The 72,089-nt window shown below is 42.0% G+C and overlaps 1 protein-coding gene and 1 long non-coding RNA gene across 3 annotated transcripts in view; one reads left to right on the forward strand and one right to left on the reverse strand.

Moving 5' to 3' along the window:
* Nucleotides 1-9,630: 9,630 nt before the first annotated feature.
* LOC112953628 lies at nucleotides 9,631-51,442 on the reverse strand. Of its 2 annotated transcripts, none has more exons than XR_003250586.1 (3): nucleotides 51,304-51,442; nucleotides 18,976-19,140; nucleotides 9,631-10,279 (listed from the first exon to the last, which is right to left on the reverse strand). It is a non-coding gene; the product is annotated as an uncharacterized LOC112953628 (long non-coding RNA). The 2 variants fall into 2 exon arrangements; XR_003250587.1 differs by lacking the exon at nucleotides 9,631-10,279 and adding an exon at nucleotides 14,463-14,779.
* An 18,467-nt stretch (nucleotides 51,443-69,909) lies between these two features.
* The window catches only part of CA10 (carbonic anhydrase 10), a 147,783-nt gene continuing 145,603 nt past the window's right edge, over nucleotides 69,910-72,089 (forward strand). Inside the window, exons 1-2 of the mRNA XM_026046751.1 lie at nucleotides 69,910-70,012; nucleotides 70,375-70,838. Coding sequence (XP_025902536.1) covers nucleotides 70,778-70,838 — 61 coding nt within the window. The 5' untranslated portion in view covers nucleotides 69,910-70,012; nucleotides 70,375-70,777. The remainder of the gene's footprint in view (nucleotides 70,013-70,374; nucleotides 70,839-72,089) is intronic.

Here is a 72,089-nt window from a genome sequence, read left to right on the forward strand (position 1 = left end):
GGAGCAGCCACTTGCTGCCAGGAGAACCTGAAAAGGCACTGAGATCCAGTGAGAGCATCCCCTAATCTGGGCACCAGTGCCCAATACCCAGATACTCACCCAGACTGAAAGCAAAGGTTTTTTTTGAGCTTCTGGAATCCGTAGTGTGGCTAACATCCCACCCAGCATCCCGAGGTGAGGGGCTTCACACACACACATCTCCCAAAACTGCAAGAAATGAAAAGACTTTTTACCTCCGCTTATATTATTCTGCTGTCGTCTTCAAAAACATTAGAACAAGAACTCTTCTTACAGGCCTACAGACAATCTCTGCTTTTATTGGGGATGTTTGACTTTTCTGACTAGGGTCTTTGGCCTAATGTTTAAGAACCACATGGAAGATGATGACAATGAATCTGTGCGCAGAGAAGGTCTGGTCAAGCTCAAGTTCTGGCAAGGAAATTAAATAAAGAGAGAAACTCCGTGCTGTTTTGTTGTTGGGCTTTTTTCTTTTTTTTTTTTTGGCCTTTTAATCTAGAATATAAATGATTTATACTGAAATGATTAATAAATGCATTCATTATACTTGCATGGTTACTGTTTAGTAAAGCAGCAAGTAAACAACAGTCCAAAAAAAACACAGTAGAACAGATGCACAATTTTTGGCCTCAACTTTATAAACTAATATATTAAGTGAATATGAAAATACGAGTAGAGATGATTTCAACTCAGCCCACGCAAAGCAGCAAGTAGGATCAGGGCAATAGTGTATTTATCACCAAACTCCAGAGCATAGATCATGATTTAGTAGCCAAATACCATCTACTTCAATTAAACGGAATTACAGAATGCCTTGTTGACATAATAAAAAAGGATACTTTGTTCTATTTAAGGAACATCTATTTAACGTAATTCATATAAATTTGCAGGGTGATGAGTTGCTTGTTTGTATGAAATTCAAGGATCTTTTTCAAAAGTTTCCTAAAACTTTTGGGATGCTTCATAAGATTGCCCCAACAAAGGTATCAGAAATACCCTGCAGTGCTATTTTCCTCTCATTTTTAAATAACAGATTTCTTAGTCCAACATCCTTCAAGCATCCATTTTTAAAGTAATAGTTAACGTTAAACCTAGGTTAATGATTTCAGTACAAATTCATTTTTTCTCCTCAGTTTCATATCTTTTACAAGGAGGCTTGATAAAATGTTAATCCAGCAATCAACACAGCAAAAGTAACCTAGATAACAGAGAGAATGAGAAAATACGAGTTGGAATCTTAAGTGCAAAAAAAATTGTCACTCATTTCACAAAGAATCATATCAGACTACCTATGCAGAAGAAAAGCAAATAGAAAGATTCGTTTCACAACAATGCCAACCTATATACACACACACACACACACACATATATAAATAAAAGGACTCGCAAGTGCAAAAAGACAAACTATAGCTACATCCTGCACAATACCTGCATATGTAAATATACAGATTTCAACAGCCTAGCCAGGAAAAGCAAATATTCTTTTCTCACTGTATCAGGTTAGTATGGTTATTCCCCAGATAAGTATTCTGGGAAAACAGGTTCATTAAAGATATGTCAAGGGAACAGGTCAGAGACAGGGATAGTAGAGCACAACAACACAGCAAACCTCAACTTAAATGAGCAATAATTCATCAAAAGGCCATTTGCTCAAATAAAAAGCACTGAAGAGGGTATCTCAAAAACGAGGCAAAGTAAGCATTTTTTCAAATTACTGTTGTCAGTCACATAAATTGTTATCAACAGTCTCCCAAAACAGAAAAGTGTCACAATATCATCTTTGGAATCCTTTAATTTTGCTACATTGTTCTAGTTCTTTCTTCGCCTTCAAACTTTTAAGTTACAGCTGGGTTGGATGACATTTTCAAGACCTTCTTTTGAGGAAGGAAGGGTACAACCAGAGAGGAAGGACATATTTTAACGAGCAAACATAAAAGGAGACATCCTTGTTACTCCAACGGCATCACCCTTCAGTGCAACTCCCCAAATTGCAGAAGTCAGAAATAAGAATAACTGTACAGGGAAGCCATGAGAAAACACATGTCAAGCAACTAATGAAAGCCCAAATCGCACAAGTCCTCCAGTATCTTCATAGCAATAATCCCCTCTGCACACAAAAGTCCAAAGCTGGTCAGGCTGCGCTGGCTCCTCAGGACTCATCAAGAGGCAAATTTCAGACCTTGAGCCAGTTTCCAATATTTCGTGCATAATCCCACCTGCATAAGCACACCTGATTTCTCTCTGCTCCAAATGCCAGCTAAATAAGTCAGCTGCACTGCAACATAGAGAAATAACCACCATGGAGTTTACGGGAGAAAAATAAAACCAGAGAACGCTGCCCTTGCACCATTACATCCCCCACGGATCCACACCCAGGCCGGGCAGGTTTCTGCACATGTAATGAAACAGCAACAAGGCTTCTTGGGGGTTCATTTCTTTTTAAAGGACCAGGATTTTGAGTATACAAAAAGAGTTGGGACACACCAACAAACACCCCGTTTGTTCGACGGCATAGTCTACCCTACCCAACAGCAGGCACCTCCAGCACTGAACATTTCCATGCAGCCTGGATCCCTGGGGCATGGCAAGCAGCATGGGGCACACGTCATCCACTCCTCTTCCACAGCAGTGCAATTGCTTTCCATCTTGCAGGCAAAATACATATTTGATGCTTTCACTTGTCCCAGTAGAACTCGAAAGGTGAAGTATCTGCTGTATCTAAGTATCTAAGACTTGAGATAGTGGCACAATTTTCCTTCTACCAAAAGCAAGAGAGGATGAATCATGAATAATCTATACCCACTGCAGACTGAAGTCTTAATCAGAACTACTCAAAACAAAATCAGCTTGCTTACATAAATAAGGGCGGGGGGAGCTCTCAGACGTATGCACAGTACAAACACATCAAATCACTATTCAGAAAATTCCCTGCTCACCCACAAATTACCCAATTAAACATTTGAGCGACACTGGCAAATGTTATCTACTGCTTTCCCATCAGCTCAAGCTTAGTACAGGCAGACTATGCACTGCAGATCTGCGTTTTGTAAATGCACTAGCAGAGAATTATGGTTCCCTCTCATCAGATTTCTTTCCATTCACAAATCCATAACCTAAGGCCATACACACAGCAATAAACCAGTGCATACTTACTTTTCCTAAGATGTTTTCTCCTATTCTGAATGTTACATGTCATTAGCAGATCTCTCCTGATTGGAGAGACAGGCTCAGCACACAAATACTGGCGGTGTATTCTACATGACAAGTCTTTTTCACGTGAAAAAACCTATAAGCTGGTCTCATCTAACCTTCTGGGCACAGCAAGCGATAAAGGGGAAGGTCCTTAGGGCCATCCAGGTCCTCCCTTGGCCACCTGAAGACTCGGTGCAGCACGAGAGCAGGATGGAGCAAAGCAAGGAGCCTCCCCAGGGCCCGACACGTGCTCCTGCCTCCGAGACACAGACCCTCGTCCTGACAGCAGCAGATACCAATTACTGTCTGCGAATAAAATAGCAAGCAATTAATCAGACCTCTGAATATTTTAGCAAAGATGCTGCCAGTCCCCATCAGACTTGATGGGGCTTCAAAATCGCAATGCAAAATGGCAGCCTGAGTCCCAAACTGCCTATTTTCTTTGCAACATGTAGCAAGATAAGAATATCGCTCCATGCCATTTTCCGATTTCATTAAAATCTTTGTCTTTGGACTGCAACATCAGAAATGAAATGCTTAATATATTCAGTAAAATATAATACAGTTGTTTGCCATGGTGACCTTTTCAGTATTCTGTATATTGTGTTTTGATAAGCCAACCCCTGCCCCGCTTTTGATAGCACAACTATCTCCGAGCTGTGCACGCTTTTCCGTCAAGTAAAATAATGCAAGAACAGGTAAGTACCAGAGAGCAGTGGTGTCCCACAGCCAAAGCCACCTTCTCCTTAGCTTTATGGGAGGCCCTGTACAGGTCTGCATAAACTGCAGACCATTAGGAGCACTGATAAATTTTATGATAACTTTAAGCTGAGAAGGTCCAAAAAAAGGTAGAATGGAACGGAGTAACTGTTTTGTATCATGGTTGAATATAGGAAATAAATGCATCCTGTACTGCAACTATTTTCTTCCCCATCTCTATCTTGAGTAGAAAAGTTCATTACAAAAATACTGTTTAGAAAAAAAGTGCCTATTTTTCAAATATATATTAAATACAAAAATAAACACTTAGCACTGAGACATTTAAAATAACAGTTGTTTCACAAATCACCCCAAAGACACTGATTTCACAGTTAAAACACAGATGCCACAATGGTCTGAAAAGCTTTTGCCAGTTGAAAAACAAAAAAGATGCTATTTTAAATCTACTGCAGACTTGAGAATAACACACACATTCACACTTCAAAATGACATATTTGGTAAGTTTGTCCCGATTTACAATGCAGCGGTCTGAGCTCAGCAGCCCAGCTGAGAGCCCGGGTGCTTCCTTGATGCAGCACCAGGTACTCAGGGCTCCCGCTGCCTTCACAGAAAACTCAAGAAATGAAAATGATGAGGCCTTCTTTCCTGGAGAATCAGGTCATTTGTTGCTCAAAAAATAGTGTCTATAGTTACACGCAAGACTTCATGCTTAGAGTTATAAGACAGATTAAACTTTGAAGCTGAGGATTTATAATATATATAATATTAATATATAAAATTATATATAATATATAACATAATATATATAAAAATTCTGGTCATTCTTGCCTCTCCTACCACCATTCCATTTTTTAAATCCTATTCGAAACCCTAATATCAACTGTACCTTGCAATTACACCCTCAGTAGGACACTCGCACCCGAATCAAATTTAGGAATGCAATGTCAGTGAACCATTGATGTAACTTGCTCAGGGACTTGCTCAGGAACAGGGAAGTTTGGAAGAATAACATTCTCATAAACAAAAATTTTCACATGGAATGGCACATTGACACAGACTCTATATATTGTCACATATTTAAACTTGCAAGTGTGAACAATAGTTCATTAAGACTGGAAGAAATTCTAATATAGAATAAAAGGCTTTCTTATCTAACATGAGATGACTATATGAAGCCACAATTTTATTATTTAGTTTTATTGTTTTAAATTAAATGGAACAAAGTGGCTATTTCATCTTGCTGATTTAATAAGTTAATAAAGTCTGCTGGCAAACATATACTGTGAGATACAGTAACTCCTTCTCACGTTGAAGAGTATTAAAAATATTCTGTGTAGGAGATGCTGTCTTCTGCACTGCACTCAAAGACAGTACTTACCAACAAGCAAGATTTAATTCATTCTCTGATGCAGCTTATTCTCTCCATTTCCTTGTGCTTTGCCTACCTTATGGCAAGTTTTCTCCATCCCTACAAATATCTTCTTCCTTATAACATTGTCAGATTTGGCAGTGATTTTAGACATTCAATTTAACCGTGTTTGTCTCCAGCACACAAAAACACTGTAATAGTAGATACAATATTCATTTCCGATCCCTCGGAGGACACTAAGTGAGCTGCCACTAGAAGGTGAAGGCCTGAGAGCATCCAGGGAAACGGCTCCTTTCACTGAGTTCAGGCTTCCCTTTATGCTCCAAGTGTTGGTTTGCTCCTGGTTTATTAGCTAATGAACCTCCCCGGGAGGCTGTGATACCAGGCAGCATTGGTTGGGTTTGCTGTTGTTTTAGGTTGTGAGGGTTTGGAGGCTGGGGGCAATGCACTCTCAAAATACACAGTATATTTCAGACCATTAACATCGTCTAAAAAGACAAAATACTGAGAAAATGTCTATTACATGGCACTGATGTGATCACGTTCTTGTGACTATAATAGTGATAAAGTTCTAATTCACTTCAACAGCCTCACAGGTAAACTAACTGTTTCATACACTTCAATGGGAATCTAAGCTTTGGTGTGTGCTTTGGTGTGTTTTGTAGTTTCATAGTTAAAAATAATCTAAATTTAGATATATCATTTAAAACAAAAATAAAAACAAAAATTAAATAGATCTTTCCTATATACTGCTTAGAAATACAGACACTTTCCCTCCCCAAGGACAAGAGCAGACCAAAACTATGGAGTCACAAAGGCAGAACAGCAAATGGAAACAGGCAGCCTCGTCCAGCCCCACGAGGAAATTAAAACTTGACTGGAGAGGAGCAAAAGTCAATTAGAGCAAAGATAATCAGAGAGAAAATTTGAAACAAAGGCTTTCATTTTCCCTGACATTGATTTCAAAATCTTGAAGGGATGAGCAAAGTTTTAATGAATGTTATTTTAAAATAATTAATATATCACAATCAGGCATGCCAGGGAAAGATGAACATTACAGGCTTAGAATTATTTTCTGCACTCCCTGCAGAGAACTGCTTGATGTGAAGCTGGAAGCCAGAGCTGGAGAAAAATCTATAAATATGCGTGTGAGATGCTTAATAAAGCAAGACTATAGACTCTTAAGTTTAGTTGAGATAACACAATGCAAACGTTTGTCTTTACAGTGCAATGACAGTAACGGAATGATATCCGCTAAGTAATCTTCCCAGGAAGAAATGCAATTTGGTAAAGGCAATTTTAGGTGCATGCAATAATTAATTTCTGTAACATTAATGACTTCCGAGACAGGCCAAAATTAAAACACTTGCTATGCACTATTCAGCCCATCAATTAGCCATCAACATTGGACTTGGTTATTTGTTGCTAAAAGCAATAGGACTGGACTATGGTCAATCGCTATAGCTTGAGCAGAAACAACCCTCCAGTCCACAGGAAGGGAAGCAAAGGGCTAATCTGCCTGCCTACCTAATCTCTCCAGTAAGTGCCCTTTGCTGGTCACGGATCTGCCCTACAGCTGTGGCAGGTGCCAAAGCAGCGACCACACTGGCAAAGTCGGGTGGAGCCCAGCAGCAAATCTGCCCAACGGGGTGAGTTAGAACAGCTCTGGGAGAGCAGCCCACACACAAGGGACCTGTCACACAGCAGAACTGGAAGGGGGCAAGAGCTGGAACAGGCACAGAGACAGAAAGGACTATTCAAATATTCAAAACCCAGAAATGATCTACTGGAAGTAAGAAACTTCCACACAAGTCATAACCTGATGGAAGAGGTGAACAGGTTGTCTCTGTGTTACAGGTAAGGAGTCAAAGATCGTGAAGATCACAATTAGTCAATAAAAAAACTGAAATGCATCTTTTCTCTTGTCTCATACAGAGTTGAAATTATGACTGTCACAGTGAGGCTAAAAAGGCTCAGAACAAAGATCTCCTCATAGGCAATGGATCAGGTCTGGGGTTTGTGCGGACAGGTGCTAGCTGGGGGGTTTTGTGCTCTTTCCTTTTTTTATTTATAACACTCTTTTTTTTCCCCACTCTATATTTCCCTCGTGGCTGCAAGATTTGAATCCACATAAATAATTATGGAAATAGCACCTAAGGAAATGACATATGAGATTTTAGAATTAACTCAACATACACACAAAACCGTTTTCTTCCCAGAGAAGACATCATAGGGGGCTTCCCATGGAGCACCTGTGAGGCATGAAGAGACTAGAGGGTGAGTGAGAAGTTTGGCAATTTTGTAGCCCCTTTCTATACCAGAGGAGGAAAAAAGTCATTCCTATGGAAACTGCCAATACAGGAGCCCACGGCACCTTTAATTTCCCCTGAGCCTTAATAGAGCACTTGTAGAGCATCTCCAGCTCATCAAAAAGAAAAGCAAATATTTTACTATGTAATTCATTGAAAAGACTAGAAGCAATATAGTTGCCTTCTTTGGGATATGACAAAACATGGTTTAAAAAACTTAAACTAATTTACAGGAAAGCTCATTTTGCCTATAATGTACTGAACAGACATTTAACTAAAATCAGATCTCATAGAACAAGGCAAAAAGTGCACAAATTGAGAAACAGGATGGAAAGAAAGTTGAAGTGATTAACAGGAACCCACTCTAGGGAAGAAATGATTCCACATGCAGGTGTTTGAGCACTTCCATTCTAAGCTTTTAGGATTTGTACGTTTACACGGCTTTCTAATCTGAGACAAGACTGACATCTACTAAAAATTCCAAGTTCTACTGCATAGCTTGAAAGCTTTAATTTTTCAAGACCAAGACTAAGATTTCTAGAGGTCAAAAACGAGACTCTTAGGTTGCAATGTCAAACTGACAAACATCAAAATAAAGTCACAGAGGTTGAGGCAAACAAACATTAATCTCAAGTGTAACAAAATCAGAATCAAGTCTCTGAAATGAGAAGAGAATGCCAAACAAAACGCCAAAGTGGAGCAAGTGAAGCGTTGCAGGAGCGCACACAAACATCTAACCCCTCCTGTCACATCAGTGCAACGTTTCTAACAACAGACACAGCCAAACATGAAACTAGATTAGTATGTGAATACTTAATTCCTGTGAACTCCAAACGGGCAGGCTGAAGGCAGCCACTCTGAGGGTGGTTATGGATGTGCAGAACCCCCGGCCTGCATGAGCCCAGTGCGGCTGGGCCAAGCTCGGCGACGGATGGGGCCAACGTTTCCACGCAACTGTTCACACGGCACCGAGTGACACGCCACAGCCCCACCTTACCCCTCCACAACCCCAACTCCACTGAGTCCTTTCAAGATTCTGAAGCTTATTCAGAATTCACGAGAAAAAAAAATACTACTTCCCCTCCCTCTCTCAAAAATTAGACCTTACGTTCCCCAGCTTGGAACATGAGCTCTCCAGAACCGCTGAGTGGCTCTGCACCCACAGCAGGGCAAGTTCCTCCCTGCGGATCTTCCTAAGGACAGATTAGAGACAGCCCCCACACAGTCTGCCTGGATTCTCCACAAATTTCGTGGATTTTCTATAAAAAAAAGTCAAATTCAGCTTTATCTCTTTAAGCAAGACAGAGTTGCTTGCTCAAAACATTTGTGTGCTCACATCCACCAAGCAAACCCCCTAGCTACAGTGCAATGAACTAACTACTAAAGGCGCAAATCTACAGTCTCTAGTCGAGTCACTTCATTCCGCAGAAAGCCCCGCTAAAATCACTCCCTTCAGCAAAGCAGAATTCAGAAGAGGTTGAGCCTGAAGTTTCTCTACTGCTCATAATGAAAACGCTCCTCTGGGCAAGGCTGGCACGAGCTACACACGGCGCCTGCACAGGGCACAGCTTGGCAAGGTGATGGGTGACGTTTCCCTTTTTTTTTTTTTTTTTTTTTTGCTTTTGGAAGGATTTCCCATTTACTTCTCATCCGGAATTGTTAACTTATACTGTTAAACATTTAATTCCCATATGCAGTCTCTTGCTGAGGAACGTTTGCTTTTCATAAGGCTGGACACATGCATCAGTTTGAGCGGGGGTTCTGCAGTAAGCACCTGCTTCTGTCAAATGAATTGTAATAATGACTATCTGCCTTCCAAGGTAAAGCTGGTCAGGGGATTATGTTTTCCAAGTATTTGACAGAAGGGGAAATCTATCTGTAAGACCAAGTGTCCTTCAATATAAGTACAGTATCTCCAAAAGATGAAAGGGAGCAGATTTGAGCTTATTAGGTCCTTGTCAATAAGGGGAAAATGCACCTCATGCAGTTGACAGCAGGGAAAAAGGATGACTTTAATATTGCTCACCTCCCAGAAGCAATCCAGTTAGCTAGGGAGCAGAAATATTGGTGTGAGCAGCAACGTTATTCTCAAAGTTGGCCTTCAACTAACTTTCAGTTTTCCTTTGAGTGCAGGTTTTTTGATACCTTAGGCACATAATTACCATGTGACATATGTAAGCTATATCTCTAATACAGGTAATAGGGCTTTTGTGCATGCAGTTCTTTTATGCAGTCCTGATCAGAGCCTACATAAATTAGGTGTACTTAATTTTGCACAGGCACTTGTTAGACTCCACAGTTCAAAACCAAGTACTATAAAAGCGAGCTGTTAAAAAAAAAAGGCATAGAGTAGTTTTCAAAAAAATCCCAAATCATTAATAAAGCCACGTGGAGTCCTTTGCTAGCTGCTTTTCACAAGTCTTTTTTACCTTTTGTCTTGAAGCTATCGGATGGCTCCCACTCTGGGCTCCGCACAGGCCTGGACGACCTGTTCCTGTGACTTGGTGCACAACCTCCTCCTGCACAGGGGCTCTGCCTTTTGCTCATGCTTGCTCCTCTGAACAACGGTCTCGCTCTTTCCTGCTGTTTCCAGGCTGTTCCATTTCTTTAAGGGAGCCAAAGGAACATGGTCTCCTTCCAGAGCACTCTTTCACTGATGGACAAAATGAACCTGGAAAACTCAAAGAGAAAAATGAGGTTAGTTTGAAACTGCAGAATTTCTGGGTTTTTCTCAGTTTCAACAATAAATACAATAGCTGTTTATAAATTAGTAATGATAAGCTTTTGGATTAAAAAGTGGGGATATACTAATAAAATATTACCCAAGTCTGATTCGCCTTGCACTATTACAAGCATAAATCAGGGAAAATGGAGATACAGAGAAGTGCTGCCAAGTTACTCTGCACACTGCTCTGAGGCACTCTGGTGCTGAATACTACAGAGATGGTAAATACAGAGCATGGACATGGACATTCCAGCCCCACTCCATGGGGGCCTCTACACTTTATCACCTCCAGACCCTAAACATGCGCTAACACTTCAAAAAAAAAATCTAGTAAACTGCATTTTTTCCTCTTTCATTTAAATGAACTACTTGTCTTCTTGGTGTCAGAAATCTACATTTGGAATTGTACAGCGAACACTCTTAATTATGATCTTGCTCAAACTCAATTGAATTTCTCTCCATCTCTCTCTTTCTCCTGTTGCCGCTAATTAAGATAAATACGTCAGAAGTGCTATTGCTGAAGGGAAAGCTGTAGCAAGTGTCATTGGTCTCTGGGATATTTCCCATTTTGCCATGAGCTGTCGCCAATGATTTAGGACCAAGTGCCAAGAATTAGATTAATCTTGATGAAATTAGCAAATGCTCTGTGATGTTGACATCCCTTGGTGCTAAATGACATTCTCCTGGCTGGACCATTACCACAGAGAGAAAACATTCTTTCTTCCTCAGAGGATTGCAAATCAGGGCATTAGGTGAAGATATTTTTCCCAGAAAGGACAAATTCAAGTGCTACTGGCTATAAGGGTTTAGTCCTTATTCCAGCATCCTTGGCAAAAAAATCTGTGACACACTCCAAGGATATAAAGGAGCTCATCTGACATCAACGGATGAGGAAGGAAAAAAAAACTATTTTACTTCTGCTTGATAAAGGACCACAGTTACTTATGTAAATACTTGCAAGAAACACAACAAATATACAATAGAGTTCCTTTCTTAAGGCATATTGCATAACTACCTGCAAGTACAAGCATATGCACTTAACTACTTTTTGTGCATCTTTCTGCATGCGTTTTTTCCTAAACCCTTCATTGTGCATCAACTAGCTTGGGCAAGAGGTCTGGTATATCTATATTTAGGAAAAGAAGAAAAAACACTAAAAATGGAACTACATGTTTTTCTTATAGTGGATCTTCTAATGCACAGCTACATTATTACTGAATTATGAAACACTTCTCTACACAGGCACTGAAATCCCCCAGCTTTGAGATACGGATTTTCTTCTCCTTTGTGTTTTCATTCTCAGGTATATTATCAATCACAGTTTTGTTTACAGAGCATATTTCTTAAACCTTCCTGGAGATTTAAAGTCCCCAAATGATGGTATTAAAATTACAGCCATGATTCCATAAGCACTTCTGTAGCTTAGAAATATCCCTTCCTGTGGAAACTGAACTGCCTCATCCACATGTGCTGCCTCTTCTCTGCAGAGCTGCATTATCACGTGTACTTCATTATCTCGGAAAATAGAGTTTTTGTTTTCTAGGGCCCTGATTCAGCAAGTCATCCCAACTGCACTAGGGCCCTCAACTTAAGCCCTATTGAATACAATGAGCTTAAGCAGTGCTCAAAGCCAAGAGTTTAGCACTGAGGAATACAGGAATACATTTGAACAGGAATACATTTAATCACAGTAGAAATACATTCCTAGACCAGCTCTATGCCACGGCCACAGGCCAAAATTGGTCTTATTTTAATGATACCTCCAAAAAAACAACCTCAGCAAGTTTGGCAGCTCGTGTGCAGAGACTGTCAGGCTGACCAGCGCTGTCACCTCACTCCCTGTTCATTCCCTGCCCGTCATCTCAAGCCATCTGTGGCCCCTTGCTCAATCTGTGGATTGTAACCCTCAGGCGTGGGAGGTCTCTTGTATAATTCAGCACAATCCAATACAACAAAGCTTTGCTGTTCTTGGTTAAAGCTCCACTTTCTATTAAAATCTGTTTTCCTAAACCAAATGGACAGTCAAGGGGACAACGAGTGCCATTTGTTCATCTCTATAATCATCTCTGCTCATGTGTCTGCTCATTTACGCGCCTCTAGTAAATGTTACCCAGGACCAAGGACACTGTTGTTGGCACGAGGTTACTAAAAAGCACGTTCCACAGTTCCAAAATCGACCTTCCTCTTTTTAATGTGGTTTATCCACAGACTTACACAGGCTGAATAAAGCGAGCTCGCTTCCCACCAGATCTCTATTCCCCCTGAATAAAGATGCTCACAATCCAGGAAGGCTCGTGCTCAAGCTCTGTCCTTAGAAGAACCTCTCTGCTTCTCTGGGGCCTCACAGGGCTACCTGGGAGCACAGGCATTTGCAGGAGCAGCGCTTGAGACTGTGGTGCTGATGCATCTTAATACTGATGTGACCCTCAGTAAATTCTAGAGTTTATGGATTTGCTGCCACTGCAATTTAATAGTAGACAGTTCTCAGCAAGGTTGAATTAACATGTGTCAGCACAGATTTACACAAGGATAGCTAATAACTTCCTAGCAGAAAAGAGGGAGAAAGTTATTTTTAAGTGAAAGCCTAGATATTGCAAGGAAAAGGCAGACCGAAAGGAAACAGTGCAGGCATTTTTTCAAAATAAACACAGCACTGAGCCTCACTTAAACTCTCTGATTTTTACCATTTAGTATCAGCAGGGATTTTTCAGCTCTTGTCATTCTGCTCGTGGCACCCTGTAAAAGTCACAAAAGGCTCTTCCTCCCGTTACAGGAACTTCTAGCTTACCTGTAAACTAAGTTCTGTTTTGCTTACATTTTTAAGGAAAAAAAATCATTAATTCTACATTTTAGTATTGGATAGAAATTCTTTTTATTTCTACATGTAGCTGTAGAAACCCATAATCTATCATAAAAATTCAAGACCTCCTAGTACATTTTAGACATTTTAATAACACCATATTTATTAGGAGGCCAAATAAATCGAACTTTTACATTCTGATGGGGCTGTAAACATATAAATATGCATATATAAAATACAGGCCATGTAAAGGCTACAGAATGTGACCATGAAACCCACATCAAAGCAGATACATTATGTGCAGTAGAAAACAGCAGATCCTGATACCACACTCTTACTTTTCTTAAGCTAAGTTAAGTGTAGATGACACTACAGCTGGTGTGTGACATTGTTTGGCAAACAAAAAGCAGGCAACCTATCATATACAGCTTATATACTCTCTTGGCTAGCTGTCATTAAGTTAATTTTCACTTAAAAAAATAGTTAACCAAAAATAAAATCTATCTCACTCTATGCTAAGGTTCCCTGCCATGACCGATAACAGATATTATTTTTGGTTCCTGGGTACATTATAGTCAGTGATGGTAATTCTCTCTAGCAGTGCTGCTTTGACTCAAAAGAATTGATTTTTCAAAGCTTTGCATTACCACAGAGGAGAAATCTGTTCAAAAACAAGTATTCCGGGCCATTCAGATACACATGCAAACATGTACATCAATGTTTAAACTTCAAGTAAATTTATGCATGGCTTAATAAATATGCAGGAGTGCTTGAAAGTGTAACTATCCTATTGTCACACTTCTTATTTTCAGGGGAAAATGTGTGTATATAGCTTTTATAATACCTGATCAAATATGAATGAGTGGATCATGTAAGATTTAGATTTGGAAATACAGGTGCTGTTGAAATGCCTCAGGAAGGCAAGAAGATATTTCTCACATAAAAACATTGCTAGTAAAGCCCCACAGCAGCTGCTCCATAGGATGGAAAGACTCCTTCCCCTAAGGAGTTATGAACCACCCAGTGACCAGGAACTATTAGAAAGCAATGGGCAAAACTCAAACTTGAGCTTTGCAACCTGATTTGGTCCAGGTCTAGGATTGAGCTATTAAAACAAGGAACAAAGAGTTTGGAACAAGGACTCACTTGGCGCCTGGAAGCACGATTCAAGTAAAGTTTCAACCTCAGAGATATGCTTTATTTTATTTTTTCTTTTAGACTCTAATTATCATAATTAGGAGCAGGGAAAATTTCCTAAGACTCATCATTTCATTTTAATTCACAGAATTAGGCAAATCTCTTGCTGATTAACTTTGTTCTGTGTCTGATGCTACGGGGATGAGACACAGTGAAACAGGGCAAGTAAACAGAATAAATGGAAGGAAAATTGCCTCTACAGAGAATTACAAACTGGCATTTACCATAGTCACATTTTCACTGTTTCAATGCCAGATTTTCTTTTGCCATTGGAGTGCTACCTTTTCCCTTTACAAGGATCACCTTTCAGAGCTGTCCAAAATGTAATTAAAAACAAAGCAGTACAGTTGAAGAAAACTGGCAGCTTTGTTTCAACATTGGCTTTGCTCTGGAAGTCTGGACGAGTGAGGAACTCCAGGCAAGTCCCACTAGATACAGGCTCTGCAGATCTGAAAAGATCAAGAGACGTCACAAACCGACAGGGCTGAGTTTCACCAGACAGTAATTAAAAGTTGCTTCAAACTTATTTAAACAAAGAGGAGAAGAAACGTAACCATGTAGGAAACACTGGGAAAGCATCTCCCCGTCATTTGGAGCATTTGCTCCTCATCAATTCAGGATATCCAATGATTTCGTCGTTAATTGTAGTCTCAGTCGCTTCTGGACAAACTGAAAAATTATCAGCTGCAGTAGCATGAACTAATGGTGATGGCCCCGCCACAGGGCTGCACTCCGAACATTGTTTTGAGCCAAGAAAGCATTAAATAATTGCTCCACAGATTGAAAGCAAGAAAACAGATATAAATCATGGGCTCATTGGTTTAACTTCAATGATAGCAATCATCTTCAGACAGGAAGGAAGAATAAATCCAGTAAACTACTGTCAAGCATTTAAAATCTAGTAATAGATGGATACTTAGAGCTTGAGGGGACAGATGAGGTTTCTAACCAGACTTAACAGCCCGCAGCGAGTGCCAGGATTGTGCTGCAGCCTCTCTCTGCTCTTGTCCCAAGCCCTGGGGGACCAGTAAAGAGATCAAAGAGCAAAGGGGCAGGCAAAGGAGTCGCAAAAGGGCTTAGATGAGGATGGACATTGTCCTTCATTCTGGGATTTGGGTCTGATGGGATACTAAAGAAAATCCAACAGCCTGTCCTGGCGGGTTTACATGGCATGTAGTTATACTAACGAATGAGCAGAGAGACTGCATACAGTATCTGCCCTGGGAGGGATTCTGTAAGTTCAGTACCTTTATCCAGCACGCATCTTCAAAACAAAACAAAAAAAAACCACCCACACACAACACCTTTCTGCCACATTTGGCCACTGCTGTAAATTAGCATTATTGGCTCAAAATGAAAGTTAAAGTTCTTGATCACTGTTCTAGGACTGTGATTGCCTACAAAAACTAGTAGTTGGAGGTTCGCATTTCTAGAAAAGAAGAGGGCTCCACAAAAAAAATCCCTGTTCAGTAGCAGCATGAGCAAAAACAGCAGCAAAGCTATTGTCAGGAGAAGAAATGCTAGAGCATAGGGAGAAAAAATAATAGGCAGCTGTGACACAAACAACATGCCAGGCACCTACACTATAAAGTGCAGTAACTACATGACCAGTCATGATAATGCTGCTAGGCTGTCTTGCAGTAACAAAATAACTTTATGCAATGGTTGTATCTCTTACTATCTGTGAGATAACAAGCCCCACAGATCTTGGAAACTTTAATTACTTGAATTTACTGCTTATCAATTGCATCAGTGAGGCACTAGAGAGCAGCCTGGATTGACCTGTTCTGTGGGAATGACTTGCATAGCGAAGACATAACAACGGAGCCACTTCTGCTTCGGCTCCAAGAAGAGCTTTATCTCACTTCAGTTCTTAATGGTGTCTTCTCCTGCAGTATTTTATACAATTCAACCAAATCTATAGCACTTATATTTATCCCTTGTGCACTTTCACGTGAAAGCTGAAAGCAGCCTGCAAACATATGAGCATACATCACTTCTGTGGCAAAGACTGCCAGGCCAGCCATTAAAGTCCACAATACTGTGTCTATCATTAGGAAATAGTTGACTCCACAGTCCTCTTGGGAGATATGGAACAGACCCTAAATTCAAGAAAAATTTGATTTCTTTCCTGCTTAGATACTGAGTTTTGCAAGGAAGGTCAGCTTTGGCTAGCAACATGAACAGAGAAAAGCTTGATGACACCGCCAGAACATGGGGCAAAGAGAATGGTTGTCTGGAAGAACGTCCTACGGACACCAGAACTCTGAGCAAATGGAGAAAGGACTGCACAAGATGCAGTGCACAACAGCATGACAATATCTACCACACCTGCAGAGAGAAAACAGCCATGTTGGCTTTCTCATACGCACTGGCAAGAATATTTTTACTTCTATGATTAACATTTTCTTACCCCAAATGGGCAAATACTTTAAAGTTCTTTAATTCTCTGTATTTTTCACTTTTTAACCATAAATGACTTAAGCAGATACTTAAGATTTTCACAATATACCTTGTACTTCAGATTAGACTAGACACAGTCAAGTAGGTCTAGTGCTGGGTATTGGAAACATAATATTAAGCTCATTTGTCTCAACATCTATTCCAAGATGATAGAATCAAGCACTCTGCAGTTTCAAATAGACTGATTATTTCACCAAGTAGCAGAATAAAATATTGAACTAGTGTGCTTAATAAGATTACAGTTTGTCAAGAAATAAAAGTTATATTCCACAAGTAATCTAGTCATTTCCAAGTATCTGAAATCAGTAAGAATATCCTCTAAATTCATGACAGAACTGGAATGAAAAAGTCAACAACAGAATTGCTATTAAAGTCTAAAGAAATTATTTTAACTATGTTGTTGAAAATCAGCATACTTTTTTGAAAATATTTCTGATGAAATTGCTATTTGTGATCAAAAACAGTTGTGTGGAAATTTTTCAGCCAGTTCCAACGAAGATGTTTTCAAATATATTCTCTGCTATTAACTTAATTGCTTTGATTTTATAAGATGACAGACAGTAAAATTTAACACAGATAGTTATTTAAATTAGAAAGCCTTTAAGACTTAAATTGACATGCCATCCTGAAGTCAGAAGACTATTTTCAGCTTATTCTTTTGAATGCCATCCACTTTGCCATTCAGTTTAATGCAGTTCTCAGGCAATTAACATACCACTCTGATTATGCTGAAATTTCCATTCATTCTGCCAGACTTCCACTGAAATGTTCAATTCATTTACTCTACCGATTACCATAAAAAAAGCCATTAAAATTACTGTACACATGACTAGCAGAGACCAAGTCCTACATGGAGGACACCATTAATGTTCAATGAACACCACTAATTGCTGCATTTTAGCAACAGTAATTGTTATTTGTAATGTAAAGGACTTCATAAAATTTACCGTTTTCAGAGTTATTGCAGTACATCCATCAAGAGGCTGCACAGAGCCAGTGCGCCCAGTTTTGTATTGGAGTATTTGTGGAAGTACCTATGGCAGTGACCTTCTGAAGAAGGTCTAGGTGCAGGCTGTTGACATTTAAGAAGAGAGCTTTACTCCATGTAATTTTAAGTGACAAAGATAGAAAAGCTTCATGTCAAGAGCTCATGAAGAAGCACTCTGGATGTTACAAACCAAGGCCTGAGGAGGAGCAATCATACATATTATGGCTCCTACCTCATTTTTGCCACTCTAAAATAGAACAACTTTTGAAAAATCACCATCAGTTCATCCTCCCTGTAACCACTGGTAGAAAAGGCTCAGAAAACTCTTGTTTCCGGCCTGAAACCCACCTGGAACAGCACCCAAGGGAGCAGGCTGGGGAGGCACTCACCCCACAGCACAGGCTGCCCTGGCACCTCGTCTTTCCCTGACTCCATCTCCTGTTCTTCACCTAGCACTTAGTTCTGCTGTGCTTCCAATCCTGAAACCGAGCCTGAGCTCAAGACCTGAATGGACGAAACTCAAGTCTCCTTCACTCCCGCCTGTGGCTGACACAGATTAAAGTAACATAACTATGCAGCTACTGGTTAATTAATGCACCTTCAGCACGTAGAGATCAGGAAAAGTGAGCCAATACCACAGCCAAATTCTCAGACCAGTACGACTTCCTTGAGGAAAAGTCCTAATTTCTTCTTTTAAATATTAGACACCTAATAAAGTGTAATTTTTGGAGAAGTGGAGCATCTTGTCAAATAAAACAAAAATCTCAATTTCTTCAGGTGTCTGAACTTGTTTGTAGGATCTGGCTTGCAATATGCTTCAAATATCTTCTTCCTTCTCAAACAAAAGCAAAAAAGAACAGGGGAGAGTACCTGAAAAAGAACTGTTCATTTCAGAGCTCCTGTAGCTCTCCTGCATGAAGAGGCTACTATATTTTTTAATCACATGAGAACTGTGATGGGAAAACAGTTTTGATTTCAGACTATATCTGAAACTACTAGGACAGAAGAGAGTAAGAAAAGTCCCCTTGGCAGAGCTGCCTGGAAAGAAATAAAGTTTCAAAGAAAACTTTAATCAAAACCATTTAAAAAAAAGATTTCCCTTGCATCTCTTTTTGAGAAGTTTGCAAATAAAAAATATTTTAAAAACTCAAGCATGTTGTTACTATTGCAGCTTATGGTTCAGTGCTATTTTACCTTGGAGAGATCAATTGCCAGGGCCGCAGGACAGGAACACAGGGCCTGATTCTCCCAAGCAGGGAACACACAGGATTCCTGCTGGAGTCAAGTACAGCCGTGGGCACTCCCTCCCTCTCCTGGAACACAGCCCTTCATGCTCAGCCAAAGTTCTCAGTGTTTTGCCTATTTATGCAGGAACAACAAAGAAAAAGGGCTATTCTCAGAGGACAGACTGGTTTTCTTTTTAAAATAAAGGCAAATGATCTTTTTTTAAAATTATTTTATGAGAAAGACGGGCACTTTGCCGAACTCCACAAGAAAGTCACAATTCCCTTGAGTGACAGTTGGCTGAAAAACAACAAGAAAAAAAAAACCTTCATTCTCTGCCTCTGCCCTTAACATTGGGTAGTAAAAATAAGAAAATAAAATCATCCTCTTAGTAAAGCACAAATGAACATATGTACTGTCAACCATCTTACCAGAACAGAGATCATATCATTGCAATTTACTTCCTTTTTTAAAAAAATATAACTAAAGCTATATGACAGTTTTCTGAGGTCCACATATTCCCCAGAACAGCACATAAGCAAGGCACTAGTTGGCCTTAAGTATTCATCCATCCTGCACTATTAGGTATCATTTCAGGAATGACATTAGTAATTCCAGGTGTGTCACACATTAATTGGAAGAGGAAAATTAATGCAAGAGTGCTACATTTTTAGGGTTGTTAATCTTTATCAGGCAGTACATGCTCCTGCAGGGTGGAATAAAACAAAAGATTTGGATTTTAGATTAAGCAGCCAGACAGAATCACTAATAATGGGCTTAATTCCCAATTGGACCAGTGACTGTTGCTTGAAAATATAGTCCCAAAGTAAGAAAAATAAATTCTGATAGTTTAATAAAGTAATCTGGAATATTTTATGAAACGGTTTCAAGATCAATTGGCAAAGATGCTCTGTATTCACGCTCAGCTATTTCAAAGTGCAAACATGCTGCTTCATTTTTCCGGAGGAACACAACATAATGCATTTGCTGTGATTGGGGTGGAGGGAAATAGAAGTTGTCCCTCATTTACTGGGCCGTGTTTCTCCAAAGCTATGAAGAAGCCAAAAGCAAAACTGACTTGCATGAGCTGAAAGCAAACTACTCTCCAACAAAACACCACATACAGAAAGGAGCAGGGAGCTTGACTAACTGTGTTAATAATACCTGGCTTTACATCTTTCTCTTTGCTCCAATCTACAGCCTAGAGATTTGAGGTTTTAGGTTTATTTTTAAAGGATTGCTCTTTCAGGACCATCCAAGATTTCCTTTGCTTCCTGTTCCTCCCAGCTAAAAACTGAGCTATAGATTCATTAGCATCTTTAGGTAGTTCCTTTTTTATTTATAACACATACACAAGATGTTGGAAGTTATGAGAAAAGAAGAAAAAAGTGCTGAACATATTTTGAATTGTCCTGAAAAGCTGATATTTCCTCTCAATGAGGCATTTGCAAACTCTGAATAGGGCCCTTGCCAGCGAGCAGGAGGCCTCCTGCAGCCAGCGCCCGCAGCGCGTCGCTGAGGTCACACGAGGAAGGCAGCAGATTCCTCATCATCGTCATTTTTTTATTACCATAACTGCACTTTCTTTAGGGCCTCAAAATTTAACTAATCTTGAGGTCTAAAAAAAGTATACACCAGTAAAAAAGAAAACTGAAAAAACTATCTTCATAGAAATTCTATAGATTCATTCTTACCAAAAAAATCACTCCAAAATCTTAAGTATCCTAAAGCCAAACTGTTCCAAAGTAGAAGTCCAACTCTAGGCCAAGGTTTTATTTCAACAGCATTCTAATTCTCAAGAATTTTTGCAAAAATAAGATTTTTCACTTTCAGACACCTCTTGCCATCTATCACTAGCAGATTGGTGAAGAGTCTACTCTTCTGTCTGAGACAGAGACTACTCACTCTGAAAGACCAAGTGCCTAAATCCAAGTACGCACGGATGGGACTAGCTGATCCCCATGTGTGGTACAGTTTTAACATAACCAGCCATTCACTTCAACTGGTGGAGAACAATCAGTAAGCCCAACACGCCACCTTCTCAAGACAGTCCCACCACTTAATGGCTTGTGCTCTACGTACAGACAAGAGCTATTATTGGAACTTGGAGAAGAGGCGACAGGGTTTGTATCTTGCAAACGGATCTTAAGCTTTTGCCTAAGCCCTTGCTTGGAGCACTGGTGATTTTCAATGATTAATTATCTCAACTTGCAATGATTTCTACATTACAGCCCTTGCTAGGTAGCTAGGGAGCAAACAGCCAGCGTGTGCTGCACATGGAGGGAGAGATGCTGCAAGTGACAAGTCACCCCTTATCCTTGAGGGCTCTTGCACAACAAGCACCGGTGTTTCCAGCAGCAACGCAGGCAATGCTGCAATGGCCATCACACTGGGTACAACCTTAGGGAAGCTGCAATTTCATCATGCAAACACTTGCAGAACTTGATTTCCAAAGGAGTTGAGGTGGAAGTCAACTGACATTCACTTAATTTGCCTGGTCACGAACTTTTCTGCTATATCTTATTGAGAGAGATGCTAATTTAGTAGGCTCAGGGATCACTGCTTCAGAGGCTTGTTAGCACTTAAAACTACAGTTGCGTTCAACATTTCTGTTGTATCTGAAAAAGTCACAGTGTGGGCTTGCCGACAAGGGCCATGCTGGATTTAAATTGATTTTTCAGACAGATGGAGCTTCTCAGCTAATTTATATCTCCTGCTTGGGGGCCTTCACGCAGTTGCCGGCTCCGGACGTGCTCCGTTCGAGGCTGTGCAAGCGCAGCGCAGCTGGGGGACGATGTTGCCTCCCGGTCCGCGCTCTGCTGGGAGCTGTTTCACACTCTGAGCACCTCAAGCTCTCTACTTTGCTTGTGGGCTGTTCAGTACATTAAGCCCACCTGCTAGGGGCTGCAGAAAAGCCAAGGAGTCATAGAGATTAATTGGATAAGCTGCAGGAAGTTAAGCCCCTCTTAGTCAACTCCCACCCTCAGACAGATTTTTTTCCTCCCTGCTTCCATCCCATTTCTCCCTTAAGTCCTACAAATCCTGACCCATAAATTGTGATCACGGCTTCACCCGTTTGCTCCTGGGGAGGTTGGTTCACTCTGGCTTTATAATCTAGTCCAAAGAGCCAAGTTAACATCCTGGTTTTACACAGGGAGATTCCAACAGATCTAATTTTTTGGGAGTTTCAGGTACAGGTTTTTCTTTTCAAGTTTAACCTTCAGGACAGAGGGTGGAGAGATGTGTATGGATCCTTTCAAAAGTAAAACATGCCACATCTATCCGCTCACTTAAATTGTTTGCTACAAAAATACAGAAAAAGCCAGGTTTACATGACAGTTGTGTTATAATTGCAGAGTAGCTGCTGGAGGTAAATGTCAGCATTTCCATGAAGAGCCCGGAGGAAGTGCTGACGTGAAATTAGCTGACTTGGGCTCCCAGAGCCAGCTGGTTTCCCTCAGTCTGCAGTGTCAGTGGTCTCAGCAAGTGCAGAGTGACCAAATGGATTTAACAATTTCCTTGGAAAATCCTTTTCTTTCCCAGTCTGAGAAGGGCTCCAAGGCCAGAGCCTATAGGAAGCACACACTGACAGTGGTCCCACTGCCCAACCATCCAAGTACAGCTTCATAGGAGGACTTAAGCACCCAGAAATAGCACATCAAGCTGTTTGACAAGTCCTGACTTTGCACTTCAAATATCATCAATATTTGGCAGCCAACTTCACGATTTAATTAACAATCTCTTACTTTAAAAGCAGATATATTCTTTTAATGAAAGAACAGTCCTGCTGCTTTGAAGAATTCAGAGCAAGATGGAGCTGGCACCTAATGATAATGCTAAGAAGCTTCATTGCACCTTCTTGGCAAAGCTGTTCAAAAGCCTCGTTTCACTGCACTCTGATCACTGCACCTCATGCTGCTTTCATGCTGTAATACACATTTTGCTTTTTTGATGATGCAATGAAGAAGTTGATGTAAATATGTAAAAGGTGATGACTTTAGAAACCAGACTTTTAGAAGACGGGGAGCTCTATGATCACTTTGTAGGGAACTGTTTGAAAAGTCTTTAAACTATATCACAGCACACTTTGAGAACAGAATCTAAGGCATATAAAGGGTCAAAGATCATGATTTCAAAGTTTTAAACATGTAAAACATGTTTGTGAGAGATTGTGCTGCAATACTGTATTTTTCTTTAAACTCTCATTTAATTTATCCTTAAAAGGTATTTAAAAAAAAAATCCTTACTCTATTCATCATCATCTCCAGCATGGCAGGAGCCTTGAAACAGCTCACAGGTTTTGGATATAATAAAATAAATTCTGAAATGCAAAGCGAAACAGTAGCTACCATCAGAGAAATAAAACAAGTTTGTACTTGAGACACCCACCTTAGGAAATGCTGGTAGTAGAGACGTGCTTACTGCTTTCTAACACTGGTCTACCAATGTGGACGGAAATTCATTAGAGAGACTTTTTTTTTTTTTAGCCAATCCAATTGCCACAGGTTTCTCCCAGAATCAATATAGTAGATGGCCCAGCTTCCCCAGCTAGATGAGAACATTGAGACATGCGTCAAAGCACGCGAATCTCCAGCCCTCTTTATTCTAAGCATTTGATTTCCTTTACTAGCTGCCACTAACTTCTTCCTCAAAGTCCAGAAACTGCTTATGAGCTTTGAATGAACTGAAACTAAACCGAAGTGGCTTAAATCCACATCACATCTCCACAAAACCTTGCTACCATCAATAGAGCTGTTCACAACAGCCTGGCGAGGTCTTTTCCCGCGCTCCCTTTGGGATACACGAAGAGTAACGGTGTGAAATCAAGCTAAGCTAAACCCCACTCGGGACCCAGCGGCGATCGGCCGCTTCCCACCCCGAGCAGGAGCTGCCACAGACGCCAGTGCGTGCGAGCCTCAGGGAGCTCTGGATTCCTCCTGCCCCTGGAAGGGGTCACAGACCATGGGTTTGTGCTGAGAGCAATTCCCATTGACAAAAAAGGCTCATTTTACTCCACTGCCATTGGCATAGCCAGGATGAGTGAAAGGGCCTCTCCCTTTCACTTGGCTGATGCTACGCTAATACAGAAAGGGAAATGCTCTCTCGTGCATCCTCACAAATCCAGAGATTCTGAAGGAAAAGATTCAGAGGAGAGTCAAGAAAAGGGTGAATTGACACCCTGTTCATGCAGCTGGAAACTTGAAATAAGCTGATTCTCATTTTCACCAGTGAGAGATTCTCAGTTATAGCAGTACCAGGATTGCCTAAAAGATAATTCCATGATAGGAGAGTTTAATTTCCAGCTTTTACTAATAAACCTGATAATTTGCTGTATTTCCTCTCCCCTGAGTATTTACTTTATAGCTCAATAATGTCAGGTCACAGGTCAGTCACTAGTGCTCTGCAGAACATTCACCATGAGACCACTAATTAAATTAAACAATTTACGGACTCTTGCTTCCCAGTTCCCAACCTGAGCACAAAGGCAAAACAAAGAGAAGGAAATTAACTTCAGAACAAATGCTCCATAATTAAACTTTCCTTTTCATAAACATGAAGAACATTCACTACCCCACATTAAGCAGGCAGCCTGTGCCCTTCACGCACACCACCCCCAACCATTAAAGTTTAATGTTAATGCAATGCTAGCAGTTCTCATACACAAGAACTCTGATCTCGACTCCAAGAAGCATCTTTTCCAGCATGATCCCCTCCTGCGGGCATTCAGGAAACCTCGTATCTGCTTTTACACTTGACCAATTGAGGAGAGCAGGAACGAAAAATAAATAAATAAATAAATAAGTTCAGGTTCAGCCGAGGGGGAGGTAAATGCACACAATTATTTTCAAGCATTAACTCAAATTAAGAGCCAGCCTGAATCAACTCCATTGATTTACATCGCTTACATTCTGCAAACAGTTTTGTAAGTGGGGAGATGAAGTTACTTACAGAAAAGGTACTGAGTCTCCAAATCAGGAATGTATCCCTCCAGCCTGCAAAGTGAAATGCAGGGAGGCTCCCTGCAGTCTCAGAAGGCATCAACGCTGAGCCCTGGAGGGACTGCAGAGCTCCTCCGGTCAGGTGAGGGCTGCACTGCCGCCTACTTCGTCACCCACGTCACCATAGGCTTGAAGCTAGAGCAAAGCCACCAAACACCTTCTCCAGCAGGACCAGTCCATTACCATGTTCCCCCTTTGTAACCTCCCAAGCCAACAGGAGCAGCTACACATCGAGCTCATTTATTTAGTTTTGGTTTTGAATGGATCTAGAAGGTAAACTAAGAACAGGCGTATTTTTGTACACAGTCTGAACCTTAGAATCAGGGATCAAAACAAGAGAATACAGTGTTTTGGTTGTTATTTTTTGTTATAAAAGATATTAGGAGGATGTTCCCTCTCTTAGGGGAAGAGTTGGAACACCATAGCACGTTTCCATTCAAAAAAGTTGGAACAAACACTGAAACACTTCCAGTTTCGGTGGCTTGAGGTTCTTGCTCAAGAATAAACTAAGTAATTCAACAAAACTTGACATAAAATGTACTCATCTCGATAACTCACAGCTTCAGTTTTTCTTCCCTGCTCAATCCATTTGCACCTGTGCAAAATGCAAGCAGATGCCCCCCACCATTGGGCACAAGAAAATGATCATGAATCAGTACAGTCATCAGCCCTGCTGCTGCACTTCATCTTTAGCACAACTACAGCTCCTAACAGAATTCTGCATAAGGCTCAGCTGAAAAATAGTGTTAATAAAGACTTTTTCTCCTCCCAAACGCAGGTAGGAATTCAGAGTCAGCTGTTTTAAAATTTATGAAAAGACGCGGTAATTTAAATGTGAGATGGGAGCAATTTTATTCCCATTTCAACTAATGCTAATGTTCACATTTTAGTTATTAAAATTAATTTGCTTCAATTATATGAAAACTGGTGGAATTGCGGGCCATGGTGTTGATGAATAACAACAGCAAGCTCTAATTGTGATGCCTGAGACTGGCACCAGCTGGAAGCAGGAAGCACAAACACAGCCATAAAGTCACCAACACAAAAATTGTCCCTTCCATAAAAGGAAGCAGAATATGCACCAAATAGTGACCCAAAAAGAAACTCCCTTCTCATTTTAGGTAGATTGTGTCCTTCGAAGCTGATCTCACATCCATGAGCTTACTGAAGCCTGTCCAACAATAAAACTCCACCTCCTGCTACATTCTCTGGTCTTCACCTTAAGACACAGAGCTTATCAAATTCTAGTCTGCACTTCTTCTACTAAGGCAAAGCCAAAAAGTCTGGTTTCCACCTGTCACTCAAGGACAAACATCTTCAGCCCTTGCAAGGCTGCAGAGATGTAACTACCCAGCAAAATACACGGGGAGGCCTACAGAGCAACTGATGGCTCAAGTGGATCTACTTAGGCTAAGGCTGGGAAGGAGACCATAAAGCTAATGAGGGTAAAATTCTTCAATATTGCAATCAATTACAAACTGCCTTGTACTTATCCTAAGTGACTGCTTCTCTCCAAGCTGATTGAAAGCCCTTTATCTTCTAGATTTTCCTTCTTTCTTTTCTAATACTTTTATTAAATAATTAGAAAGCCTTCAATAAAACACAGAAAGGAAAGAAGCTGGTAAATACCCGAGCATCCAGGCAAACCTTTACAAGCATTTTCTAACCTGCAACCAAACCCTCCTCAGGGATACAGAGATCCTTTCCAGTTACAATGCACAAAAACTGAATACACAGGCAGGATGTGCCAAAGGCTTAACAGTCCTGAGAAGAAACCTTATTTTGTGAGAGCCTGAGGCACACTGCGCAAGGAGGAAAATATTATGGGTGAAGTACTCAGCTCACCTGGACTTTTCCTCTTACTCTTTTTTGAGCATGCCCACCTAGAGAAATCACGTTCGTGTTGCACAGAAGCAGCCCCCTAGCACTCTGCTGATAAAATGCTCACAGATTTCATTAAAATACTCACAATGTAGCTGCTGGACGGGTTTTACGTGACTCGGAACATCTCAGCCTCAGTCTCAAGCTGCTACACCAAAGGCAGGGCCATGGTAAATGCATCTTCATGCCCCACATCCATCCAGACAGAGCAGTAAATTCTTGGCCTTCCCACACTCCAGGTCACAGCAGTTCATTAATCAGCGTGACCCTCCATCACTTACTTGGTGTCATGTGCAGAATAAAACTCAGGGTCTTGGGATTCAAAGGCAGGAACATTTACTTTGTGCAACTGAAGAGATTCCCAATTTGGGGAGAGACAAAACCAAATGCTGACAGCTCAATTCACTCAGTTACTTGCACAGCCTTAAAGCATGCACAGGACTTAAACACACAAGCTGTGCCATCAAACTTCTAATTCCAAGACAAACAAAACAGGGGACAACCCAGTGAGTTGCCAGCAACTTGCTCTTGCCTGTTTTCATATGCCTGTATACAAGCACAGCCTTTGGACAACGTAAGTTCAGAAAAGCAGTACCAGAGCTTAGCATTCATCAACTGAATGACAATATTTTAATTTAAAACAGTATTTAAATATGTAGGTTGTTCCTAAGCAACATCAGTCCCATTAGTCCCCGAAGCTGAGGAAAGATCTGCTAGAACGTAAGTGTTCCCTTTGAAACGACTGGGTTTTTGCACTAGGGTTATCAGACATGATAAATTATTCCAGCCCTTAAGTCCACATTTACCTATGCATTTTTTGCTGCCCTTTACTTATTCACGGCAGAAGAGCTCTATTTAGGGTTATGCTATTATACTATGAACTAATCCAGGCCTTTGCTAGCATTTTCATTTATTTCCAGCATGGGCTCCAGACCTCTTTGACGGTATGAAATGGTCAAAAGACATGGGGTCAAAGGAGTTTTCCAAAAAGCTAATACTTATCACATGCTAGACTGCATATGAAACTCAATTGCTATCACCCTTCCACCCTATTTTTATCTTCTACCTTGGAGAGGACAAGACAGTCGATAATACTGTGGGGAATTCAGCACACAATAGGCAGGCCTTTTTCAAGCAAGGAACCTGCTAATGAAAGCATTGTAGAATGATCTGTACATTTTAATGGACCTTGAACAAAGATTTTAGCCTTAAAAAAAAAAAGAAAACACCACAGGAATTTTTATTAGTATATTACTCCAGACTTGTTTTGAATACTTGGGGGTCACCTTCTTTACTGGAGCCAGGAGAGTGGCAGAGAGGGCAAAGTGGAGTGGAATGAATAAATAAGGAAAAATTACACCATAACTTTCAAGGACAGGAGCAACAAAAATAGTTTTTTTCCTAGTTTTTAAGCTTTTTAAAAACTTGTCAACACCTCATGCACTATTATGCATGGAAAACATCTGTCATACTTTGAGACTGGCATTTCATTTATCTTTTATACAAGATTACAGTTTGTTGTCAACCATAAACAGCCTTGGTAATTCAAGCTCTAAATTAAGTTTGCCTAAGGGTACCAAATAAGAGCTAATGACAACTTAATTACAGATGTCATTAAACATTTAACCTTATTGCATAAAGTAAAGCCTCTCCCAAGTTCTTTTGTTCAGCTGGTAGCAGCGAGTGAGAACCAACTCCAACCCTGGAACATAAAACTTAATATAGCCTATGCAAAAAAGGGATTTGTGCAAAGAAAATCAAGCTATATCATTGACACAGTTTACCAATGAGCGTATAACTTGGCTTTATTTCAACTGGAAATAATCACAATGTTAATCACAAGAAATAATAATCACAGAAATTCTGCTCTGATCAGCAGATCTAAAACTCTCAAAAAGAGAAGACCTTCTGCGACCACCAAAACCAATTCCGGAAGCCCCCAGCAGGTAAGATTTAGAACCACAGGATGCCATGTGCCAGGACTTAAAAATTCCCTCAACAAAAATGAAATATTAAAACAGGCAACTGGGTTTCAAGAGCGGTTGGGCTTGGTGGGCGCTGGGGATCAGAGCGGGAGGGCCCTAGAAGGCCGTTGGGCCTTTCAACACCAAAGCGGATCCCCCTGCCCAGCTGTCGCCATGGCAACTGCACCTTTGTGGATGGCCCCTTTTTAACCCTCATGAATAAAAGGGCATCGGAACAACCTACTTAAGATTTGCAATCTGGCTTGAAGTGAGCAAGTGACTTAACTGCCAGGTATGTTTTACAAAATAGTAGAGAAGTTCCTCTTACTTTTTAAGGCATCAATAAATGCAGAAGCTTTACTCCCCCAAATACTGAAACTGCATTTTCTGCAGCACAGCCATGGTGAGAACCTAAAAATCCAAGGCAGTAATAGGGGATTACCTGCAACTTTTGTTGGGTTTAGGAAGTCATATTTGCAGCCACCTGAAAAACTGCATTTGCCTAAAAATTAAATTCTATTCCATAAAATTGGCATTTTCAACACAAATTGTATAGCAGATATCAACTGCACCGGGGTGAACTGTACATCCCTTGCCATATATACGTACAGCTCGTAGCCAGCCACACCAGGTCGCACCAGGAGCTCACTGCAGCAGCACTGTGTCCCACTGAGGACAGTAAAGTGCAGCTGTTATTTTTATATTATGTTATTTTTACATGATAGCAATTAAAAGCACACCCAGGAACATATAAATATATGTTTTGTTTTCCTACTGATTTAAACTCCAGGTATTTTCCTCAACTCGCCCATTTTAAATGTATGAATTTTAGTTAGGTTTTCCATTATGTGAAAGCACCAACAGGGAGCTTGATTCTTGTCCTATGCCATTTTGATTCCAGGATGGCTCAACTGAGTTTGATAGTTCTATCATTAATTTACATTAGTACAAATCGAAGTATAATCAAGCCTGAAAGACTGATACGAACAAATATGATGTGCAGCTGTGTTTAAGATAATGTTTTCTGAATTGCAGAAGACATTATGATGGTACAGGGTAAACAGGCTCTCTCACTCTGCCTATGTTAATATGTTTATATGATTATACTATACATTTAGAGATCTAGAATATTGTAATGGAACAGAATAAAATGCACAGTCATGAAAGGAGTCAAAACTTAAAAATACAGTTATAAGTAATGCCATTTAAAATATAATATTTGCTGTGGGGAAGATAATAATCCAAGTCATAACACTGATTTCAAGCCACAAATGATGTGCACCCCAAATATCATTTAACAGAAGCAAAAACATCTCCAAGGCTACATAATGTAAACTCAACACTGAGAAGTACATTTCACTGCTTATTTTTAGGTATGTTTTCAGAGATTTTAATAAATTCAGGTCAAATGCTGAAAGTTTCTGAGCATATTTGACAAAATGTTCTTCAGCCACTGGCACACGCAGCTGAAAAGGGTAGTAGATTCCTTACAGGCGGAAGACTTTAAATAAGCTTAGAGTTAGCAACCCCTGGTGTTACACACAGCTACAGAGGTGGATGGACTCGCTCTCCTTTGCAGAGCCAGGATGGCAGAGGGTAATATTACAATGGCTTCTTTTTCGGTTTAAGTTGGTTTTAAATTAAACACTACTTCCTCACTGCATATATGCAAACACAGTCAGGCAGAACAAGCCAATCCACACTGTGTGCAGCACAGGCCAGCAGATCTGCCATTACATCTGTAGCTCCCTTTAGTGACTCGCCCACCACATTCCTAACTCTCTGGGGACCAGAAGGGTGAGGGCTCTAAACCCAAACCTGCTGCACCAAGAAGAGCAGGAACACACGTGCAGCACAGACCAGAGCCGGGATTTTTCTGCCACACCAACATCAGCAATGCTTGCAGCCATCCAACAGAACTTGGTCTTGACACGGATGGGGACTGCCTGACTTGACTGCACTGCTGTCAGCAATGCTGCATTTAACACCCATTTAAAATCAGGCAGGGATCTGCCCTCAGGTGTCCCCTAGCAAGCCTTGGTAGAGTAGCAGCTCACTGAAGAGGCTGTTATTTCCCATCATAACATATAAATTCATCAACATAAAAGGCCATAACGGAAAGCCATCAAACACAATGTGGGCTGTGGTACACGTCAGTGTTGCAGTAATTCTGCCAAGATTATTTATTTTATTACATGCATATTACCAGCAGCCAAGTTTGTCTCAGGCAATCATTTGAGGGACGGGGGTTTATCCAACAAAAACAAAACCATATTTAACACAGGTGTCTCATCACCCCTAAGGAAGTGCGATTAGCAACATCACCTTTCTGGTCCCAGAAGTTATACCACTGTTAAACCACCATCACAATGTGGCAGCCTCTCATTTCAGACCACTTTGAAGCACAGCAGCCTTTGGCCTGCACTGCAGGATCAGCAACTGTCAGGGCCTGTGCTCCTCTTGCAGCTCTTCAACACTTCACACACACACACACACACACACGCACACTCTCTCTATTAGAACATTTCTAAAATGAAGCCAAATTTATTTTTCCAAATGAATTAGCCTGGAAAAAAATTTCCATTAAAAATAATTGAAGATGCCACATAGAATTATTTAAAACTTCACTTCCTTTCCAATTATAGTTGGCACATAAGGCTTTGCCTTATAATGACGTCTGCAGACAACACTAAAAACCTTCATTTTCATCAAGTTTCACCTGGATGTAGCTGGGGCCTAACAGAACTCACCAGCATTACCAATGACACCGCAGATATCCTGGGGGCAGCCGAGGATGCCTCGAAGCCCCCCCAGGGCTCTCCATGCGGAGCTGCTGGAAAAGCCCATGCTCCCTTCAGGCTGGAGCAACCCGGTCGCCCCCCAGCCCCTGCACGTTCATCTCTCTTGGTCCTGGCAACTTTGCATATTAATTTATGGCACTGAATGTACAGAGCGCTGGGGTGTGCAAAGGTTAGCTCCAAAAATGAAATAATGAAAACATTTTCAGCCATACCTGTCACTTTTTAAACTTGCATTGAACCATCCAGAGTTCTTGCTTATACTATTGATTATTCTGTTAAGTTCTATGACAACTTACTTTTTCAGATGTCTTAGCCATGAAATAGTTTAACACTCCAACTGCTCCTCACACCCTGGTTTCACCAAGTCTGCTTTCCAATCCTGCAAGTCTACCTTTCCAATCCTCAGGTAAACCCTCACGTAAAATGTCATCCCCCATTCTTTATTTGTTTTTAAGTGTGTTTTAATTAAACACTGAGGCGTGGAAAATGTCAAAGCTACCTCTTCAGAGATCCTTGTACGCACTTGTGACTAAACTCACAACTATCTACTTAGTTAAAACGGGACCAACAGCATCAGCACCTGCTGATGTCACTTATGTTTCCTCTACACAAAATACAGAATTACAGCTTGGGTACAAACATGCTCAAATTCTAGTCCTGTAACATTTTGCTTTAATTCTATAATTAACTCTAAAACACTATGAAATTCTTGACAACTTGAGCTCTACTCCAATAAATCCATTGAAGTTACCTGTATGAATAGCAGGGGTATTAATAGTGATTAGCTGCTGATTGTTTTGCCTATCATGTTCATTTTGTTAACATGCAAAACATGGGCTTTATTAAAGGATGTTTCTGAGCCTCGAACTTCAGTCAGTAAGTCAATATATTGTATTTTCCTAGGATCAAGAGGTCTGTGAATAGCACCACACAATTCCTGTGCAAGCAAACAAAGTGTAAATAAGCTACTAAAGCAGACTATCAATACAAGATATGAAAAAGTCCTATATTATCTCCAGGTTTTATATTCTTTGCTTCACTAGAATCCTAATCAACAAGGCAGCTGATCAACAACTCCATTCAATTCACCCTAGTACCACCCTCTTACTATTACGCTTCCCCACAAATAAAGCAAACAGACTTGGATGCAGATCAGACAGAAGAAATTGTGTTCAAAAGCACAACTTTGATACTTCCTAAAGCATTGTAGGAACATTAATTCATTTCTGAGTATCCCACAGCTGAGCTCTGCTCATACATAGCAAGCGCAGTGCTGTGCATGCAGTAAAATCAGCACTGCCCATTCCAACAAGAACAATTGTAATTAAAAAGGCATTAAAAGCAATCATCATCCTGTTCAGGATTAAATCCTCATGTTAAGGCTGCAAGTTAAATAGAAAAAGGCTTCCCACCTGCAAAAATTACAGTACTACTTGTGCCCTGACTCACTTGAGTGATCTCATTTAGTACAAGTTGGTTGCGAATACCTTGAAATCCCTTCTCCCTGGGTACTTTCTCTAGCTAGAGCATCGCTCCGTGCTGGAAAGGCAGATGCCACCACATCCCAGCCCTACACACGGCCTTCCATGTTCTTCTATAAGCTATGTCAACATAGTCTTGCAACTGGCACACAGGAGCACCTATCCTTCCACCTGATGGAAAGGAGAAAGGCAGCTGGCATTTTCACTGGGGAAATAAGATAAGGTCAAAATAAACATGAATAATTGAATTTATGGCAAGCCAGACTGGCCAGTGTGAAGGGTCTTTCTTGGCCTTATGATCTATAAATTTTCTCATGCCGGGGTGCGGTTTCCTCTGGCCCACGTTCAAGTTCGCTTTGTAAGAGGGTTTTATGGTGCCAGTGATAACACTGATAAATGGATAAGGTGCACAGGATAAGATCTGAGGCATCTTTATTCGCAAAAGTCAACAAGCTTTGAGGTTATAGCATGAAAAGCCAGAAACTATCCAAGATGCATAGTAATTCTCTACTCACTTTCCTCTTCAAACACAGAAATAGTGTCAGAGACCCCAAAGCTGGCAGCATTTCCTCAGTCTGACTGAGCACAGGTGCCTTCAGGAGCCCTCTCCACAGTGAGGGCTCTGCAGAAGCTCCTGTCCTGTTCTCCAGCCTGGCCTCCATTCCTGAGATTATCTCAGGAGATTTTCAACTGGGTAGAAGCAGCTGGAGAGAAAGAGCAGCCACCACTCTGAAAGCAGCCCCTCGTGGTACTGTTAGAGCAAATGGGTTTAGGATCTTCTACTAAAGCCAGTGCCTCTGAAAGACTGCTCAGATCCTAGTTTATCTAACAGATCCATGGTGGATGCAAGACGGGATGGAGAAGGAAGACATTTAGTGAATTATAGGCAGCTGACAAAATATGATATCATCCTTACTTCTAACTGAGCTTTATCATTTGCTATCTATGGGGAGGACTCTAACCTTCAGAGCACATTAGCGAGACCAATGAAGATTCTGTAAACATCACTGAAAAGAAAATGGTCTCCCCAGCAAACATCCATTCTAATACAATCATATTTCAATGCAAAAAGAGAGGGATGAAACAGAGGAATGCCCATGTTCAATACATTTACAATTTTAAGTTTTCAAGAACCCAGCATAAAAGGATGTAGCTCCACAAAGAACTTGAGCAGCAGGGAACTGGCTGATGTGGAAAACCTTTCATCATTGCATAGCCAGGGGTCATTAACACTGAGGCCTCAGGCTAGGGCATTAATTTCTCTTGCTGTCTAAAAGTGAAGATGTACAAAATAAGCTTTGCATTGCATATCTGAACAATGTTCATATCTGCTTTTTTTTTTATTCTCCCCCCTCCCCCCCCATTTTTTTTTTTCCTTCAAACAGACAACTTGTTCCAAGCTGTTGGCCTGTGTCCTGCACTCAGAGAGGCTGCCTGGCTCTAAGGCACAATTGGATTTGTTGTTGCTGTTAGAAATAACTGAGCTAGGAATTTACTCACCAGAAGCATAAAATGTGCTCTTCCTAGCCCATACCCTGCTACAAAAGCACGCGTGGTACCCCTGGAGGCTCTAACCACCCCTCTGGCCAGCAATGCCTCCAGCTCTGTGCTCTTCATACCACTGCTGCTCATCACGGAACTGTGCAAACTGCTACATAAACACACTGCCGCTTTTGTTCCTGTATGATTGAAAACAGATTGAAAATAGAGCAACCATCCTAACTACAAAATTTCACTGTTCTCCTAGAAGATTTACTTTTTAAACTAACTTTCAAAATTTATTTCCTCCCACAGTCCACTGTTCCTACTTCTTCCTACCTATATTCCCCTGAGATTTTGGACGGGCAGGATTCAAAGCTGTCGGTTCAATGTCTGATATTTTACAAATCCTAAAAGATAGCCAAGCTTTCCAGATGCCCCTGAAAAAGGAGGATTACCAGCATTGCACTTGATTCCTCGGAAGTTTAAGGTATTAGATTTTAAAACTGCAATATCATTAGGTATAGAAGAGCTAATTTTTTAAGGTTTTTAGCAGTTATTGAATATCTTCACCTCCTTCTCAGGAATACAAGCTTGAGCTCATTACTTGTGCTGCTTATTCAAAGCCAATTGAGGCTTAAGAGGTCAGGTGATAAGGAATTTACTGAGGTCCCTACCCTGACATCAGAGCGGGCGCTGCCCGAGCAAGGGCTGCTGGAAAGGCCCCTCTGTGCACTGTAGTACAGCATGAAACAAATTGAATATACTATTGATGGGAAGAACCTAATTTACATTCTAAAGTGTAAATCTAAGCATTTAATGAGCGTAATTGAGCTAATGGGAGGTGGCTGGGAAGAACATGGGAATAATCAGAGACTCATTTAAAAATAGCTGCCAGCAGCACTGTGAAGAAAACAATGGTTTTCTGCTAGGATACATAACTGATACAGGAGAAAAAAAGGGGATGAAAACCAATGATGAGGTGATGTGATGTCCAGCAACCCCACTTGAGCAGTATTTTTTCCTCATGTGCTAGTCTAACTTTCCTTGAAGTCCTTCCTTCTGAAGATGCCAGTGAAGTGAACTAAAACAGAAAGGTTAGAGGTTTTTTTTTTTTTTTTTTTTTAATTAAGAGAACTGGAGCAGGAACAGTGTCCCATAGGCTTTGTCTCACTGTTTGTCAGCAGGACTAAAGACACAGTCCTCCTTCTTGATTCACCAGACTTCAAAGAAATCACATGATCTCTCTAGTGTCTGCCTCCACGTTAAATTACAACAAATTAGATGTATTCAAAGCTAAATCCACCAACTTTGACGGGCTGTGACATGAAGCCTTGAATAGAAAGAGCAGCAAATGGAAAGAGCAACCTCATCAGCCTCTGGATAAGAAATCCAGACAGAAACCGGTACTAGAACCAGGCCTCCCTATGTGAGCGTCAGCTCCAGCCTGTGCCTGGCTGACACGCAGGAGCGCGAGTCACAGCCGGACAGTCACCAGCCCTCCAGGAGGCTGGGCACCCACAGGGCTCGGGCACCCGCCGCCTGGGAGGGGAAACTCCCCCGTGGCACCACTGCAGGACCCCAAACTTTTCTCACTGCTCCAAAGCGGCCTCTTTGAACAAATACATTTTCAAACATAATGAATGGTTCACCCACTGGGTTCACATCCATTGCAGCACTGAAGATGGAGTGGTTCATGGCCATGACTAATGGTAACCGAGTTCAGCTAACGCTTCGAGGCCCATTTGTTCTTCCAATACCTCTTTCCTTTAAAGAGACCAAAAAGCAGCGGAAGTTTCCAGCCGCACACTCCCCAGTGCATCTTTGCTGCTTGATTTTCCCCACTGTTCCCACACACCTGCGGGTGCCATGTTGCTGCCGTAGGTGCTGTCCGAGTAGCAGCCCCTGCCACGCTCAGGACACACACAAGGCTTTAACTTCACACCGCAAAGCTCCGCGGTGAGCAATACCCAGGCCCGCTCCCTTTTAAACCCTATTGCACTGAACAGTTCCCTTGTAACCTGATTCATAACATCAAGGTTTTTGGTCCGAGCCCTTCACAGGCTACACAGGACTTCGACCTCCGTGTCCCCATCCTTTGTTTTCTCCAAGTTACAGCAAGCGGCTGCGGTGGGGGTAGGAAGCAGCTCAGGGAAGGTGGTGATATCGCTCTACACGTCAGGGCTCTGCCACGAGTCAGAGCTTCGTGAAAAATGTCTTTATTCTAATTTCGTGTCTGTTTGCACAGATAAGCTTGGCCACTCTGCGTCTTCTGTACAGTACCGGCGCTGCTACACTGAGAAACACGCAGTATCAGCTTGGCACAAAATCCACGACCAGTTTCTCATTTTCTTCTTTCCTTTTCCTCACATATAATAACTAAATAAGATATTGTAGAGGAAAGAGAAAAAACACTTTGTCAAATGCAATAGGAAATTAGGGAAACAGCTTTACATTTCAATTATGTTAACACGTCATTAGGATGGCTTAACAAACCTCTCTCCCTTGCAACTTCAGGAGATGATTTAAACGATCCCCTTCCAAGAGCACCACGTCAGAAAGCCCCACAGCCAGGTACCCCAGTGCAGCTACCTGTGTTAAGCAACTGAAACAAGTGACGAACGCAAATCAGCCAAGCTATAAATCTATTGCTGTGTTAAGGGATTTCCTATTAAAAATTAAGAGGCTCGTTTATCTCTCTTGCAGTATGACTAACTGGGATTCTTTAATCTACGTAATTAACATACCAGTATAAATCTACCTTTTCTGCCAGTTAGCTTCACTCACGAACCCTGTAAAACACCATAATGATTAAGAAGTTCTGGAATTACAGTCAATTCAAATTGAATTTTATGGAGTTACAGAACAATGAGGGGATTTTATTTTTTTTAAGAATTCCAAATGTGCAAACATTATTAAAAACAGCAGATGTGCAGCTATTTTATGCAACATATAAAACATTCTGCCTTTGACAAGATTAATGTGAGGGCTGAGACTTCCGTGCAGGCAAGACCTGAAAGCCTTGCCATAAACATGTCAGATGCACTGCAGACACAACCCTACACCTGAAACATCCTGTCTGGAGGGAGGAGAGAACCAAGCCCAGGATCCTCAGCCGCAGCCACTGCAGTTTTTAATAAGCAGGGAAAAATGGCAGCTGTCCCCTACAGTGCTTCAAATATCTCTGGATTGTGCCCCAAACTTTTCAAATCCCTTGGCCTTTCTCCATGGTATCAAAAGCCACATTACTACGCTTTTACCCATTTCACGGCTCATCAAAAGACATGGAGAAGCTCATCAAGTCAATTAGGACAATGCAGCTCGCTGACTGTAGGAAGCAACAGATCGTGCAGAGCAGACTACAGTGGATAAAATACAGCGGCCTCTATGGGCACTGGGACACCTGCCTAGTTCATCCTCAGCTGAAGAAAGAGCAGGGGTCAGTGCAGCAAAGCCCTAGGCAGCCACCCACACCTCAGTACTCACATGCAAAAGCCAAAGGACTGGCCTAGAGGGAACTCCAGAGGAGCAGGGATGACAGTCCCGCTCCACAAACATCTTCACAGCTTGGAGGTGCTTCTATTAAACCTCATCTTCAAACTTCGCAGTCTGAAGTTCTCAAGGAGAAACTAGAAGTTGCTTCATGTGCAGTTCAGCTTTGACTCAGACTCTATTCTTGAAAGCTACATTATGCAAACTACTTCATAGAGCTCCATAATCCCCTTAATGCAGCCCACACTGGTTTAAAAATTAAAAACCACTATTGTTTCCATTATCCTTTTAATTGGATATGGCATGACTAATATATAGTATAAAAGTCAACTATTTAATCGCACAATCATCCTGTTTCACATTTTATCCACGCCAGGTATTTCTAAATTCAGATGTTACGTTGTCAATTATCATACACCATATAGCTACAACTTACAGGCGCACATTATCTCCGAATCAATAAAATATTGAAGCATTATTGAAATGTACAGTAGAAATGCACTGTATAAATAATTTCATGCCGGACACTGGGTGCTCTAAATGGTTAGTGTCAAATTGTTGTGATTTACACAGCTCTGTTTGCTAGACAGGCCACGAGGAGTACTAGCCCCAATAACAAGGCTTATTGCATTGGGGTCAGCTGCAGCACAGCTGGGAAACCAGCTTTAGAAAAAGAAAATCCTTTATTTTGCTTCTCTGCAAAAGGATAAGGGGAGACAAGTCCATAGCAAAGGCATCTACTCAGCAGCATATGAGGTAAAGCCTGCACTAAATTAAGCATTGTACACCATTCTAGAAGAAAAAATCATCATTTTCTATAGCAATTTGTCTTTCTTCAAGGGAAATTCTTTATAGATGAAGCAATTCTCTACCTAATATTAATTACACTCTTTCTGTAAAGACACTAACACATTTTTTGCATGCAACAATCCCTTGAATAAATCAATTACTTGGTTAGAGAAAGAACCACACATATATTGTGGTCAATGATACAAAAAAAATCCCAGATTAAGATCCTTTTGTGGAAGCGTTTTTGCCAATTTTGTTTTGATGAATTTTCTAAGATCTTTTTGTGGAAGTGTTTTTGCCATTTGTGTTTTGATGAATTTTCTGGTTTTGGAAAGAAAAAAAGTCTCCAAACACGTATCAGGCTTTAAGCTGCTGAAGAGTTGTGTTTTGACATTCAGTGACATGGATTTCTTCATTCAGATTTCAAAATTGTAGAGTGTTTTTAATCTCTGTTCTAAATGCAAAAGGGCAATATCCCAGGAAAATATTTTGATTAACAAAGTGCCCAAGTTTTTCGATTCGGCTCACAAATCACTCAAAGGTTTGAACCTTACATCTCTGCTCTGAGAAAAGGTTCCAGAAAGCTTGGATGTTCATTAGGCAGAAAAGCTTCCACTGCTCCTTCTAGTCCCAACTTGTCTTCACATTTCCCCTTTAAAGAGCAACTTGAAATTTTTCTTTATAGTGAAATATTCATTGCTTGTAATTTATGCAAAGGTAGCTTAAAATGCTTCAAAGTTATAAAATATGGTAAAGTCCTGGAAAGAATATTAAACCCACAGAGAACTCATTTAACTCCTTTCTCTGGGAGCCCAACCTATGAAACATCTGACACACTCTAGGATTTAATAAGAGAGTGCTAAGTTTCAGGTAATTGAATACAGTTGGTAAGAGAAAGGTAGTATTTTTCATAATCAAGTAAAAATACATTACATACAATTTAAATTGTAAAGCCATTACAGAAAGTAGTAGTTACTAATGTCTATATAACAGAGTTATAGGAAATCACTAGTAATTGAGCTGTAAAATTCCAGCGTAGTCAGATTAAGTCAGTTTTCTCCTAAATTAAACAGCTGCCACCTAAAAGACATAAGAAACCACCTCAGATGTGTAGAACGAAGTATAAACCTAGACAAAACAGGAGAAGGAAAATCAAAACACACCGAGACTGCTGCCAGATGAGAAAAAAATACAATTTCTAATAGAGTTAGAAGATCCCCAGGGGATCAGAACCACCATTTCATTGGTAAAATCAACAATGCTCAGGCAGCACCAAATCAAAACAATAGAAAACACTCCAGAACAATGAACCCCCTTCTAAACAAGGGCAGCATTAAGGTTGCAGTTGCACGTGGCTCATTTCTGAAAGGTCTCGTGAAGCGGCAGTTCTTGCCTCACCCGTAAGAGGCTGTAGTTAAGATCTGGCAAGAGGTCCTGCAGGAGCTACCAAGCTTGTGGCACTTTTTGTGATGTACTTCAACTGTAAGTTACAGGCTTGTCCCAAGATCTACTACATGAAACCTAAGGCCTGTGTTGGACAGGAGGTCAGACATGACGACTGCAGCAGTCGCTTTGGTCATTAACACCCATGAGTAGGGGGAAGAGGGTGAAAGCTAGTGAGTTGAATTGAACATTTACACATTTACTCTAACATGAACACATAGGGCTGCCTCTTCTCACACCTCTGCAGAGCAGGACCAGCTCTTTGCAGCCCACATTGCCCCAAGCAGAAGTGCTCACAGAGGGGAGCTGCACACAGGTCCTGCTTTGGGGTGGCCTCCGGCAGACCCAGACACTAAGGTTCCCGTTCTGCCTTCAATCCTGGTGCTGCAGCCGTAGGTGACCCTAGAACGGCCCAGGCCAGGCACTCAAGCTCTGCAGCCACATCCCAATGCACAGAAGCTCCAACCAAGCAGTTTTCCAAGCCAGCTCTGCCCTACTTTCAAGAGGCTGAAGCAAGAAAAGGGAAGTTCTGTGGATGTCGGGATTCACTTACTTCATATGCTCAGCCTTACGCACTCCCTGCACAGGGGAACTCCCTGTTCCCTCTCAACTGCTTTCACCATCTCTCTTCAAAGGGAACTGAAATAATTGAACTTCTGAGCTTCAGCACAGATCAGCTGCTGAAAAACCCCGCGCAACATCATGCTCAGCATAAAGGCAAAGGAGTGTCCCCAGGGGACAAAAGGCCCTTGCAGCCCACAAGGCCGCCTCTGCTGTCAGGGGTTCCCATGCTGAGGACAAGGGGAGAAACTGAGGGAACAGGGTAACAGTTCAGAGAGGGAATAAAAACCCTCCAAAGTCTGAAACAAATCAGCATCAGCACAACCAAGGTATGAAAAGAGCACAAAATTCTCTCTTCTTTTTCCTTCCTTTCAAAGGGGGCAGGAACCAGCCTTTGATAACCTTAAGTTCCTTTAGATACAGCTTGCGTGTGCTCATTTGGTTTATGGGTATGGATTTTTTTAAGGTTGCACTGTGTTTTCCAGCAACACTAAATCCAAATAAGTATTCATAAAGACTTCTCTTTCCCCAGGATTATTCTTTCACATGCCTGCAAGGTCTCTACCACAATCATCTCACCTTAATTACCATCTTCCGTACAGTGCTACCACATGGTGCTTTTTTAAAAGCTGCACATATCATCCTTCCCATAAGAAAGATCAAATCAGTACAAGATCACCCATTCCAGATTGCAGCTGGCTAAAAGAAGTTGCTGAAAAGAAAGTTTTCCCCACTATGAGTTTTAGAAGTTTAGCAAATTTTTAGCTTAATGCTAGACAAAGATCAAGCTTCAAATTCAGATGTTGTTTATGCGCTTGGCAGATACTGTTTTTGTTTCGTTGAGAACAATTTAAAGTATATTTATTTATTTTTACTGCTTACTCCATAGAAGTCTGTGCTGAAATGAATAATTGAACTGTTTTCAATAAGATTTAATGCAGGGAGAATAGCATAGAACACCACAAACAGTTACAGAAAAACAGACACAAACATCCTTCGAGCTTGGTAAACAAGCCCTGATGTTGAGTTTGGCTCAGCAAGAAAACTAAATGCAAGTTTTCAAAGCGGAAGAGAACTTTGGTTTGGCTTCAGGTTCTGCCTAAGAGCAGCCTGCAGTCCCTGCGCCTCCTCTCAGCTTGGAGCAGCGACTGCTACACTCCAGTGCTGCCTCCAAGTCTTCAAAAGCCCTAAACACAGCAAATACTTTTGCCTAAGACACTGTAACGGAGATCAACACAGCTGATTGTCCTGTACAGCATCAGTAAATACATGTCTGCTTTGTTCACTCTGCCTTGATCCCTCCTGCACCACTTCTATCACTCTTCTGGATGCTTTTGTACTCCGAGATGCCATGAACGTCCACAAGCCTGTTTTAATTGCTACGGAGGAACCTCAGTTCTTTATGCCTATTTCTGAAAATTTAATTTCACCAGCAACTTTTGGCAACCTTACCCATAGTACAGAAGGAGCATATCAAAGCAGGTAAGTGTGTAATGAAGGCTTTTAGTGCCAGCTTCCAGGGATAATCTTTCTGAATGCCATTAAAACACAAACAGAAAAGGCTACGTGTCGTAAGTAGACACATGCCAAGGGAGGACTTTGGCTGCTAGCACAAGGAGGAAAGGAGAAATAAAGCAGTCACCTTTTTTAGGCTCATATTTCCAAATGTGTCTTTCTGCAACTCAATGCAGATGCCTCATTTGAAAAGAGCAGCTTTTAAAATTAACATTTGATCTTTCAGAAAACAAAATCAATAGAAATATTAATCCATATAAGTCAGACTGTGGGTGTTCCCCCCAGGAAGTATTGAGGATGAGAATAATGGTAGAAACGGGTAATACTGTTAATAAATCTTATTAGAGTCATGTTTGAGCGCCAGACATGAATAGACACCACTGCTCTGGACACTCCAGGTAATGAAGTATTCTTGCCCTGAAAAACTTCTGTTCAGAAAAGAAAAAGAGTTACAAACACTGAGCATCAGTTTTGCTTTTTTCCCCTCCTTGGGTGCAAGGAGTTAGAGTAAAGATCAGCTGGCGCCTCCTCAGCTGTGCTCTAGCTGGCTCTCCTCCAGAGCACAAAAAAAAACAAATAAAAGGCAGCAGAACAGCTCCCTATCCTGAGCAGATATTATTCAGTTTAGCCTTAGGAATCATAAAACATACATAATCTATCTATAGTAGCCAGGCGTTCAGAGTAGCACAAGCAGGTCACAAAGCAATGGCTTGGCTGGATTCCCTGCAGACCCCCAAAAGGGAAGAACCTCCTTCCTTTCCAGCCACAATTAGGAACAAATAGTTGAAAAATATACATGTTAAATGAAATAAAATGGTTCTTCTTTCAGTGGATCCCTGAAGCACCTGTACAGCAAGCACACAAACCTCCCTCTATTCCAAAGGTAAATGCATTTGCAAACAGGTGAGTTTTCAGCAACTTGCTAATGCAGTTAATTATGGAGTAGAAAAAATGAGGGTGACAACATTCAACTGTAACAGCAGGCTCACAAAATATAGGTAAACAGTTTAATTACCCAAACATTTTTGGCTCCACAGAGAAATTGATGAAAGATTTTTAAATTCTGCTTTTAATCTCCTTGTCTTTGCCTGATGCAAAGACCCCTCTCCCGGAGGCAGCTCTCTATTACTAAGTTAGATGAACACAACTTCATGAACATGCTGAACACTGGCTGTTCCCCTGGCAGCTCCACTGCTCTTACAACCAACCTTGCAACGTTTCTAAGTTTTTCCCTTATTCTTTCAGCTGAGGAAATAGGTTTGAGGTTAAATATGAGCGACTTCTCTAGTACCTTGACAAGTCAGGGATGCAGGGGAGCTTGAGGGGGTGGAAAAATCCCTGCCCTGGCAGGGCAGGTCCTGCCACTCGCTGTGTTCGTCTTCCTGAGGCTCCCACTTGGCAGCAGGGGGCTGCACATTGTGAGCGAGCACAGCCAAATGCTCCAGAGAAACAAGTCTGGACAGACTGGACAACTGGGTAGTGAGAAACCTCATGAAGTTCAACAAGGACAAGGTCCTGCATCCGGGGAAGAACAACTCCAGACACCAATACAGGCAGGGGACTGACCTGCTGGAGAGCAGCTCTGCATAGAGGGACCTGGGCATCATGGTGGACAACAAGATGACTGTGAGGCAGCAGTGCCCTCAGAGCCAAGAGGCCAACAGAATCCAGGGGTGCATTGAGTGTCTCCAGCAGGTCAAGAGAGGTGATCCTCCCTCTGTACTCAGCTCTGATGAGGCCACATCTGGAGACTGGGTCCAGTTCTGGGCTCCCCAGGACAAGAGGGACGTGGAGCTGCTGGAGAGAGTCCAGCGCAGGGCTACGAGGATGATCAGAGGCCTGGAACATCTGCCCTAGGAGCAAAGGCTGAGGGAGCTGGGCCTGTTCAGCCTGGAGAAGAGAAGGCTGAGGGGGGACCTGATCAGTGTCTATAAATATCTCTAGGGAGGGGGGGAGGAGGAGGGGGCAGCCTCTTTTCAGTGGTGGCCAGCGATAGGACTGGAGGAAGTGGCCACAAACTGAAGCACCAAAAGTTCCACAGAAACTGAAGGAAAAATGTCTTGACAATGACAGTGAGGGTGACAGAGCCCTGGAAGAGATTGCTAGGAGAGGTTGTGGAGTCTCCTTTTCTGGAGATCTTCAACACTCGCTTGGACACAGCCTGTGTCTGGGTGACCCTGTGTGTGCGGGGGGTTGGACTGGATAATCTCTAAAGGTCCCTTCCAACCTTAAGGATTCTGTAATTCAAAGGCTTACAGCAAAGTTCTGCCAAGCTTCAGAAGCTACGCAAAAAGGTAATTGCAGCAATCTTTAAAACAAGTAGCTGGCAAGCTTTGGGCAAGGTGAAGAACAGACAGAGGAAAGCAATTAATTTATTATTATTCCCTGTAAAGAACAGTGTATAGGCAATGGCCCATTGTAAGTGTGAATAATACTAAAGCTGCAAGCAACCTGGTATAATTTTAGCATTCGACAGCCTTTTTTAATCAATCTTATTGATGTTCCTCACAGCCATAAAGCATGAAAGAATAGGTTTACTAAACTTAAGGAAAATATAAAACCTCATTTGGAGCCTTTCAGTTTCTTCATTATGTTGCCATAATGTCATCAGGGTAATATATTTCACTCTTTTGCCTCTGTTTTTACATTCATTTTCCGATTCCACTATGATCATATCTGCTTCTTTGAAGCAGTGAGTGATGAGTTATGAATACTGCTTTAACTCTACTACCACATCTGCGAAAGGAGTGAAACATGCTGCAAGGGAAAAAATAACTTCTTTAGGCCTGGAAAGTTAACACTAAACAAAAGCCATCTCATTAACCGAGCAATTTCCTGATATACATGTAATAATATAATTCCTAATATAATAATATATCCAGGGCTTCAAGTAGCATTGAATATTAAGAGTGAGAGGAGCAGCTGGGACTGACAGAAAGGGGAAAGGGGTAGGATCTACGTAGAACTGCAAAGAGACTTTAGCCAAACACATGCCCATTTAGCAAAGAGGCTACACTCCAAAGTCTGCAGTACAAAATGAGATGCCAAGCACTGCGCTATCTTTAGGACAAAGAGGTCACGGCGGCTGTTGTTCCTGCACAACAAGAACACCGAGGCCCAGAGGACAGAGCTATTAACAGCCACAGGCAGCTGTGCCCGTAGCAGAGTCGGGAGCCTGCTGACTATCTCTGGATAGATGCGACAAGACAACATTTAAGTCTGCTCCTCCCTAGAGGATGCCCAAATGCTGGAAGGAGAGGGTGCATCAGCCAGCTGGGATGGGCCAGAACAGCACCAAGAAGTTTCCTTCCATAGAGAGCTACCTGGTGCACTAGGAGCTTAACCCAAGGTGCCCTGGATGAGGAGGGAGGCAGCGGGAGGACGGGCTTTCTGGTCCGTGTGTCTCTCCATAGCAGCTCCTCACAGCCAAGTGTTTTTCACAATAATGAGCACAAGAGGCTGCTTATCATTCTGGAGCCCTTTCCATGTTCTTATTCTTTTTCCCTGAGACCAGAGAGGAATATTCAAGTATTTGAATGCCACCTTCTCCTCCCCAAAGCAAAAGGGAACACTGCCCAAGATTTATGCAGATTTAATTACAGAAATAAAGAGAATTTGATTTCAGAACCAAACTATATTGAAGTTCAAAGTTTTCTGCATGAACAGAATATCAGAATCACTTTAGACTTTCCCTACAATAGATAGAACAAGGTGAAAGAAGCAAAATGAACATACACAAACAGGGAATTGTTGATATGATTGTGTTTTACCTGAAAAGTTGTCTTCTACCTGTAAAGTTTTCAAAGTCATCACTGAGCAACTGAAATGAAATTATTCAGAAGTTGTTTGTTACCACATGCTTGTCCTCAATATGCCTCATCTCAATTTGTAATTCCTTGGGGAGAACAACACTTAGAGCCCCCCCACACACAATGACTTGGAATCTTGCCACTTTCTTATTAGAAATGAGAATCTACATCCAACTAGTTGAGCACAGACAAAAAAACGCCTGCGAACACATAATTTCCAGCACAACAGCATGCAAATGTATTCAACAATTTGTCTTTCTTAAGAAGGAAAACAAGCCTAAGGAAAAAAGCACACAAAAAACACGTGAAGCATTCTAACCACGTCCTGCTATGTTTGCAGCCATCACTTACAGAAAAAAGGGAAAGATCTGAATTAGATTACCCATTTCATAATTATGCTGCCAACCAGCGACACATGGCCATGCCACCACAGTCAGACACTCGCTGCCAATGCTGCACACGAGGCCTGGGACAGCAGCTGCCCTGTCCAGCCACGGGTTGCAGGGCCCGTTCTGCACCTGCATGCAATCCCTGTGGGCCCCTTGGGGAAGGAGTAAGGGAAGGAGCCAAACTGTTCAGTCCAGCCACAAAGGCCCCCATGCACCTATAGCCCAAGACCACTTATCTAACAGCTACAGATCAAATAAACTCCTAACTGTGCATATAGATACTTCAGGCAGTCCCTATCTTCAGATTTACTTAAACACTCCAAGTGCATTATGGCAATTAGCTGCTTTATAAATTAGACTTTTTTTGTCACAGAAACTCACAGGCATAGTTCAGTGCCTTCAGATTGACATATGTTTATATGTTAAAAAAAAAAAAAAAGCAAGCACAAACAAATCCCCACACAACAGAAACACAGTTCTGAATTGGTAAGTGCTAGAACCACTGCCTGTCAGAGCTCAATTAGAAGCCCCCTGCCGATTTCAATAAGCTTTAGATGCAGCCTTAATAGGGGAGGCTGCGCTGTACACTGCTCAAGCTGATTACTTGCACTCAAGAATCCAATTGCTGCATAACAGTAATTGCTGTTTACCTTTAGTAAGTAACCAGGTAAGTCCTTGGAAGCCTAAGCACTAGTGTTCAAGTGTTTGCTGCATCCAGGTGCACGTAACAGAAGGAAATCAGGGACCAAAGTCAGATAACTCCTACCATCCTTCCCTCTAACTGATATTATGGTGTAGAAGCGTTCCTGAAACTTCAAAGAAACTGTTCTTATTCAATTGAACTGCATCATAGCTCCTAAGACTTAAGCATTCTACATCTGTTCTCAAGAAGTCTCCCTTATTTAAGGCAGATGTTTGCAAGAAAGTTTTTCATTTGGATAAAGGTCATTAGCTACAGTCGGACAGGTCATTCTGTGCCACACAGCAAATTGTTTCTTTGACTCCAAAAGAGATTTAATATCCTGTGAATCAAAGCGGAACATGCTTTTTGTCTGCCTACAAAGAGCTTTATCGCAAGCACACACCAGTGATTACTAGTAGAACAGACCATAACTGCAGATAGACAGACAAACCTCTGGGTCCTAAGAGCTCAAGGCTGTGGCTCTGATAACAAGCAGCATCTGCTTAGTAGCCAAAGCATCAGGGCTTGTTTCTTGCAGAGCAGTTACAGAAGTGGCAAGTTTTGGCTGTAGAGGAAGAATCCTGCTCTTTTTGGGTTATAACAAGAGTTCTGCCATGGCCCTGCAGGTCTTTTCCCACTTTTCAGTGGGCAGAACTGCACAACTGCTGGGAGTTTAGGTTCACTTTAGCCAGCACTTGCCCTTCCTTCCCCACAGATTTCACCATTATGTGTCTCTGCTCAAGAACATCGCTCACAGCCTCACTGCAATCAGAAGAGCTGGGTCTGCCTGTGCTGTGGACAGGGCAGCTGGACAGGAGAAGATGTGCTGCACATCACTGTCCCTGAATTGCCCCCTCTGATACCCCGACACTACCATCTTTTTCCACAAACTTGCCTTGACTGTTCTTATTTTTATTAAATGGTTGCACAGAGGGCAAGACACAGTCCTCCCATCCTTACACCATCAATTTGAAATGTATTAATGTGAACAGCATCCTGCGCATGAGTAAAGGCTGTGGCAGTGACATTTCCAGTGTCAGAGCAAACACGCAGGACACCAGAGCTTGACCCAACGTCTTCCAACACTTGTGGCCAATTAAATGCTTAACCTCCCCATTTTCATCTCATTCAGCTGATGCAAAAGAAACTCAAGAGCTTTGTTAACAACGCCAGAAGAGATCATTCCTTTGCAGCCACTGCATACAAAGTACAAGAGTTTAAACTTCCATGAACGTTTACCACCATTTTCCTCCTGCCTCAGTCTTCCGCAATGTCAGCAGAGCTTGCAAATACTCCCTAGAAAACACTGCAGCAGAGGTAGCAGGTCCTCTCTGTACAGAAAGGCCGCGATCCTAGACACAGTCTTGACATGTTATCAAGCCCATTATCAAAACATATTAACCTGAAGGTCAGTTCTTGGTAGAAAGAACAGAAAGAAAGATAACTGAGAGCTTTCCAAGAAGTGCCAGATAAATGCAGCAGCCCCTGTTTATCAGCAGCTGTGAACTCCACCCATGTAGTTGCTTCTCTCACTACATTCCCCTTGAAAGCCCAGAACTCTGAACACCAAATGCCTGTTGTGAAGCTGAAGACACAGAGGTCCTCATGAGCAGGAAGCTGACAGACACCTCCTGAGTACCGCTCAGTGCAGTAGAGCTGAAACCCCTACAGAGCACAAACAAAGAGATGCTTATAACAGGATGACACACAGGGGTTCAGGAGCTAATTGCCCATAAATCATTTAATCATAGAAAACACCAGGACAGGAGAATAGAGTCACAGTTTGGAACAATTCTGCAAAAAGAGAATAATAGCCGTATTATCTCATTAGCAGTGTTCTTTAATGAAACCATATTCAATTTCAAGGTCTTGCTTTCACAGAGTAGTCTTGAAAACTCAGCTACACTCAGTCTCCAGACAATTCATCTCAGTCCTTGTGAGAAAGGACTGATCTAAATTCCACTTGGATTATTCTTTACAGCATAACCAGTTTACATGGTATAAGTATCAGTTTTTGTTGTACTGCATCTAATAGAACTGATAAAATATTTTCATCTCCATTCAAAAGATAATGCAGAGAGCAATTAGGATAGTATCACAGATTAGACACTATAATACCCATAAACTTACCTGCTACAGTTACACTTGGGCAGGGATTCTCTATGTCTCTATACTGTATGTATGTCCACATGCAAGCCCACTATTTGACCAGCTCTGTCTGCTACTAAAGGTACTCACACGTATTCAAACGAAGCCAGAGAACAGCCAGTTATCTCACCATAACTACCTATTAGAATATGTCTCACATTCAGTATATTACCAGGGAGCCTTTGGTTATTAATATCACTCGGGCACCTTGGAGAGGAGCAGTGCTGCTGCCCTCACCGTGCTGGCCATGGGCCAGGGCTGCTAATGACTTTCTGCACACAGGAATCATCTGCCTTTGCAGGCAGGACCTTGAGTCCCAAACACCATAAACTGAAGCAGGCTTCCCCCGGGCTCCCTGGAGGGACTTCCAAGGGTTAGTCCAGCAGAAAGCAGGAGCAGGAGACATTACAGCACATACTGCCAAGATCAGAAGCCTCTGAGCACGACTTTAAGGTGCCAATTTACAACAGATTTCTGGAAGGGACATCCATCCTTACAACTGGTGCAGAAGGACCCCAGAGGAGAAAAGGGCTCGGCAGGGAGAGGGGAAAGAAAAAGCACATTATCCTTAATGCCCCACTGGACACTCACCATATTGGTCTTGTTGATTTGTGCTCTTGATTGTCTTAGTCTAAAAGACAATTTTATTTGAGCTAAAGATTCCACATATGATTTCTTCAAGACAAGGGAAAACAAACCAAAAACAGAAAGAGAAAACTTCAGTAAGTTCCTTAAAGCAGCCCTTCCAACCCATCCATTTGTCAAGGCAGGATGACTCTACGTCATGCATCTTCCAGGCTTATCCCAGAAGTCTGGTCATCTTTTCCTTTGAGAAAATTTCACCATAGCTTAATATACCTAAAGAAGTCCCATTGTTAAACATCTCTAGGGTTCATGATTGCTTAAATAATAGAGAGAAACTAGGCTTGGCCACAACAATTGTGGGAGGGCACAGTGCAGTAAGGGAAGCTAAGCCACATCCTCCACATAGACCCCTTGGTTACCTGGAACTACTCCTATGAGTAAGGACAGAAGAAATGTACCTAATATGCGGTCATATATAACATGATTCATTATATACACCTCCATAAACCACGCTAGAAACACATCCCCTCTATTACAGTAAGAGCTATTGATTTTTCCCTGCTTTGTTTCATTTTTGTCCAGCTTTATCAAGGTAAGTTATTATCTGAACAAGACAACTACTGCTCAGAGCAGTGACGAGGAAGAACTGCCTGATAAGGTCCCCAGGAGCCACTGCACAGCCAGCCCCGCCAAGGGGCACGGGAAGGATAAGAAAAGCACTTCCCACTGATGGCCAGAAAGGCAGCACCACAGCATAAGACTGCACTCCTCAAAGCAGGAATGATGCACGGCAGCAATGCACAACTTCAGTTAAACTCATCTTAGTTTCATGAGATTGGATGACACAGGTGCGTGTATACACAAAGTGTATTAGACATATACATAAATACACATATATACCAATATTAAAACGCACTTGCTCTTTTAAGCAAGTCTTTGCAGCTCTCTCAATCTCACCTCTCTCTCTCTCTCTCCGCCTGAAAGGTTTTCTCTTTTCTTGTTTTCCCCAATTTTCTAATTTGGGTAAAACAAGCTCTCCACAGAGCAAGCAGAGCACTTACAATTTAAAAAAAATTGTAAACATATACAAGAAAGACCACATTTAATGGAACATTATGGCCATTAAGACAGTCTTCTTATAAAACGTCTCCAACCCTAAATAGGAAATTTCTGAAATCTAACAATAAAGCATTAAGAACACCAAACACTAGTGAACACAACTCCTCTCAGTAAAACACCCTGCTTAACAGCTTGGGTTCTTTAACCATTAATTCACTTACCATTTTTGATTATCCATAAAGCAATCCAAAAGCAGAAAAATCCACTCCAGGACAACAACAGGAAGAAATTTAAAGAGAAGAAAGAACGTAAGAAACATAGAAGGAGGACATAATATGTATATAGAAACATAACACACATACTATAGAAAATTTTCAGCAGAGAAGAGGCCTGTGAGGGAACCATATATTTAAGGGATCCGCAGAGCCCAACTTTCTCAGCAGTTGCCATCTGCTCAGCCACTAATTCCCCGCAGCAGCCAGGACCCACCTGAAGGCAGTCAATGCTCACACAGCTTCCCAATGCCTGCTCTGGGGTAATCTCTGCCAGGTTTCCACCTGGGGAAATTCTGGCCCAGAAAATTAACTCAGTAACTGCCAAGCTACTCTCAAATGATTCTCCTGGATCTTGTTTCAGGAGTCTTTTGCAGATCCCTGGAACTATTGCTGGTATTGTGTTTCAGCGATGCAACAAAATGATTGATTTGATTCACTTCCTGCACTCAAATATGCTCTTCCATATATGAAGATAAATGTGTAACTACTGCCTTACAAATTTTAAATATTCGAAGAAACTGATTGTTTTCCAGTCCATCCAAAGGAAAGAGGGGTCTTTTCCTTCTGAAAAGGCAGAAATTGGACTATTTCGATTTATTTGGGGAGCAGTTTTTACACCATGATGAGAGAGTGACAAACCCCACAGTCAGGTCCCTGTCCTTATGTCTCATAAGTTAGTCAAAAATTCAGTTTTCCGGGAAAAAACCATCAGTTGATGGGTGGGTGGTGAGACGGATGATTACAGAGCTTACAATAGATCCACAAGGTACACAGAAAATCAAATCTGAATTTATAGCTATTGATTTGGGCCTCTTCTGCAGGACTTGTTATATATAAACCAATAAAGCACCGAGTAGCTGGGAGCTGTTGCAGCCACACATCAAAGCTGAAACCTTTTCACAGCAACATCTGCGAAGCAAAACCCCTAACTACCATCATCCAACGCTTGTTGTTACAGTTGTGCAAAGAGCAGCTGCTCTTGCATGGGGAAGCTGCCCTCCATCAGGAACAAGTTTCCTCAGCTTCCATGGAAGCTAATTCAGCAATAAACTCGGAGCAACACACAGAAACACAGAGCAAGGCAGCGATGAAATCCTTTTGCCTCTGCAAGGAGTCTGCACTGGATGCTAGACAAGAGTGTTGTTAAATGGAGCTCGTGCTCTTATGAACTGGAAATAAATGAGAGCAGTTTCAGGAACAGCTTCTCCCCCCCAACTTCATATTGCAAAGTGCTTGAATAAAACTAAGAAGGCAGTGAGGAGTATGTTGTACAATGGGTTTGCAGTGTTGTTTTTATTTGCTTTGTATCTTTAAGCATTGAGAATGGTGAATCGAGAGCTTTGACTACCTAAAAAAATCTGCCAACTAAGGATGTAGAGGGCATTCCCTTGGGAGTGATGAAACCACCCAAGCAGGTCAGATGCCTGACTCCAGCGGAAGCAGATTCCCAGGCTATTTGTGCAAATTGCACAAGGTGCCTGTCTTCATCTTCTACAGGTTTATAAATGCCTCAGTGAGTTTAGCCTTGGGTACAGTGCGGGAAAACAAAAAACAAAGCCAATTAAAATAGCGCTTCCAAGTGGAGTTTTAATTTTCTTTCTTTTCACATGAAAGTGGAAGATGTAATGCTTTACCCTCCTCAGATGACTGTGTTGTAGAAGGGCAAAGCAGTGCAGTCTATGCTTTTATTGGCCTGAATCTCCAGCACTCTCCAACAATAATTAATGAACATCGCCTCGCTGCTCCTCTTTAATCGAGATAAGCATCAGCAATATTTTACACAGCAGGGAATAAGGGAACACAGGTGTTAAGTGGCTTGCCCAAGGTCACCCAGCAAGGCTGTACCAGAGCTAGGAATGAAATCAGTTCTCCTTTAGCAGACACCCATGCACCTCCTTTACCAAACAGTGCTGAGGCAATGCGGCTCCTCTGAAACTGCAACCCTTGCAAGTGTCTACGTGCAGGCTGGGAACATCTTGAGTATGAATTTGAAGAGAAGACACGGCATTTACACATGATGCTCAGCTGGGTGGCATGAATAGCAAGGGAGAAGGCGAAGGACTTCACCTGCACTGTCTCAGCTTGGCACCCAACTGAGCACTGGCTCTGGCACTGAAGCTGTGCGTGCCAAGGGGACAGAGCAGAGGAACGTGAGTGTGCTGAAGCATGAGGAATCACTCCATCTGGTAATCTTTAAAAATAAAGGACTATAATAATTTTCTACCATTCTGAACACTTAGGAGACAGCTTAAATGTAATAAGCGCACGTGAGAGCTAATGGAAGCCATGAGGAAATAACGGCGGGTTTAGGAGCTTTCCTCTTCTTTGTGCTTCATACAAATGTGTGAATTACCTACACACACGCACAAAAATCCTCCCCCACAAAAAGACAGCTGTCTGTGATATCTCGTCTATCCTAGACAGCTTCATGATCTATATTGTTAATATAATGACAGGCTGGTTCCATCCTTCAATTGCTTGTCACCTGAACTTGGCAGACATCACAAGGCCAATGACAGTGAGAAGGGAACCAGTAATTATCAGAACCAAACCCACCACCCTAGTGGTAGGAGAGTCAGAAAACACAAATTATCAAAAATCTCTCTATGTTTCTATATATCTACACTTAGGCAAAGAAAAGGGCTACAGACTACGGACTAATGATGTTTCTGCTATTATGTTACATCCAAAGTCTCCATGGCCACCAGCGTTAATCACTATTGTTAGACAACAGTAAAGAAAATACGCACAGTCCTCATGTTTTTCACATTCTTTGCTAGCTGTGCTGTGTCTGTTACCCCAGAAGTGCCACATTGCTATTGGATGTGTAGGGCAAATCGAATGAAAGCCTTTTATTTTACAAAGATAAAGCAAAATGTCTATCTGCTTCCCAGCTCCTGGATAGTTTCTGGTACTCCACATTTATCCTTCTTTAGCAACTGTGTGATATCTTCCCACAGTTCCTTAGCAAATAGCAAGACTAATTAAGTACCACTTTGAAACTTTCCTTCTCCTACGGGGTAAATTGTTTCTGGATATTGCAGAATGATTTTGTTTTCCATGTTGGGCCAGGAGGTGATGTCAGCTAAGAACGGTGCTGGAGGCACCTTTTTTCCTGATCGCAGTCTGCCAGAGGACTGAATTTTCAGCTCATTTGAGCTGATGTAGCTTGAACCAGCTCTTGGTATCATTGACCAATAAAAATTTAGCTTGCCTAATCAAAAAGCTCCACAGATGTTGTACTAGTCTATGTGACTTGGCAAAACTCAGAGAGAGTAAGTCCAACAGGCGTTGGAAATGTAGCTTGAAACAGGACGGTTTTTGACAAGTTCTAAGGAGATGAGAATAAGAAAAGTGAGGATGGGGAGGTCCATTTTATTCTTCTGTAGCTATGTGGAAAGTAGAAGTGTACAACTGAAGCTGTATTTGAACTACTGAGACATGAATTAAATGTTTGACATGGGAAGTAAAAATAGTTCATGACAAAGTCATCAAATAAGATATAGTGGTCTCTAATGTTTTTTTACACAGGTTTTCACTCATTACGAAGATGGAAGATGGATTACATCTAAACTGAGGGACATGGAAGTTAGGAGATGTCCCTAGTTCCTTTAGTTTAGGGATAGCCAGCTAATGATAAAATACTATAGATCACAAGTATTAAAGAATGCATGTATAACTCAGAGCTGATAAAATCTTCAATATGACCATACTAGCAGCCTTAATTAGGTCTGAAGAGTTTAAAATGAACAGTCCAGATTGGATAGTGACAATTAAGCAGCTGTGATGAGGAACAAAGAGAAAATAACCTCTGCTGAGGAAGAAAGAGCATTTGCATATTTTACACACATTCTGATTACCTGTGAATCAGGAATTGGAAGTAACAAAGTTATTAGCTCCAAAGAGCAGCACTGGACATTCGTATTTACACCCAACACTTAATTCTAAAACTATATACATAAGCACAGGTGGAAACTAAAGTCATCCTGAACTTTAGGAACTAGATAAACATAAGAACAAAGGAAAAGAACTTTTTATTTACAAGATTAAAACTTTCCTTTCAAACTGTATCTAAACAGACACCATTGCTTGTTTTGGTTACATTTGGGAACACTACATAGATAGATAGATAGATAGATAGATAGATAGATAGATAGATAGATAGATAGATAGATAGATACTTAGCATTTCCTGAGGAGATTTTTAAACAAATGGTAGGTATCTCAACTTCTTGATTATTTCTCATTTGGATAGTCCAGAGAATCGACTGATTATAAGAGTACATACCTTTTGAAAAGGTAATCAGAGAGGAATCATTTACCCACGTTGTTACCTATACTGACCGACCAGTGTTTGATTTGAAGCAGCTTTTTTCCTTCGATTTCATTTACAAAATATAATTGGAAAGTTAACAAAGACATTTTATTTTTTTCTTATTCCTGTGGACATTTTCAGCCTTCATACCACTTTCAAATACAGCATCCTATTCCTTTTATCAGTTCTTAATTCAAGCAGAGCACCTGTTACTCTCTACAGGCTTACACTGCGACAATAGACATTAGCTAGAGATGCCAATGTATGTTTTATTACAAAAGGTATACGAGGCTTTATGCATACGTTTCTAAATCTCATTAAAGGTTCTTTCATATTCCAGCTAGGATAAAGTACACTTTTAACTTTATTTCTGCCAGGACAGGGAATCTACTGCATCTGTAGTTACAGGATATGACAAAGGAGTGCCCAGGGCTGCGCCTGTTCGAATGCAGATAAGGGGGGTTGCAATGAATCACTGTCCTCTGCAAGGGACTGGCTTGGTAATCAAAGGTCAGAGATCACAGCCTCACTATTCCCATTTCTCCAGCAAAGATAGAGGCTGTGGCTGCATTTACTTTCCCATTTCCTTTTTTACCTTCTCATGGAAGATCTCTCAGGTTTTGTTTTGTAGATGAGCACTGCCTTTTGAGACACCACAACTGCATAATATATTTTTAACTCGGTAGGAGTACTCTAGAATTGAATTGGATAGGTTCTCTGCAGGATACAATTCAATTTAACTTTCATTATTAAGAATACGCATTCCTCAGCAGCACAAAACCTTCTTTTTAAAAATTAGGCTAATACCAAAAGATGTGCCTTGGAGGACATTTCTAATCAGGGATTATCCTCGAGGCCTGTCACTGATGAGAGGTTCATTCCTGCTAACTAATTGCACTGAATCTTCTGTATGAAAATATAATCATCAAAGTCCTTCTGTATCTCCTAAAATGTACAGGTGGCCATCAAGGTGATGTTTCCATTTAACACTAAGTCTTGGGTCCCAATTCAGTGAAGAACTTCAGATCACGACTGAGCCACACAGGAGAAATTTGGAGGGCAGGTCCTGACTCAGCTGTAATTTCACAAGTTAACTTTTCAAAAGCAGTTACCAGAAATGGGTAACTCTGTACAAGTTTGTACTTGGTGAGAAGTCTGGGGATACACCAAATCCCCAGGTGCCTTTTAATCACAGCAGTTTATCTAGGGAAGTTTGCAGTTAAAGACTCTACAGCAGCCATTCATGCATTTAGACTGACAGGAGACTAAGGCTATTAGAGTTCTAGCTATCCAGGAAACATATCCCAAAAACACAGTGTGTAACTGGCACAGCACTGTTTAAATTCATCATATGTACCCAAGGGAGACTATTCCCAGAATAAAACAATCCAAAACAGACTGACAATCATTACCCAGAAATATTCCTCATTATTGTATCTTAGGGCTTTTTTTTCCTCACCATGAAGACCTGCAAAAAGCAGCAGGTCTAGAAGACAACCTGATAAATAGAAAACCTTCTCTTAGAAACGCTGTTAACTGACAGATGGGAGAGAAGGGGAGATAGAGCTGTTATGGGATTTCAAATGAAGCAGCTAGTCACTGCTTAATGGATTTTATCAAGAGCAGAGGATTAGATTTCATTAACCCATACAGGCATAGGAGGAATAAGTCACCTGAGCAGAGCAGTACGTTTTATACTACAGCAGGCTTACAAGATTGTCAAGCTGTTGTATGGGTCTTGTCCTGATATGAATTTCAGTGAAGAAAAGGAAATAATAAAGGTGAATCTTGAAATACAGTTTCTCCACTTGCTTTTCAATTTCCTTGTTGGAAACTCATATTACATCCCAGCTCCTGTGACCTCATCCTACCCTACAGAAATCTTATGATTTTAAAAGCATCTTTCTAGTCTGGCCATCTACTTATTACCTAAGTAGAGAACATACCCTATGCAGTATTTCATGCTTCTGATAGCTGTGAAGTGCTGCCACGAAAGGCAGACTTGGATGGAACTGCAGAAAGGGAATCTTATGGTCCTTATGAAAGGATCCTTCACTTTTAGCAAAACTGTTGGATGAATCAACTGGAATGGTAGCCATATGTCCCTTGTAAGACAAAAAGGGTTAACTTACTCTTTTGGGATTGTTTTTTTTTTTTTTTTTTTTTTTTTTTAATTCAGGTTCCTCTAGAGCCTTGGGGCATTTCTCTAGATTTACGTCACGTAAGATTTGAATATCTTTTGTGGGCCAGCCTAAAAGAGCCAGTGCAAACTGTAACACTCCACTTTTGGAGCTTCTTAACTACCATTGCTGGACTTCGCTAGCTGTATGTAAAAGACATACAACGAGTTCCAATGAAACTCTCCTATGTACAACATATTAACTGTGTAATACCTGCATTTTCCATGGAGGGAAATATTCCTGCTCTTTTTCTACTTAAAATTTTAGAAGGCATTTGGAATTCAGAGGAAAATGCAATCTAATCCACACTGAACTCAATTCTCATTTATACAGTGTTCCATTTATACCAGTCTGTCAGTTTAAAGGACCTTTGGAGTAGGAGTAATTACAGTTATGCACACTTCATGGCCCCATTATTCTGACAAAGTGGCGTATGGAAGCTCCAATGCAGAAGAAAATCAGGTCTACTTATTTTTAATACAGTGACTTTAATATGGTTGTGTTTTATCTTCAGTTCTGCCTATATATTTCAGTCCTCTCCTGTGCTTTTGTGTGTTGTTTCTATTTCTTGATACTATACTCAGTCTTCCTGTACTATTGCCTCCTCAATAAAATATGAGAATGTGAGGGGTGAAGAGTGAGCTGTTAATTCAAGTCACATACCAGGTGATAGGGGAATGAAGGCCTATGTGTTTTGAACTTTTGCCTTTTTCATCCTTTCAGATGTGTTTGTGGTTCTGCTCTGACTGCATGCCTCTTCTCTCCATACTCACCATATGCTGGGGATGTTATTAACACAGTTTCCGTGACATCTTGCATTTTTGAACTTATTTGATGCTCTTTTCTGGTAGGATTCTCCACTTCCTCTCTCCCCAATTTTTGTAATTACTAAAAAAAAATATTCATTTTCATCTTTTACTACTCACCTGTTAATAGCTGTCAGCATAAACTATTTTAAAAATAAAAACACATAAGCAAAAAGTGTCTTGGAGAACAGACCAAGAAGGAATTAAGCCAAGAGAAGCCGGTGTTTTGACTAGTCTTGAGTCATAGCAGGCTAGATCTCAATGCAGACTTTGAAGTTTTCAAGGAGCTGACTGCTTTGAGTCAGTCCCTCACCAGGACAAGCCTCAAAGATTTAAGCAACAATGAGGAGTACGGTTACTCAATTAAAATGAAATTAAAAACAAATCCTTTCCCATCCTATTTGCCTTGGCATTCTAAGGGAAAATAAGACCCTGTGCTAGAAGCCTATTAGTAGTTACTGTGTTCTAACTATCTGTAGGCAACACGATTCAGATTCTAGTTTGAAGAACATGAATTCTACAAGACATAGTCATAGAAACATATTTTTGTGATGCAAATGCAGCATCTACAGCCTCGTATCTGACAATTCTGCTAAAGAACAAAGTAATTAATAATCATGCTAGGAAATATTATAAGGGTGCAGTTTCTCCACGTGGGCAGTTCCACACCTGTTGTTCCAGCTGACCCTTTGCAGTATTCGGCCTTTCTAAAGTGGCCTCCCAAATATTAATGAATATTTGAGATGAAAATTAAAAGCTGAAGGGCAGTGTATTGCTCAAAGAGTCTGCCTGAAAGGGGCTTCAAGATAAAACAGGGTGTAAAGGTAAAGCTTCACTACACAAAGAGATAAAAATCTGTTTTCTATCTCTCAATCTCCTTTTCCAAAGCTTGCTTTCTACATTCTGGGAACAAATTTCCTCTACAATTGATGGTTGTTCTTTTCTTAGATGTAGCTGCCCACATAACCAAAGTTAAGAGGCACAGTATTTTCAGAGGGAGATTTCTGATAATGTATATACGGTAATGTATAGACATTTTTATGAGTAAACAACCAGATCTGGGCTACTGAAGCTTCACCAAATTATTTCTGTTTTCCAGGTGTTAATAAATTCTTTTTCTGACTAGATATAGGTCTCACAGTGCATTAAAGTATGCATGCTTTGTATATACATATTTTAATATTTTATGAGGTACATACACCTTTAATATACATCTTAAAAAATGAAAAAATAACAATTCTATTGAAATTTAACTCTGTTCAAGAAACACATAATTTGTATGCATCCTAAGGCCATTTTGAGGATTGTTTTAGATAGGTAATGAAAAAATACCCTCTTATGCAAACTCATTTTTGTGCCCAAGGCTACAATTACACATACAAAAAAATGATGGATCCAGCTGCTTACTTTGCATAGGCAGAGTTTTCTTGTTGCACAGTTACTTGTATTTACAAAACTGGAAAGACACATCTGAATTCACAGATTTAAGACTACAGTGCACTATAATGTGTATTATGCCATCTAATCCAAGGCAGGAAGGTGATGCACTTGATTCAGGTTTATATATCTGAAAATCTGGGATTTGATGATAAGCAAAAAATGGGTGGGATCTTTAGAAGTCGCAGCCAGCTAGTTCCATGACTCAGCAAGAATTATGTGCCTAAAATGTCTGTGTGAAACAGGTCTGTGCTGTGTGATCAACACTATCCTCACATCCAAACCAATTCTCAGTAGAAGAATCTACCCGTAGCACCTTAACTGTCTTCTGCCACCTTGAACAACTTTTCTAAAGTTAGAAGCTAAAGCACTCTGCAAGTGCTCTACTACAGCAGACATTTATCAGACAGAATTAAGTGAGGATTAGGTCCATAGATCTACTACATGGCTCAAGTCTCCCCAACAAATTTAGTAATAAAAAAAAAAAAAAAAAAAAAAAAGTCACCAATTCTCTTTCAGGAGGTGCTCTGCAAGGATGACTCTACAGTTTGCTGAATCACTCCATGCATGAAACATTTAATATACAGGACAAAATGAAAACAGGAGTGCTGAATGAGAAGCAAAAGATTTGGATGCATGACTCACTCAAAAATGTTCCATTATAGTTATTGAATTCTCTGCTTCCCTTTTTTTTTATTGTAACAGGCTGAATATATAAATGCTTCATTTACTATACTAGTAATATGCCTGGCTAGTAGGTGAACAAGTTGCTTCCTCTTCTTGCTCCCCTATTTTCCCCCTCCCTAGCAATTTTTGTCACTACAGCAGATCAGTTGTTACACAGCCTTCCCCATAATGCTAAGATTTCAAAGTAATGTCTTCCTATATCCATAAACCAGCAACCACCGCACACGCTCCTAGTTCTCGTGGGAAAATTCCCCAGCAAGATTATGTAATAAGGCTTTCCACAGAGGAAAATCACTAAAACAAATAGATGCATCTTAAACTTGTTGGTCAATTCCTTTTTGTTTTATGTGTCTGAGCTGTTCGGTTCAGACACAACAGTAGTTTGCAGGCAGAATTTTCAAGGGGATGTCACTGCTCAATGTCTTAAAGATACCTCTCCTAACCTTGAAGTTTACTTTTGGATGGACATTTCTGTTGACAAAGGGAGCACTGAGCAAGATTCTAAAACAGATGATTTCTGCATAATAAGTAATGCAAGATATATTATATATGGTATTTCATATAACAATGCTGCCATATAATATTTCATATAGTCTCTTTGCTGCATCACCTTATTGAGCATCTTAAGAACAATATTCCTGTTAAGTTTCCTTGGGGAATAAATTAGTTTTGTATAATTGGAATTGGTTACTTCCAAACAGAAGAGTTAAACAAAACTTGACAGCTGAAGGCAGATAAAGGGGAGAGATGGGGGAGGAATTTAATTGTGATAATTGTGATAATTAATCTAATTGTGATAAAGTGCCAGAACAAAAGGTGCATCAGTATCCCAGGAAAGGCAGTTGTAATAAATGTGGGAGCAGCACATAGAATAATAGGATGAAGAATGATGGCTTTAAAGGGAGAATAGATTCTCCCTTTAAAAGATTTAAAAATAGCCTTCTGATCCTTTGCATGGTCTAGGGACTTACCTGATCAGGCAGAAACGCAAGCAGCGGTTCTGCGTGGGGAGAGGCTCTGTGGGGAGAGGCTGCAGCTCGGCATTGACCACAGTTGGTTGTACCAGAAGTTGACAATCCCACGGCAGTTAAAAGTTCTCAGCTCCCCACAAGGGCCTGACTCTGCAATCAAGAATGACGTGGTTAGAAATTGTTCCCAGTCAGGTGGAAGACAGAAGCAAATACAAAAGTAATCACAGGATCAGGGCCTAATAGGTCAAAATCTATTCTGCCTTACCTGTTGCTCCTAAGAGTGACATGTGTCTCACAAATTCAGTCAAGATTTCTATTGCATGCCAAGCTCGGCCAAGATGCCTTCAAACAAATGTTTAATTTTAATCATATGCACAAGTGCTTTGCTGAATCATGATCTATAGGAGGCCACAAGTTAGTATCAAAGATTTAAGGATAAAGTTTAGCATGCCAGGTATTACCACTTTCATTGTTTTAACAAGGATGAAAGATTTCATACTACTATTAGACATTATACTTTGTTTTTTTGTTTATTTTTTCCAAATACATTCCAAGCACTTTTTCCTCTGCACAGAGCAGAATGCAAATGCCAGGCTGTATTTGCAACTGAATAATATTAAAGGAAATTTTTGTTTTAGTGATGCTAGGGACAAAAAACAAATTGCGGGACACAATAGCTGGCTCATGAAGGAGTTAAAGTATTCATCAACAAGAGTGCTTGGAAACACAGGAAACTGTGATCCATCACTTAGCTGTAGGCTTATGTGACATTTACAACAAGCATGTATATTTTGAGACAGTTGACAATGACATCTTTATGTTTTTGTTATCAAAGCTTCCATCTTACAATCCCCTTTGGTCCTGAGTATTGTTAAAAATGTGCCAGGGTTATGGCTGTTCATACCTTTCCTCTTCTAAGTGGAACAATGATCAGAGAAGAGCAAAGTTTTATGATCCCTTCAAGGTATTTGAAAATGACACTAAATGACGTTTATAAAGATTTCTAAAAGTCAGAAGAGCTTTATTTTCTTTTTGAGGGCTTGTTCTCACCTTTGGAATTGTGTTAGGTGCCAATTCCTCCACTCTCTTCCCAGAAACACACAATACCTAAGTTTCACAGGCCCCATAATTCTCCTGATACCACTTGCACACCAAGCAGCATGGACTTTTCTGTGCGTTACAGCTATTCTCAGGACTCACACAGTACTCATCTTCAGAGCTTACTGCCAGCACTAGCTATTATATTTTTGCATCCTCATGAGGATTGGCCCCATTTTACAAAGGAAACCTATGAAACACAGAATTTAAAAAATCAAGGAATTAAACTCACGTAATTCTTCTCGGAACTCGGGAGATTTCAGTGAAGGAGGTAAGAAGGGGATATTTTCAACTGAGCTGTTGAGTGGGAAGCACAGGTGCAACCGAACACAAAAGGCTAGTTCATGCTGTGCCTGAGGAAGCACCACGCCGATCGCAGCAATTCGAGGCACAGACTACAAACCCTCCTTGTGCTCTCCGAGATGCCTCCCATAAAGAACTTGAGTGCAAGGTCCATTTTAAGCACATGAATGATTCCATTTGCTGAATGACTTTTGTGATGAAAGTTAACCAGCTGGCGAAAGGCTGAATTGGGGCTTGATTCCAAAGGAAATCTGTTAAAAATCAAAGGGTGAAACTTCCATTCACTTTAATGGGAACAAGCTCAGGACCATAATGGATGCTTTATGGACGTTCTCAGCATGTGAAAAGTAGCAGGAAACAACATATAATGAGAAGATTAGTGTATTAATCTCTGTTTTCAGAACACTCAGATTAACTGATTTCGTCTAAAAATACTACAGAAGCGGATACTTGCAGAACAAGGGTCTGTTTAAAGAAAACCTTGGTTAGGAAATCTGAAAAAATCTAGAGAGGTAAGAATGATGCTACCCACTAAATGTGTCTCTTCTTCCTTCTTAACTGCTATTAATAATTTCAGAAAAATATGGTAATGCATTCCCCCCCAAAAACATTCTGGTTCATACATTCCTACAGAAAAAGTGACTAGAAAGAGACAGCAATTTTAATACGATGGTGGAAAATCTTAGTACAATGGGAAGAGTCCCCCATGAGTGAGTACCTGTTGCATCCCAGTAGGAGAATGAGTTCCCATCCCAATCCATTCCAAGGGTAGCACTGCCTGAAAATAAAGAGGTAGCTGCCCTGGCTCTCACCCGCATAGATATTACCCATCTCTTAACGCAACTACCATTACTCTACTTGGCCTAAGAAATGATGTTAAATAGGCATCCAGCGACAACTGTCTGTCAAAATCTGTAATATTCAAACAGTAGGATCCATATCAGAATCATTTTCAAGATGTGTAGTTTGTTTTTTCTTTACGTTGACTAAGAATTCCCAATTAAAAAATAAAACGTATACTGCTTTTGATCTTTTAATTAATTCAAACTTGCAAGAGAAAAGGATGGAGGCAGGAGAACAGCAAGTGAGAATCTCTCTCCCACTCTATAGTTTAGACAGGTAGCTTTAGAAATGGTCAGCAGCATATGGTGACGTGCTGAGGAGCACAAGGGCAGTTTCTCATCCTCATTTGAGACAAAGCCACTTTGGATGCAGCAGGAAGAGTCTCGCATGACTTCTGTGGCAACGCACAAGTGGAAGGAGCACCCGGAGTCGCCCCAGCCGGGGCAGCCAGGCCAAGCGCGCAGCCGAAGGACCGGGGATGCAGAGGAGGCACCAGCGCAGTCTGACCAGCCCTGCTGGCTGCAGTGACCCTGCTGGGCCTTTGGCTCTATTTGCCAAAGAGCTGGCGCAAACAAATGTCCCCGGTCACCGCTTACCATGCCGGAACAACACCACAGACAGTTATTACAGCAACATTGGAAGTCCTGTTCCTTTATCTTTTTAATTATCGTTAAGAGGCGAGTTCAAGGATACACTCCCCAGCTATGAGAGAGCTGGATGCTGCAAGGACTGTGGTCCCTGCACCCCCACCTGGGTCAGCTCTGTCTGAAAGCCCAGCCTGGCCACCCTCCCCGGTGGCTGAAGCCCCCAGGGTTCCTGGGGAGCCTCCCCGAGGGACTGCAAGACAACAGTGTTGAAAACACCTCATGACTAACTTCTCACTTCCAGAAAAACTAAACGGTTGCCGTTTATATCCGTCTTTTTGAATTAAAAGGATGTTGTTTCACAAATACTTGATGTCTTAATGCTATTTGCTGGGGTTCAGACATGAAAAAGGCATTTGAACTAAAATCAGGCTGTATGATAATTAATAGACTGACTCACAGAAAAAAAAACCCCAACACATTATTGACTCAAACTATTGACTTAATAGTTAGCTGGCAGTCATTTTCCTGTTCCTTTGCTGGAGATGTTTTTAACTTTAAATACATTGCATCATTATCTTTAACAGTAAATGTAAATTCCATCTCAATTGTGCCAAATACTATCAATACAGGAACAGAATTACCTGAACATCCTTAGTACTGAGAGATTGGAAAACGCTGCACTTTTATGATGATGATGTGCTAAATATTTAATCAGTTTCCTTAGTGAGGTCAGCACTATTTATAGACACTAAAGATATTCTCAAAAAACATGAGAAAACATAGAAGTAACAATTTGTGAACCAGGCACACTAGAAATTAAATGGCAATGTTACTTCTCAGTAATTATAGTTATACTCTCAGCAACTTGTCCATCACTGGGGGCTTTCTAACAACAGAGCCCCTGAATCAAGACAGTTCCCCAGCCCATTTGCCATCGACAGGGGCCAGCGAAACACTCCCAATCAGACGGGTGTCTATGAGGAACCGAGGCAGAGCTGGGCAGGAACCACCCTGGGTGCCCAACTGTTGACAAGGCTGAACCCCGAGAACGGCTCCTTGAAGCCCCGTCCTCCCGGCCGCCCCAGAGCCCCAAGGCAGCAGGTGGGGCCCCCAGCACAACCGAGGGCCTTGGCCTGTTCTGACCTGTTTTCTTCTCGCTCTGGAGGTGGTGATGGTCGCTAGTGTCTTTCGCACTGGCAGTAAGAGATTATTTAACCTGTTTTTACTGAGTTACTTGCAAAATTGAGGGCTATTCTATAAATGTTAGAAAATGAGCTACTGGGAGCTTGCCAAAGCCACAGAGCTGGTATAATCAGTACTAGAAATTCTTTTCTAATCCCATACTTATTCCCTGAGATTAGAGTACTCCATACAGGCAATAAATAGTTACCAAAGACTTAAGTAGGCAGATTCTATCTAATTTTAAAAGAAATAGGCATGCATTTCTCAATCTTAGCTTTCAAATGCTAGTGTAGAATGCACAGGGGTTTTTTTCTGTAGCTTTTTTCAACTCATGATATTTTACTGCCTTGGTGGCCATTTACTTGGAACTTGCACTGTTCAAACACACAGTCTAAACACAGAAGTCCTTCTTGACTTCCACCAACAATTCAGTTAATAGAAATTGTAATAAAAAAAAACCCTCCTAGTGCAAGTTCAACCTTGAGCATAAGCAAGACTATAAACTTTGGACAAAAAGAGGCAGTGTCATATTCATTTACTCACAACCAGTTCAACGCTATTACCGTGACAGTTTATTTCAAGCAACCACTTTCATTTCACTAGTGATCAGGGTCCAGTTCTGGTGAAGTTCTCTAAACTGGCCACTAAGAGACTGGTGACTTGGATGAGCTTTAAATCCTCATTTGGACTTGAAGCCCCTTGAGGCTTCTTTAGCCTAAGCAAATTGCAGCGCTGGCCCTTAGATTTTAACCTTGATCCCAGCTCACACTTCCATCAGAGCCTCCTCCCAGGACCGTTTGGAGGCTCATCCACAACTTCTTCCATCATCCTGCTCTGGGACCAGTAACCTCCAGGCAGGTGACAGCAGCAGCAGTGGCCGGTGCAGCCCTGCCAGCTTCACTGCGAGACACAGGCCAGAGGCTCCGGCCAGTTTAAGCGACAGCTCTTTGCAGATCTCACTTGCTTGGCCAGAAAGGGCTGGGCAGCGCGTGGCCGGGCAGACGTCCCGACCTTCAGCAGGAGCCTTCAGCAGTGACACAGGGCTGCAGCCTCTGCATCAACACAGCACGAGCCTCATGCAAAGCCATTTTGCTCTCAAACTGCCCAGCTCAACACAATTTCTACAACGATCTTCTCTGATCCCAGCTCATTGGAGTAAAGCGAGTCAAAACACCAGTCTGCTGGCTCCTCTGAGGAGGTGCAAGCTTTTATTTCCTTTACTGATTTGGAATATGTTACTAGCTAAGTACTTTTTGAACTTCTTGGCATAGCTAAAACATCAAGTCTTTCTCTGAAGCTCTGGCCCCAAAAAATTAAGTGTTCAGCATGTAATTAATATGTTAGGTACCCTTAAGCTCTGGTGGAAATCCCAGCCACAGCTTCTAGATAGCAAAATCTTCACAATTAAAAAAACATGAATCTGCCTCGGAGACCTATATAAAAACACTTCATACTCATTTTTAACTCTAGGCACATGAGTAGTCCATTGACTTCAGTACAGCTCAAAGGTTGGCAAGATTAGCTTTGAGAAGTTTAGCCAACTGTGCAAATGTGAATCGAAGTCAAATAAATGCAGTAAATATCAAAACCCTTCATTTCAGTGAGTTACAGAAGGAGTTTTGAATGGAAGCTCATTCAATAAAAGACTGATGCTGCAGCCAGCATTTTCGTCTATTTTGAACTTAAAATTACACCAAAGCACACAAGAGAGTTATGTTCTGCTTTATGGCACTTTTTGCTTCCATCCCAAATATGCCATACTATATTAAACCTTTTCGCCAGGATCAAATACATTGTGTTAAATTCTGCAGTAAAAGCCTGATCCAAAACTCATCAAAGTCCTCAGAAATTTTCTCATTGATTGCACTGGGCTCTGGAATGGGTCCATACAGGCACCCATTCAACACAATTGAACTGAGCCTTCCAAGCCTTCCTGTGGACCCGTCGCGGCTACTGGCGCCCTAATGACTTCAAACCCAAACTTTAAGGTCACAGACGGTCAAGCGGCACCGCAGTAAGTACATGACAGCAGAAATAAGTCATTATTTATGTAGATTTCTTTTAAAAAGTCTATTTTCTGAGCTCCCCAGAGTATTTTTCCAGGTAAGAAAAAATTTCAACTTTCCTTTGATCCCTGATAAATTTGTCAGGCTCACTCACAAGCTACTTATCGCAGCATACAGGTTGCATGAGTAGAATAAACAGGCCACACCAAATCAATACAGAAATATTAATACATTTGGGATTTTTGGCTATCTGCTAGCAGCCAACATCAACCAATTCACCCTGGAATGGAACTTGTGTTTTCAGCTGGACCATGCGCATCCTATTTTCACAAATGAAAAGATGCTCTGTACTTCTACTGATTCAATCACTTTGAGGCTGAATAAGCAATCTTATTTAGCACAGTCTCAAGCGTGTTCCCACTGTTAAGACTCATACCAAGGTTCCATGGACATCAGTAGGAATTAAATATGAGCTTTTTAGTTCAGGTTTGACTTTCTTTCTTGCCACCAGTCTGATTCCTGGCTGGCTTAATAAACGATACAGAATTTCGACACAATTTTCAACATGTATTTCAGGAGAGACATTGGGAGAAAGTTAATTCTTTCCCATCTACTGCCTTATCCTGCCTGCTTCCTCCTTGCTTATGACATTTATTTCCCACAAATAATACCACAATTTCAAGCAGACTAGTTTAGTAACAAGGATGTCAGTGTAAATTATGAGCTTAAAGTGAAGGACTTTCATGGGTTTGTTGTGCTTTAGATTGGGATGTTGTTTGAAGAAATGAGTTGGGAAAGCCCCAAAGAGAATTCTCATGCAAGCCCATGGAAAATATTCAACTGCTTCAGTAAAGGGATTTAGGAAACATCACTGGGAACATTTACTGAGCATTCCCCTAACACTTAGGCATGTCTAGACCACAGATAGAAGATGGCACTCTTTCCTTTCACAATCCAAATGTAGGAATTATTGTTTTTTAAAAAGACATAAATATGAAAGTTGAATATGCAGTTTTTCATGACTCTGAAAACACAGAACATTGAACAAACAAGGTCTCAGGTTCAATAGTAATTATTTCTTCTGCTGATTTGAGACTTCATTTGATAACATGCTCCTAAAGGAAAGATTTGGAAGGGCTCCCTGCAGTCCTTATTTTATTAAGTTTTCATGAACCAGATGCAAATCATATTTCAGCTTCATTAAGAATCCTACCAGTTTGGTGCTTCTGGACCAAACTCATTCTGTGCCCAGAGACCTATCTACGTATGGGCAAACCAGATTCTGCACCCATAGCTGCCTCAGCTCCCCAAATCTCACACATCTTCATTTTGCCAAAAAGGGGGCAATTCTCAAATGCTCAATTTGCTGCTCTTGCTGGGCAACCAGTGGCAAGCGGGGTGTTAAAATCCTGACTCTCTATATAAACTATCACAAGGGATGGAGCAAACATCAGCAGAGACTGCTGCAGGGCAAGGAGCACTTATTCCACCCAGAGCACCAGCAAGATGAACGCCAGAGCTCACACTGAGTACTGAGTGCCTGCAGTCCAGGCTCTCCTTTCAAAGCCTGATGATTTTGTCCCATCCAGTGGCTTTAAAGCACTCAAGAAATGTTCTCTACTGCAATTAACTCCTGGCAGGCTGACCCGGAATCCCAGCCCTACACACTCCTCGGAGCCTACACACAGCCTAGCGCGGGCTTTGCTCTCCTGCAGATGCTCTCTCTCATCCGCGCCGCGCATCCTCCCGGCGCCAGCACCGCGCACGGGTGCGTTTCACCCGCACGCCCCGGGGGACCCTGCCCCGCCAGCCCCTCCGCTCCGCTCCGCTCGCCGGGCCGCTCCTCCCTGCAGCCCCGGCCGCCCCCGCAGCCTCCCCCGAGGCAGCCCCACGGGAGAGGCCCCGCGGCAGCTCCCGGAGGCGCCTCCCGCGCCCCGGGCCCGAGCGGGCCGCAGGCGCCGCCTCCGCCCGCCCCCCCCCGCCGTGCCCGGCGCTGCCGCCCGCTCGCGGCACCCGCTGCTGCTCCGGGGCCTCCGCGGGGGATGGCGGAATAGGCGCAGCCGCGGGAGGGGGCTGGGGGGGGGGTTGCGCGGCGGCGATGAGACCCCCGTACACTTAGCGGGGCGGCGGCGCCGAGTGGAGCTTGGCCTCGACTGCTTTGCGGGACCGCAGCCCGGGGAGAGGGAGAAAATAAAAACATCTATTACACAAACAGAGCCCCCTACCCCGGAGGCCTCTGCGGTAAGTAGGAGGCTGCCCCGCGGCGGGGGTTTCGGGCGCGCGCTGCAGCCGGGCGGGCGGGCAGCGAAGGCGCCGCCACCTCCGCCTGCCTCGCGCCGCCGCCGAGCCCCGTTTTTCCGCCGCAGAAACAAGTTTCCGAGGCGAGCGCGCACCGGCCCCTCAGCAGAGCCCCGCAAACTCGCGGCTTCTGCAAGCCGCCTGACTCCGGGGTCCCCGCGCGCAGCCGCGCAGCGCTGCGCGGGGCAAGGACGACCCCTGCAGTCGCGCGGCGGTACCCGGCGCCGCTCGGCGGGGGCTGCGCGGCTGCGGGGCGAGCTGCGCGCCCGGGCAGCGGCTCTAACCTCTTTCCGCTCGTTTCGCAGCAGCAGGAGAGGAGCCCCCTGCCGCCCCCCCGGGCCTGCTGCGCGCCCCGCTGAGACGGGCTGAGTGCGGCGGTAACTTGCACCCGGCCGCGCTGGAATAGAGACTCTCCAGACCGGATCGGTTGGGGCTTGCTGTCTATGTCTTGTTGGGAAATCTGGTGGATTTTTTTCTCACTGGTGGAGGAAGAGCCCGGTTGGCTTCTTGGTCCTTCTCGGAGGGCGAAGGAAGGGAAGGGATCTCGCTTGAGCCGTGCGGAGAAAGAGCTTGGACATGTGTTGTCAGCACCTCTGGGGAATACAGTCTGCAACTCCGAAAGGAAATTTGCTGGGATCGTTCAAACTGCAGTATTGATCTTTGTTATTTTTTTTCGCCGAGGGATGCACTTGGCATGAGAATCGGAGGATGGAAATTGTTTGGGAGGTGCTTTTCCTTCTGCAAGCGAATTTCATCGTCTGCATTTCAGGTACGCAGCTAGCGCAGAGCGGGCAGGTGGCGGGAGAAGGACCGAACTGGAGTCCCGGGCTGCCCTTAGCAGAGGAGCAAGGGGCACGGGTAAACCCGAATCAAAACAGCATTTCAAAACCGTACGCATAGCGATACCATGAGCGCATCGTGACCGAATGTAAGAGCCATCAATTCCCCTTCCCAGCCCACTTTTATTCTAGTACCTGTTTGGCAATTATGATACACTGGCTGCAACACATAACTGCTGGGCACTGATTAAGCAGATGCTTACAATTCCTAATGTGCTGTGATTGTGATAATGAATCCCAGCATTGCAGTAATCCTGGTGTTTTGTGGCTGCTAAAGTTCTTAAACTCAGTTGATCTGTGGGTCTTAAAAGGGTTGCGGTTCCCTAGCTGAGCTGTCAGGTTGTGGTGCCACATTTCAGGAACTGCAAAGAGAGGAATGACAGAATCCTCTAAAGACCATGCCTCTGCTTTGAAAAGGAGATTTACGGGCGCTGTGCTCTGAAAATGAATTAAAAAAAAAAAAAAAGAAAGCCCCGTGCAAAGAACTGCACAGTGGCTGGGATCCCGGCTTCAGGCTTTTCGGTTTAAGGCTGCAAAGCTCTCGCTCTGCCTTCCAGAACGCAGAAGTCAGGTAATTTCAGTTGTCACCGGAGCTTGTCCAATTAATGAATGGGCATGGCTGGGTGTCTAGCGTAAAGGATTGGAACGATTTATTCTTGGGGAAAACACTCCTTTCTGCTGCACAAGCCCTGGCTGCCTTGTTAATTTGTCATGTCAGTCATGCTGCAATAATTACGTGGCAGGAGCAGTCGCGGGGAGGTGGCGAGTTCTCTAGTTTGGGACACTTCAGGAAGCCCCGCGGGGATCCAGGCTACCTGCACCTCCTGCTGCTCCACTTCTCTGCAGGCTGCCCCTGCCCTCGCGCGGCGTTGCGTAAGTCTGGAAATGGGAACGTGAGCTGCGCCTGGCGTGGCTCTGCGGCGGCCGCGGGATCCTGCAGCCTCCTCGGCGGTGATGCGCTTCGGGAGAGCTCCCTTGGGCTCCTGCAAGCTCCTGAGCTCCCTTGGGCCCCTGCAAGCTCCCGAGCTCCTTGTCACCGTGCTGAGTTCAGCCTGGGCCAGCCCCTCGGCGCCCAGGAGCAGCACCTGCAGCCCCCCTGCTTTCTGCAGCACTTCCTTGCTGGTCCAGCCTTACCACCTTTGCGCTGGTACTGGGGGTGGCAGCATCTGCAGTGACCTGCT

The sequence above is a fragment of the Nothoprocta perdicaria genome, unplaced genomic scaffold (genome assembly GCF_003342845.1).
Source record: "Nothoprocta perdicaria isolate Ctin4 unplaced genomic scaffold, notPer1 scaffold_46, whole genome shotgun sequence".
NCBI classification, from domain to species: Eukaryota; Metazoa; Chordata; class Aves; order Tinamiformes; family Tinamidae; genus Nothoprocta; species Nothoprocta perdicaria.